The following is a 72,089-nucleotide window of genomic DNA, read 5'->3' as shown; positions in this document are numbered from 1 at the left end:
GGGAGAGCAGACATAAGAAAATGAATCCATATGGAAGAATACTGTGAACAAATTACATGCAATTCCAACATAATGGGAAATGATAAAATTTGCTTCCAAAAATTTAGCCTTCTCCAACCTTGGGTGGGCTCGAAAGTTCTGAAAGAGCTTGGTTGAAAATGTTTCATGTGTTGATTTTGGAAACATGCTGCTTAGATAAGAAAATCAGGATGAGGACAAACTGCATAGTAACAATTTTATAAAGCGTCACACACCAATTTATACTTAAGAACAATGTTCTGAAAATTGGACCAGACAATGACCCGTTCAAGGGTCCAATTTCCGGTTTGACCGGTTGGATCGGTCGGTTGGACCGTAATTTTTAAAATTATATTTTAGTCCCTAAAGGTTTGAAATTCATCAAAAACACCTTTATAATACTCCCTTAAGGTTTGAAATCTATCTAAAACACCCCTGTCGCGCGAAGATTCTGGTGAGTGGTGGCGACAGTGATGATCGACGGCCAATCGAAGCTGAAATCTTGGGGCTTTTGATGTGTAGGTGTCGGCGACTCTGATGGTGGTACTAGGGAGTTCCATCGGTGTCGGAACTCGCCGGAATCAACAAAAGAAATCCGACGTCACGTAAACTGTAGGTGGACGGCGATTGACAAAGGCTAGACGACGGCGACTGAAAATGGATGGGTTTGGTTGTGGAGATGCCGTCACGTCGAATGGGGGTATTTTCTCCGTCGAAAGATGCCGGAATCCGACGGGGTTTAACTGCGATTGGACCACGATTTGGCACTATTCCAACGGTCCAATTGCGGTCCAATCTGGTTTAAATCAAAATAACGGTTTTTTATATATACTGGACCGGATTTGCCGCCGGTTGCCGGTCGAACCGGTCCGACCGGGCGGTCCGGTCTGGTTTTCAGAACATTGCCTAAGAAGTCAAACTGTACCAAGCTTCATCCAGGAGAGCGATAGTCCCAATGGGTTTCTGCAAATAAATTCTTTAATATTTAACTCTTTGTAACGGTAGAAAGAATCAATGGCCCAACAACAATCTCTATCGGCAGCCAAAACCGAGAAAGAAACCAAGCTGAAAACAAACCCAGAAATCCAGAAACAATCAAAGTCCTCTTCATCATGCTCTCTCTCTTGGATTTTTCGAAGATCGACAAATTGGTCTTCAAATGTTTCCACCCACTCCCGGTATTAACAAAACCATCACCACCAGCGAGTCCATTTTCTTCATCTTGGACTTCTTGGGATGTGGGTTCCACCTAGATTCAGAGCTCGCCGTTCAAGAGGAACAATTATACCAGACACTAAATAAGGTAAACATAAAATAAATGTTGCAAGTCCCTTAATGCAATGCCTCCAAACCCACTACTCACCCGTAGCTTCTGCATTAAATATTGAATAGTCCAAATTAATGACATTTGAAAATGTTTTATGTTTCATTCTTAAAGGATAAATGCCAAAATCAACTCAATTAGACTTTACTAAGTAAATACATGATAGATAAGAAACTATCATTGAAATTCACTGAATACCAATCAAACCCATTTCATAGTAAATCATTCAAATAACATCAACACTAACATAAATAATAAAGTCAATTGAAAAAAAAAAAAATAATAAAATAATTTCATCCCCACAATGCAAAACTTAGCTCGTAATTTTAAATTTTTAACATGGATTTACATATCCATCCATGCCCACATGGCCAGCTGAATTTTCGGAACTTGTGGCTCATCCTCACGCCTATATGCATAAGAAACTCATTAGCTGCCTAAAATCGTAAGGGTGAGACTAAGTGCACCTAAAATTGACTCTCAAGCTCCGGTACTTTCTAATTAAGCATAGTCATGGATTTCTTCTTCATATATTTTCCATCGATAAAAAAGAAAATATTTCAAAAATTTTGATAAAGTGTGCGCTTAGAAAAATGAGTGATAAAAAACCCCAATCCATAGCGGCAATTTATCAAACACATGGTGTGCTCAGAAAACCAAACAAATAAGCAGCACCATTAATTATCAAACCTTGTTCAGTTGGCAGAGACTCGTCTTCTCTGGAATGGGTAAGCTTGAAGCTGGTGAAAAATAAAATTGAAACATATTTTGAAGCTGTCATTTTTTTCTTTTTTCTTTTTCTCTTCTGTCTGCAAACTGAGTCTTGCCTAATTCTACAGGATGTTTCCGTTTCCAATAGGTGGCTTTAATTGTCTTTTCAAATGTACAGCATTTGAGTGCCTCCAGTTTTAAGCATGAAATTATAAAGAAAAACATAAACTTGAACGCCTCCCCGAAACAAAAGGGATGGCTGGCTAGGACTGGTTCAATTGGTGTTGGGGGTCAACTACTGAGCGGAATCAACAACTTACATTGGATCTGATTCAAATGCTTCCGCCTCTGACGCTGATCCACTGGATGTTGCTGAAACTCCCTTTGCTACTTTTTTCTGGGTCGACTTAAATTGGTGAAGCTTCTGCCTTCCTCGCTTCAGCATAATAATCTTGCTTCTGCCTTCCTCTAAGCATTTGCCAGAAAGTACATTCAATATCCATTTGTTGCCACTACATTAATGAACCCAAAAAAAAAAAAAAAAACCAAAAACAAAAGAAACATAATTAAATCATAATACCAACTTTTCAACATGCAAAAAGCAATTCTTTCTTCAGCTTCCATTAAATATACATTATTTGAGATACTCAACCCACATACATGGTTTATATATAGATGAAAAATATGTAAACTAGTGGATGTTTTAATTGAACTCACCATTTAGTGACAACAACGGGATCTCGGCAGAGGAGTCTTGGTCATTGGCTTCAAGAGCCTCAACCATTTGTTCAATAGATAGATTAGCCTCAATAGCTTTACATAATTCTTCAAACTCCACATCTGTAACATCTGATTCTCCAGCTTTTCCATTAGTCTTGCCATTGCCATTGTCATGTGTTTTGTTTTCAGCTTTCTGCTTCCTTGCCATCACTTTCTCTTCATCAGCAGATGCATGATATGTACCATTTTTATCTCTACCCACATGCTTTACACCTGCGCCGCAACACAAATCTTTCAGTTTCGTCATAACATTTATTCTCTGCCCATTTACATATGGTTTTTGGTGCATCAATTTACAGAACGCAAACATCAAGATAATTCTTGCATTAGCATTGACAACTGGATTGTAATCAGACTAATGCCATATTGCATACGATCTCCCAATTGATGCATTACAAAAGATCCTGTTTTATTCAAAGATGTAGACTATAGCTAAAATCAGTAATGAGCAAATAAAGTAAGCAATTTGGTACCTAAATACGTAGGTGCATCAGCTAAAACATGAGGCAAATCAAAGTTAATGCCTTTAATGTGAGGATAATTAGAAGTGACGACATCAAGAGTAACACCAATTCCACCACCAACATCAACCAACACTTTCAACCCTTCAAATCCTTTGTAAACATCAAGAACTTTCTTCAAAATCAAGGTAGTGTGGTTGGACATAGCCTGATTAAAACACACGGTTGAACCTCTGATCCGTCCCCGGGTATTCAAATGTCGTCATCCCATATGGCCTATTGAACGGGATTCCACCTTCTAGTATAACATCATTAGAGTGATAATTGATAACCAAATAAAATCAATAACCTGCCCTGAATTTGCAACTACACATGAAATAAAAAGCCTTTCTAAATTATAATTAACCATTTGAAATTGGTCTTCGATATATAGAGGCAATAATTAATCTAATTATTTATATGCATAAATGCTAAAGAATAAAAATAAATACTTATTACCGAGGGCCCGCACGTTGTACGGGTTGCTTAAGAAAATTGTTTTAACATCATGTTTCTTTGAATAATTGGATATTTCAAACTTTCAATTGGTTGAAATCTACTATAGATGTATAGACATTACATAGATTGGAAATGATATACTAGATCTCCTAATTATGTTTGTTATTGATATGAATTCTTGCAACCTAATTCATGTCTCCTTATTTCAACCAATTTTAACTCAACCTAAGCTAGATTTCACTTGCAACACCTTAACACAATTCGACTAACACTCTACAAGCACACACAACCATTATAACACCTTAGAACAACACTTTATATCAAGCCTCAATCAACACAAACTCATTCCATTTTTAAATGCACAACACAAACTTGGAACAAAACAAAATAAACCAACCCGAAAAGTAAGATGAATGGTATCCAAGTGAGATTAACTTACAAGATAGGTGACCAATGGATCAATCAAGCCTAAAGGAACTCCACTAGCTTGAATGATCAATCCACCACCAAGTTTGGCCGAACTTGGGTAAAGGAACTCAAGAGAAAACAATTCTCCAAGGCAAAACACTATTCATGCAATATTCAATATCTAATTTCATATTATGATAAAATGGCCTTTAAATAGGCTTTACAAAACAAGGGAATTACCCTAGCAAATATTACAACAAAATATTACACAAAATATCAAGGGATAATTCCCCACCATACAATATCAAAAGTGCAAGCCATACCCATTTAATGCTATAGACAACATTTCACTAAATTAAGGATCTATGTCCCTAATCACAATTTTCTTGATTTTCCTTCAACATTTGAACCAAATAGCATCCACAACTTGGGCTTGGGCCAATGAAGCTTCTTCCCACTTGATCTCCACGACTTGGGCTACAAAAAAGGGCTTGTGCCATGTCTTGGACCCTTAACACCTCTTGGACAAGTTTATGAGCTTCCTTGAGTGCTTGGGCCGAATGTTGTCCATCTTGGGGCCCTTGAATCTTCAATGAACTCTCTTACATGCTTAAAGAACATGATGGGCTTGGATTCTCATCATCGTCCCCGAGTTGAGAAGGATTTGTCCTCAAATCCAAAAGTTCCCCATCTTCCAAGTATGGAGACAAGTCCTTAATGTTAAAAGTAGCCGAGACATTACCAAATTCAGAGGGTAAATCGACTTTATATGCATTATCCCTAACTCTTCTAAGGACTTCAAAGGGACCATCGGCTCTAGGTGCTAATTTGCTTTTCCTCTTGGAAGGAAAACTCTAATTTCTCAAATGAACCCATACAAGGTCACCTGGTTGGAAAATGGTAGGTTTTCTATGTTTGTTGGCTCTCTTCCTATAGGCCTTATTGGACCTGGCTATTTGCGCCCTAATTGATTCATGTAACTATTTCATGGACTTGGCCTTCTTCTTAGCATCAAGGTTCAATTGTATATCAAGGGGTAAGGCACTAAGCTCTATGGGAGTGATGAGATTACGGCCATAAAGAACTTCAAATAGGGAATGGTTAGTGATAGCACTAGGGGACCGATCATAGCAAATTCGGCATGGGCTAACTTGTTGTCCCAATCTATCAAACTCTTGCTCACCAAGGTCCTAAGTATGGTTCCTAGGGTTCTATTGGTGACTTCGGTTTGACCATCAGTTTAGGGTGATAGGAAGTGCTAAACAAAAGTTTGGTACCCAATCTACTCCATAAATATCTCCAAAAATGGCTAAGAAAATTGGTATCCCTATCCGACACTATAATCCTTGGCACACCATGCAACCTCACAATTTCTTTGAAGAATAATTCAGCCACATGTGATGCATCACTGGTTTTGTTACATACAATAAAATGTGCCATCTTAGAGAGTCTATCAACAACAACCATTATGGAATCTTTACCTCTTTGAGTTCTCGGCAATGCCACAATGAAGTCCATGCTCAAGTCTTCCCATGGTTGGTTAGGAATGGGCAATGGAGTGTATATCCCGGCTTGAAATGGCTTTTAGCTCTATGACAAACCCCGCATCTTGCCACTATGGATTGGACATCCCCAATCATCTTAGGCCAAAAGAAATTATCCTTAAGAATTGCCAAGGTCTTGGTAACCCCAAAATGACCCGCAAGCCCCTTCCATGCACCTCTCTCACAGGCCATTCTCTAAAACTCCCTTGAGGTACACATAACCTGTTTCCCTTGAACAAAAATCCCTCTTGAACCACATAATCTTCAAAACTACCCCTTGAACACTTAGCCATGATTTCGGCCATTTGTTCATGTCTTTGTAATGCTCCTTCATCATGCTAAACCTAAGTACTCTTGCATCCAAAATGGAAAAGATGGAGTACCTTCTTGACAATGCATCTGCCACTACATTAGTGCTCCCTTGTTTGTACTTGGACACAAATGAAAAGGATTGAAGGAATTCAACCCATTGGGCATGCCTTGAATTCAATTTATACTGCTCATTAATAAACTTGAGAGCTTGGTGATTCGAATGTGGCACAAATTGTTTAGGCGTCAAATAATGACTCCAATGATCTAAGGCTCTAATAATTGCATAGAACTCCTTATCATAAGTGTTATATCTCCTCCTAGAATCATTGAGTTTTTCACTAAAATATGCTAATGGCCTTTTATCTTGAGTAAGGACTGCCCCAATTCCAACTCTACTAGCATCACACTCCACCTCAAACACCTTAGAGAAATCGGGTAGGGCTAGGATGGGTGCTTCACAAAGCTTCATTTTAATCACCTCAAAAGCATCTTTTGCCTCCCTTGTCCACTCAAAATTCCCTTTCTTTAAACATTCGGTGATGGGTGACATAAGGGTACTAAAGTTAGGTACAAGTCTCCTATAAAATGAGGCTAAACCATGAAAACTCCTTACTTCACTAATGGTTTTAGGTTCGGGCCAACTCCTAATTGCATCTACCTTTGATTGATCAACCATGATTCCCTCTCCCGAAATTACATAGCCTAGGAAGATTACCCTCTTCATGAAAAACTCACACTTCTCCATCTTAGCATACAATTTTTGTTTTCTCAACACTTCAAACACTTGCCTAAGATGGTTTCTATATTCATCCTCACTATGACTATACACCAATATATCATCAAAATAAACAACAACAATAAATCTGCCCAAAAAAGCTTTAAGTACCTCATTCATCAATCTCATGAAGGTGCTTGGTGCATTAGAAATGCCGAAAGACATGACCATCCACTCAAAAAGTCCTCCTTTGGTCTTGAAGGTTGTCTTCCACTCATCCCCTTCTTTCATTCGGATTTTATGGTATCCACTCCGCAAATCGATCTTAGAGAAGATGCAAGAACCATGAAACTCATCAAGCATGTCATCAAGCCTAGGTATGGGGTACCTATACTTGATTGTAATGTTGTTGATGGCCCTACTATCTACACACATCCGAAAACTTCCATCCTTTTTTTACACCAATAAGGTTGGAACCAAACAAAGACTCATGTTCTCCCTCACATACCCTTGACTAATTAGCTCATCCACTTGCCTTTGCAACTCCTTGGACTCCTCCGAATTGCATCTATAGGATAGTTTGTTTGGTAAGGGTGCTCCAGGTAGCAAATCAATGTGATGTTCTATTCCCCTCAAAGATGGCAGCCCGAGTGGTAACTCATTAGGAAATACATTCTCAAACACTTGTAGTAATGGTTGGACTAGGGAATGGGGTGCACTCTTATCACTTTCTTTCCTCTCAGCAATAAGCAAAGCTAGGATGGGTTTGTGTTTGGTGATGGCCTTTTCTATTTGGTTGCCATTAAGGAATAGGTTCTTTTGTGAGGTTTTGGTTTTGGGTGGTGTAGGTGTGGGAAGTGTTTGTTGGGGTGGTAAAGGGTTTAAGGTGATGGTTTTCTTGTTGAACCTAAAGGTGTAAGTGTTCTTCCTTCCATCATGGACAACCTCCCTACCATATTACCAAGGCTTCCCTAGCAACAAATTAAAGCATCCATTGGTATTACATCACACAACACTTCATCCACATATCTCTTGCCTATGGAAAAGGGAATTACAGCTTGCTTGGTAACACTAATGGTGTTTCTATTGCTCAACCATTGTAATTTGTATGGGTGGCTACGGTTTTGGGTGGAAAGCTTCAATTTCTCAACAAAGGTGGTAAAGGCTACATTAGTACAACTTCCACTATCAACAATAACTGAACATACCTTTCCTTTGACGGTGCAATAGGTTTGGAACAAGTTTTCCCTTTGTGCTTCGGTAGAGTCAACTTGTGCATGCAAAACCCTCTTTAAAATTAATGCATCACCAACATCAACTTAATCAACAATCTCCTCACCACTCTCGGATTCTTCCTCCTCACTCTCTTCTTCTTGGATGGCTTCTTCAATCTCTTTGCACAAGACATTTTGGGACCATAGACAAAAGAATTATTCCTTTTCTTACACAGTGAATAAACAGGGGACAAGTACAAAGAATAAGACAGAAAATCAATCAAGGAATAATTCTGTCCAAAAGTGAAAACAAGTGCATGAAATGTGATTTGTGGAAAAACAATTGCCAGAAACGTTGCGAACACACATAGGCTAAACTGCTCACACTTGTGAAGGTGGTTACCTTTAGAAGTGTGTGCACAATGGTAAAAGATCAATAATAGGCAAGACACAAAATTAGGATCATAAGATGACAAAAACACTAACAGTACAGTTAATTTTTTTTAACCGAACAATTAATTAATGTATATCCCTATCGATTGTCATTTCTCTTTTATCATTTCTTTGAAATTTCTATATTAGTTTCTCTCCTCGTTGGTTTTGTCTTTTGATTTTGTTGTCGATTCGTTCAATACACTATGTATAAATTTCTATATCTATATGGTTCGATACCACAACCAACAATATATATTTCAAATATTGTTGTTTGTATATAATATAGTGTTGTTTATGGAAGTAGCTTTGATACCACGTTTGTTTGAAGAATCGGATATTTTAATTAATTTAATAAAGATTCAGTTTTTCACAATATATTTTTTTTTTTTATAAATATTACACATGTAAATATTAATTTAATAAAGATGTGATAATTTTTATAAATACTAATTCAATTAGATCAAACAATTAGGAGGGTGATTTTGGTGTCGTTTGATTGATTGTTCAACAACTAAAGCTCACCTAGTTGATACATTAAATATTTATATATAGAGAGAGGGATGTTTAAACAATCAATACATTAATTTAATAAAGAAGAAATATATACATAATGCGTGATTTTGACACCAATAAATATATATATAAGAAAAGATATTAGTGTTCCATTCCAAAATTATAAGGGTGTAAATGTTAAATTCTGAAACTTATGGGATTTTTTGTTTACTAAATCTCTGGGATGTCCATAAAAACCTATGCATAACAGTAACAAAATGTGATGCGCAGGATGAAGAGAAGGCCACATAATAAATAGTAATAAGAAAAGATAGAGATAGTCTTAGTGCAAAGAGCCTAGTTAGTAGATTCGCGTGTATGAAGCTTGAATTCCCGTATTTTATAAGCACTGTCGAATTATACGTGAATTATATGCCCCAGTCGTATAATTCGCATATAATTCAACCATATTTTTTAAAATAAAAATTCAATATTTAATGAGTCAAAACGACGTCGTTTTAGGGTAGGAGTTTGTCAAAACTCAAATGAAATTAAATCTCTTTTCTTCTTCAATTCTCCGCGTCTCTTTTTTGGGTATCCAGCAACCACTCTTCATCTCTTTTTTGGGTAACCAGTAACCACTCTTCGTCTCTTCTTCTTCAACTATTCTTCTCTTGGATCTTGATCTCTACGGATTGAGTCTCTTGATCTGTACAAATTCTCCTCCTCAAGGTACACACTTGAAACTCCATTCTTTATCTCAAACTCCATTCTTCAACTATTTTTCTCTTGGATCTTGATCTCTATGGACGGGTCTCTTGAAACATGTTTGATGAAATACGTGTGAGGGACTGGTTCGTTACTTTCTTGCTTTCTTTTTATGCAATAAATGTCCTTTATTTCCTTCTTCAAGTTGATGATTCCCCAGCAACTCTCTGATTAAGCTTGAATAGATTTCTTTATTAGTGGGTCAGTTGCATTTCCAATTTTCCACTCTAATTGCCTGATCTTCTAAGAAAGATCCACATGATTGATTACTATTTGTATTAATGATTGGACCCAATAATTCAGTTTAGCGTACAAGCCAATGTTTTGAAAACCGGACCGGACAATGACCCGTTCAAGGGTCCGATTTCCAGTTGGACCGTATTCTATAAAATTATTTTTAGTCTCTGAAGGTTTGAAATTCATCAAAAACACCCCTATAATACTCCCTTAAGGTTTGAAATCTATCTGAAACACCCCTATTACGCGAAGATTCTGGTGAGTGGTGGCAGTAGCGACGATCGACGGCCAATCGAAGCTGGAATCTTAGGGCTTTTGATGTGTAGGTGCCGACGAATCTGATGGTGGTGCTAGGGAGTTCCATCTGCGTCGGAACTCGCCGGAATCAACAAAAGAAATCCGACGTCGCGTAAACTTTACGTGTACGACGAGCGATGAAGGCTGGACGACGACCACTGAAAATGGATGGGTTTGGTCGTGGAGATGTCGTTACGTCGAATGAGGGGTGTTTTCTCTGTCAAACGATGCCGAAATCCGGCAGGATGGAGCTGCGATTGGAACGCGACTCGACAGTATTCCGATGGTCCAACCACGGCTCAATCCGGTTTAATGGTAAATACTAGTTTTTATAATATACCGAACCATATTTGCCGTCGATTGCCGGTCGAACCAGTCCGACCGAATGGTCCGATCTGGTTTTCAGAACACTGGTACAAGCATTATTAAACTATACTTAACTAAGTGTTAAACTTTGTTATGAAGGCGTGAATATATGAAATTGTTATTTTATAATTGTTTTTTTGAAAGAATAAAATGATTATGGACTTATCCTGAGGTTTCATTAAATGAAAACAACAAAAATTGCTTTTATCAAATCTAATATTTAATTATAAGATCATATAATCCTCATTCTTTGTTTGTATTAATGATTGACAAATGATAAATAAAATCATTTGTTTTGTTTGGTAAGGTAATTGGTCAACTTCTACAACATTTGTACATTACTTTAAAAACCGGATCGGAGGGCAACCCGCTCTGATGGCTGGGTCACGGTTCAACCGGTCCAACCGGTTGGACCACCGGTTGAACCAATGGTTTGACAAGTTTAAAATCTAACAAAAACACCCCTGATAAATACCATCAGACCCTATATGTTTGAAATCTAGCAAACACAACCCTGGCCAAATGCAAATCGACGATTGATTGGGAGAGTAGCGGCGACACACCAAGGAGGGTAGATCGGATGATGGGAAGGGCGAATCGGTAGCTAGCAAGTAGAGGCATCGCCAGAAAATGGCAAATCGGTGGTGGAAGTCAATGGTCGCGGTGGCTATTTTTGGTGAGATGACTGGATCTTCGTGAACGACAGCAAAGGAACCTGGGAGAAGGTAGATTGGTGGCTGAGGAAGCCTGTCGATGCCGGAGAAGGTCAATCGATGCCGGGAAATGAAAGAAAAATCACGCGACGAAGGTGGACGATGAAACATCACGCGGCGGCTGGAGATGAAGCGTGACAGTGCTGGAGAAAGCCAGAAGGTGGTTTCCGACAGTAAGGGAAGGTGGAAGGTCGTCGAAAAAGGGGAGGTCATTGCCGATTTGCATTTGGCCAGAGGGTGTGTTTGCTAGATTTGAAACCTTCAGAGACTGATACGTATTAATTAGGGGTGTGTTTGTTATATTTTAAACTTGAAACAGTTAAAAAGAGTGACCCAACCCAGAGAAGGCCTCGGGTCCCGATCCAACCGGTTGGACCGGCCGGTCCGGTCCGGTTTTTAAAATAGAGCATTTGTAATAATTAATTCCGAATCAAATGATACAATTTTTTACAAACTAAAATATTATAATTCAAAAAGACATAAACCATACACCCATAAGAAAAAATGCTATAACCAAGTGGTCCATGAAAAGTGCTAAAACCAGAATTGTTATTACCGTATTTTTTAAAACGTATTATTGACAATGTATCGTATTAAACTCGTATATACTCGTACCGTATTTTTCCGTATCTAAATTTTATGACCGAATTTTTATAAACGTATTTTTTACTATTTATCGTATCATACCTATAAAATTCCTGTACCCTTTTTTTGTCATACCGTATTTACTATAGCAAAAAGACCCATATTTGGGCAATAAATGCCAATTACAAAATAAAGTGGACCCAGAATGACTGCATGCCAGCCAATTGTTATCACCCTTCTTCTTATCCACCTGTTCATTAATCCATCCACACACATTATATTACCTGACTCTTTAGTGGGACCATACAACACAAAGACGATTCAATCCTGACCACTTCGTAATCAAATGACTCACCTTCACTCACTCAACACATCATCAATACTCCTCTCTCTTCTTATATCTCAAACTAAATATCCACCTTCATCATCTGGAACTTACCCAGCCACCCTCCCAAACAAAAAATGAAAAAATTAAAAAGAATATTACTACAAATACATCATTTCTATACAACATTATGTGGCAAGATATGAAAATGATGTACGTGTAGTATTACTCAATTAAAAAACATTACGCCTTTGCCTTTGCACGTAACCCCAGCCCCAAATCCCATCAAGGCCACATTGAACCTGGATAAACACACATACAATTTTACAACTCTTCCATTTCATCTATTACATTACACATACACAATACACATTGAGGACAGTGCTCTTCTTTCTCTCTGCCTCCAACCAACCCGCCCCAAACCCTAACTCTTATTATCAGATCGTCTTTTACCTTTACAATTTATTTTATCTCGATCCTTAATTTATCAAATCTAACCTCATCAACATCTTATTTCAATTTTGTCCCTTTGCTGAATGGGTCTACAGTTACAAGTGTGTAGAGTGTTCGACAATGGTGGGAGGCGGTAGCAGAAAAGACGAATTGTTGGTTTAAACAGTAATAATGTGTTCACGGCGCTAGGAAACTTGAAGAAGAAGAAGTCTTCCAATAAGGAGCAAGGTTCATCCAAGTGCAAAACCAAACCCGCCGAGGACAAAGAGAAGGAGAAAGGAAATTTTGATGAATTGCTTTATAGTAAATTTAATTTGTAAACTATGTGTTACCTACCTGGTCAATGAGTCCGGTATCAAACATCCATTCCCATGGGATCTGAAAAATCCTGTATCTTTTACTGCTGCTTTCTGTCAATCTTTCTGTGTTGTTTACATTTTGCTCAAGTTCCCATTATAATCATTGGCATTCTCAACACTCGGTCCAACCTCATTGGGGTCTCCGCAGTAAGGCCATCCTGTTTCAGCAACCACAATCTCAACATCCTTGAACCCCATTGCATTCAAAGCACAGTGTACAGCATCAACCTACATATATAAATTAGAAATAATTTAGTTACTTCACCAAAATTTTGCATCGTGAATAGGATAGTCATATTTGGTGGTCCCTGGTTCAACATTCACAATCCATTAGCCAACTTTTTTTTTTCCACAATATAAATATGATATGTCCGATAACAATGGACTTATCTGTGATTATTTGAATGGCCAACCTGTCAGCAACCGCAATAAGTCACATCAAATTACTTCATTCCAGTGTCCCCAATAATTTCATGAAAAAAAGGCAAGAATGAAACTCCCGTTGAAGTAAAGCAGCGTCTCTTAAAGCATCCACTTTTCGTTCTGGCCATTGTGGGAAATGCTTCAACACTACCCTTTCATCAACCGATGACAATTATAGTGACAATCCCAAAGGGTTTCTGCAAATAAATTCATGATGGTGTAAGACCCAATTTCTAACAATCAAAGACACTTAAAACAGAAACCAAACCATTATCAATAATAGCCTAAAGACCAGCATTATGATCTTGAAGATTCTCCTGGTGGTAAAGGGAAAAGACCAGCAACAAAGGGGCATTTGAAAGAAGACGAAATAATAAAGAATTACAATAAGGTTTGCTAAATAGAAAAAAAAAAAAATTGAGACCAGAATACTTAGGTTATATATCAAGCAACCATAAATTGGACCTAACCAAACTGTTTCACATATCTCCTAAGATTCGAATACAATCTGAATCACCTCTCAAGGAGACCCAAAGACCACTACTATGTCACATGGCTTCTAAGACAAAAGTAACAACCATATTCCAAAAGTTATATAACAGGTTCCTTAATCCAGCAAGCAAAGTTGTTGGTCAAGGTAAAAGTCAGAGATTCACTTATCCATAGTTAAAACTATAATTGTACAAAGGCTTAGCGGAATCAAATTGTAAAATACCAGTATTTCAAGACTTTGAAACATCTTCACAAAAAAAAAATATATATTTACTATATTTCATCATTCTCCTCTTCACTATCACTCTTAATATCCTCTACAAAAGATAATCGAGAATTTCCCCTAATCTTCCACTTTTTATGTTTTTGCAATTGCAATCCCTCCTCTATACAATATGGTAAAAACATTTATAAATAAATAAAGGGGTCACCAATCTGGAAGAACAAAAATACAAAATTTAAAAAAAAAAAAAAAAAAAAAACCAAAATTTTAACTCACTCTTCTTGTAGTTTTTAATGAAAATAATACAACCACCGACGATAGTGTACTGAATTTATGCACCGAATGACGTGACAAAATCCTAACCGTTGATTAATTTTAACTTAATATTAATCAACGGTCAAGATTTTGTCACATTATTCGGTGCACCACTTCGGTGACTGTAGCATTACTCAGTTTTTAAAGCTTCTCCTTCTCTTCCTCTTCGATTTTATTCCGAATATTGACCCTCTATTTAAACAAAATTACATTAATACCACCAAACAAATAAGCCAGTCCAATCAAAATTATAAAATTCATTACCTTCTCAACATATTCTTCTCTGGTGACTAAATCAACAGTTTCCTCCTTAAATGTTGTTTCAAGAATCTGTAATAGCGAAGTAAAATCAATAACAACAAACAAAACGATAATTGGAGAAACCCTAGAGGAATATTTTAATTGAACACGGACCTCAGAAGTACTTGACCCGAATTGAAGGAGACCGGGTTGGCCCTTGTCAGAGGCGGACTTGGTTTTAAGCTCTTGGATTTTGCGTCGCTTAGGACAATCGTACTCTCCTGCCCCGTCACATGAACTGGAAAAAGTAGGTGCCGGAGACGGATTTGGTTCTCACGCCGACTGCCTTGAAGTGGATGGTATAGGTGGAAACATTGCCGCCGACAGCGAAGTCCTTGGGCACACCACGTTCGCATTCTGTGACTGGGGCGACTGAGGTGTTTGAGCCGCCGCTTGTGTAGGGAGTGGGTCTCCGAGATCAGAAACGCAGCGTCAGAGTAGAGGATGGCTTGGAGATGTGTTAGGGGCCGGGACAGAGACAGAGGATGAGGGTGAGGGTGAGGGTGAGGTGGTTGTGGAGGTAGTGGGAAGAGGAATCTTGGAGAAGCCAAAGAGAGAGGTGGTTTGATGTTGGGTTTCTTGGAACTGGGTTGGAGAGTGTTGGGTTCAAAGGAGGGACGTTTGAGAGAGGCAGAGGAAAAATTCCCCAAGTAAATCACACTGCCCTAATTTACAATAACACTACGCTTAAATAACAAAAACAAAAATCATGCTTTAATTAGATCCAAATGAATCCAAAATCTTTGTTACAAAACGGATGAACAGCAAAATCACCTAGAAAACTAATAAAAAAATTCCAACCAAATGTTTGAAAGATCCAAAGAAAAAACAGTATAAACAATCCCAAATCAACATTTCTCAGCAAACCCAGTTGCGAAAACAATAAACACAAAAGTTGTGAAGCTGGGACGAAATTTAGTTAAAGATTAAGTGAAAAAAATGGGAGAAAATTTAGTTGCCCGGTCATCCCAAGTTTGGATTTAAGAAAATGGCCTTGAAACTGTTCATCATTTTTTTTTAATTTAGAGAAGATGACGTGGCATAGTTAGGATTAATTAAACACGTAAAATGGGTTAAAATGAAAAGATTAAAACACATGTGGGCCGAATCAGAAATAATGAAAGTTTTTAAAATTTGAAATTTCGCAAAACAAGCCTCACTAACTATTCACCTCGCTTAATCGAAATTCATCAGTTCAAAAAGCGATTTCTTGAATGAAAGGGAGACGCGATTTTTCCGATTGAACACCTGCAAATTTGTACCCTAAATCACTTTCTTGAACCCTAAACCAAATAAAGGCGTGATTTTCGGCGATATAGTCGCGATTTTTGATCGATTTGTTGAACCCTAAAATCGATTTCCTTAACCGTAAACGAAATCTGTGCCCTTTCCAGCGATACAGTCCACATTTTTGATCGAAATTGCAAACTTTGACACCAAATTCAATCCAAAACCATGAGTGACATTGACAATGAGGAGGGAAGCCCAATGCCACTTCGAATCCTAGATTCCGGTGGCGCAAGCAGTTCAATGGCGCCTCCGGTGGATCATCTGACCAGTAAAGGTGGTCCACACGCCGAGGAGACGCCGGCGGCACAAGAACAGAGGGAAGAACCAGCAAACGGGTCTAAAGACGAGGATTCAGGTGAGAATTCAGGCCAGGAGGAGGATTCCGGCGAGAATTCAGGCCAGGAGGAGTTGTCAGAGGATCCAGGCGACGAGGAGGAGGCCGGCGAAGATAGGGTACGTAGTTTGGGAATATTGCTTGTACTTTCGCTTAAGCGATCATTTGTATCGCTTAAGCGATTATTCTATTTTACTCGTGATCGCAGTCATGATCGCTTAAGCGATAAAAAGGATCGCTTAAGCGATCTGAGATCTGGGTAGATGATTCTGCCCAGACCTAAGATCGCTTAAGCGATCATGAGTGTTTACTCTTGGTCGCTTAAGCGATCTTAGGTCTGGCAGAATCACAGATATAATAAGCGATCTTTTTTATCACTTAAGAGATTCTCAGTTAACTCTTGGTCGCTTAAGCGATTTAAAATCGCCTAAGCGATCTTGCATGAGGCAGAGTAAAGATCTCTTAAGCGATCCGAGATCGCTTAAGCGACTACAGTGGTTTTGGTTTATTTTTGTTGCTGACATTTTATTTATATCGATTGTGCAGATTGCGCGGACAGTATACTGTAGAGAGTACGAGTTGGAGCCTATAAGTGAGAAGGTACCCTACTTCCCTACAAGGGTGACGGTGAGGTCGAGCTGGGAGGTTTTTGACAGAATAAGGGCCATTTTAGCTAGNCTTATTTTTCCTTTCACTTTATGTGTTAATCCGAGGCCTTGTCCTCCTTCAAAACAACTCAAAAGTTCTAATTTAGTAATTTTCCTAAAGTTCAAGATTGGTAAAGCGAAAGTTCTGCGTACTATATACCTTGTTTTTCCCATCTTTCATGAATCTATATATAAAAATAAAAACAAATTTAATATAGGCAACATAATAGATAAGGTCATTGTTAAGGCCAAAAATAATCTTGGGCTTGATTAGACCCAATAACGAAATAAACATGTTACGACCCAAGGCCTCAGCCCAATCTTGATTGGGTCTGCGCTTAAAATCACCTTGTGAACTGCTCACTTTATGAGTTAGGTTATCTTACAAGTTAAGCTGAAATGGGTTCTAGCCCATTAACTTACAACAGTCCATAAATAGGAAATCAGAATCATATTCAATTTCCTCTTCTGTTGAGATTTTGAACCTTACTCAAACTAATATACTTATTCTGATAAAGACAAGAAATTCTATCATTTTCCTGATAGTGATTATCTCCCAAAGTAGGACCTAGTGTCCTACTAAGATTCCAACCCCTTGGGTTCACTATATAAACAGAGGCATGCCCTCTCATAAAGGGGAATCTCTCATAGTCAATCTACACTACTCAAAACCATCTATTTTCTCCTAAAGTTCTTGCTCCCAAGAACCCGACGCCTTCACTGTAGTCCTTGCTCCTGACAAGACTTCTGGTAATTCTTCATCTCCTTAATTCTTATCAAATAATCTCTTTTAGCCTTGCTAACTTGAGCATCGGAGTGCCTATGGCAAACACCACCTTGATGTTTTCTGGAAGCTTCACGCTTGTCCTTTCGTGTATGCAGGTCTAGCGGATTGTCAGTGGCCTCAACCTCTTAGGATCAGACCCTATTTTCATGACGGTAGATTTTTTGCATCTATAGTTTGGTGCCCATTGTGGGGCCCTGGCAATCTTCCAAATGACCTGCCCTTTCTCTCACTCCCTTTGCTCAACCACCATGACTCAAATTAGTAGATCTCGATGCCAGAATCTTGACCCATAAGCCACACGGTGATTTGCTAAAAGTCTTACTCGGCATGGTCATGTATCTTATGGCCACCTAGAAAATCCGCAAATCACTCCACCCAAACCAAAATAAACTCCCAAACGCCTTTACATTAACCATCATCTACAATCACCATGTGGGTTTTATAATCCGGCAACCAGTCTCCTCCTCTCTCGTTTTTCTTCTCTTCAAACTCTCTTTTGTCCTTACTACTTCCCTCCACGCAACTCCCTTTGCCTTCCCGCTCTTTCCTTTTGTCCCGCTTTGCCCAGCCCTCTTCACCGAGTCGAAACAAGCAGAGAGAACACCTAAAACATGTCTGCTCCTTCACAAAAAAACCCACTCTTTGCCCAAACACTCTACTTTCAAAACATGACCACAACCATAGTCCCCAACACACAAAAGAATCATATTTTACATCCATCTTTGTCAAGCTTTAGAATCAGAATCATTGGCACTAGCATCCTCCTCATGGTTTTACTTGGCTCAAACCTGCTGACTCGCACTGACTTCTTTGGAACCATGCTTAAGCGATTCTTCGCTTTTACTCTTGGTCGCTTTCGCGATTGAGGTGATCGCTTAAGTGATCATTTCTGAAAAACTCATAGTCAGAGAAGATAGAAGCAGTTTGGTTAACTGATTCATAGAAGTTCAAACTGTGCTTGGTATTATTCTTACATTCGATCCTAATGGTTGCTGACTTAACAAAAGCCGTTGATATTGATTGGGTGATGTTTGCAAGCAACTTGGACTTCTTTAATGCTTATCCGTGGGGACGGGTATCATTTAAGTGAACCATGGAGTGAGTCCCTACAACTAAAAGACATGGCGTTAAAGCACTCCCAATGGCCCGGGAAGAATAGACCGAGCACGTACAATTTGTTTGGCTTCCCATAGGCAATGCAAGTAAATATTAATAGCTTTTTGTTATATTTTGTGTAATATATATGTTTGAATTATGATATGGACTGTTTTTTTACAATGTAAGCTTGGATGTATGAGGTCATCTCTGTCTTCGCTAAGGCAAGGGGGAGGATGAAGACTTCGGATGTGCGACAACAATTTCCTAAGATGTTGCAGTGGCAGGTCGAGAAGTGTACCCATTGGGATTACGACCAAATAGACATTGAAATAGATGCGTCTCGGGTAAGATTAAAGGATTAAGCTTTTGAATATGCAGTTGCTTTAAAATGTCACTTAAATCTGATTGATTTTGTTTCTTATTGCAGGGAGTCGTCTGTCCCTTTCTCGCCGCTACTAGGGGTTAAGCGGAAAAGCATTATGTCACATCTTTCTAACCACTGGAGGATGAAAGCGATGAAGGGATAGACCGCCTGATGCGGGACCTAGAAGGGGTCACGCATGTGAGGGCAGTTGCAGGGTCACTGCTTAAGAATGTGGTTGATGCCGAGGATAATGAAGCTCCAATCGGCCGGAGGGAGGAGGAGGAGGAGGAGGAGGAGGAGGAGAGGGAGGAAGAGGTTCGTATGCCTCAACAAACTGGTACAACAAGTTCTACTTTGTTGAGGGGTCGGGGTCTGGAGAATGAGGTGATTGACCTTATAAACAGTTTGTTTGAGAGTTTTACAACAGCCGTTTATGAGAGGTTTGATAAGATAGAAAAGCAGATAAAAAGGGTGGAGGAGAAAGTGGATAAGGTGGCAGAGAAAGTTGGTAGGGTGGAGGAGGAAGTTGGTAGAGGAAGAAGTTGGTGGAGTATTGAAGGCGGTTAAAGTGCAACCTGGGCTAAAAAGAGGGAGCCAAAAGAGCAAGTTTGTCAAATCGCCTTACGCCATAGTAACACATGGAAAGAAGAGGAAAATGAAGAAACAAATTGACGAAGAAGCAAAAATGGAGGAGGTTAAAGACGTTGCTGGAGGAAGTGGGGTGGTGATAATGGAGGAGGGTGAGGCGGGAGGCAAAAGAAGCAGTGATGTACAAATGGAGGAAGGGGGAGGAAGTGGGCAAACGAAAATAGAGTCAAAGGTCGATTTGTATAGGCCAATAAAAGAGGAAAAGAAAAAACCGTTCTATGCTTATTACAATGAATCTAGAAGTGATGCCCATGTAAAGTGTAAGACCGGGGATTATCCTTGGGAATGGTTTGAATAGATGTTGACGATGGGCAGGTGGCTTGATGACTCGATGAGTTATTTTCACTTAATTTTCCTTATTTTTGCTTATGTTTTCCATGAGCTATTGTATACTTATCATGTTGTTTTTAATTGATGCAGCACATCGATGAGGTATTGACACTGATGAGGCTACGACAGACCAGTAATGGTGATCTATTGTATCCCGATTGTATCATCACCGATGTGGCCTTTGGCCAAATGCTAGTAACGACATATCGCAGTTTAATGAAAAATGTCATTGGTAGAGGTGCAGCAAAAGGAGCCAAGCGAAAAAGATTGGGCACAGAAGACTTGGATTTCGTCCTTGATGATTTTAAGTTTGATGATAGGATCATGCAGTATATACGGGGGGAAAGGCCCAAATATGGGCACAGTTGGGCAAAGGTTAAAAAGTCTACTGCATCATCAACATCAAGGATATGCACTGGATAACAGTCGTTGCGCTTCTAGAGGAGGGTTTGCTGAAGATCCTTGACTACAACCCAATTATTTGTCCGTTGGAGATCGAGTTGGAGCTACTATCCGTGTTATTCCCGTGGCTGTTATGCGACAGCGAGATATTTGAGCACTTCAGTGATCAAGTATTGACCAGAAAGTGGCCACTCAAGCGCTTTCCCGTTTTAACAAATCAGTCAAGGTAAATTTTGTATAAAACTAACTTACATAATACAATTGTTCTATAAGTTGATTCTAATGCTAATGTCTTCTTCCTATTGTAGTGCTGATTGTAGGGCATATGCCCTGAAATTTATTCAGTTTGACATGACAAACACCTTGATGGACAACTTAAATGATGAAATAATGAGCAACTGTCGGGAGCGCTGGGCTGTTGAGTGCTTCCATGGGCATATGGATCCGTTTTGAGTGACCAGAACCCAATCAAAAGGTATGAAAGTTGGACTTTGAATTTTGTAGTTTATGTGATGTTGATGTTGATACTTGGGTTGTAGTGCTGATGCTGCAGGTGTCATGCTTATACAAAGCTTTACCGAAAGAGACGGACTCAGTGAACTTCTTAATCTTGCACTCCATAACTTATCATCTTTGGACGCAAACATTTTACACAATAAAAGATTCTGTTTCGGCTTCCCTCTATTCGTGAAAGCGAGTGAGACTCCTACTTTAAGCTTAGTTTGGTTAAATAAATTAACAGATGGTGAAAGCAACAGTTGGGTTCGTGAAGAGAGAAAATTTGGCTCCCCGGACATCCCAAGTTTCCATTTAACAAATTGGCCCTAAAAAACTTTTTGATTTTTTTCTAAATTTACAAAAGCTGACGTGGCTGCAGGTGTGCCAGATAATTTTGCAGGTTCCTGGCAAACAATGAGAGGAAACTTCTCAAAGTGGCTTGGGGTGTCACAGTAGGCTACCGGCAAGGCATCTGCAATCAAGGCTGGTGGCCAAGAGGAGGCATCTACAATCAAGGCTGCCAACAAGGCATGGTACCAAACAATGATCTCAGACAGTGATTATACATAATTCAAAAACTTCTCAAAGTGGCATGGTAACACCTTTTTCTGGCCAAATTTCAACAGTGGTGGCCGAAATCTGGCACTGTGGGTAGGTGGGGGTGTTTTTGTTAATTTTTAAACTTTTTTCTGGGGGTATTTATGAAATTAATAAACTTAAAGGGTCTAAAACAATTCAAAAATATACTAATATTTCCTAAATAATTAAACAAACAAATATTTTGGGAATAGGATTGGGAATATGGATAAGAATATTCAACCAAACGCACCCTTTATGTTTTGAAGAAAGAAGAAAAAGATATGTTCACTAAGCTTGCATGGTTATCTAGTTCTTTTCGACCCAAATCTCTAGCCTTGAATTTGAGAATGATTATTGTACAATACAAAGGAAATTAGGCATGATCGCTTAAGCGATGCTAGATATCACTTAAGCAAATCATGGCTTATGTATATAGGATCGCTTAACCGATATATAACATAGCTTAAGCGATCCTGTATTTGACAATGATTATTCTATAAAAGGAAATTCGCTTGATCGCTTAAGCGATTTAATGTCTCGCTTAACACTGAAAGATCTATTGTTATTCTATTATTTTTGTTAATTCTTGGCAAGAAAGTAATATATATAAAATATAATAATAATATAAAATTGAACTCTGTAACCATATGCTCTGCACTCTGTAGACCAAGAGAGTGCCAGCATTTTTCAAAAACTTTTTCACTATGAACAACGGCTCGCTCCTGTTATCACAATAAGGTTTTCAGCGTAACCTTCGTAAGCGACCAAGGCTAAATAGACGGGATCGCTTAAGTGATTAAGGGTAATTTACTTCAATATTTCTTTTCCAAGTTTATGGACATATGTTTAATATAGACGTAAACATTCTACACCATATATGTTTAATATAGACGTAAAAGAACTATATGTTTAATTAAAATATAATAACAGTCATGTTCCACTAAACGAATCGTACACCCTATATGTTTAATATAGACGTAAACATTCTACACCATATATGTTTGATATAGACGTATAAGAACTATATGTTTAATTAAAATATAATAACGGTCATGGTCAATTGAACGAATCGTACACACTATATGTTAAGAGTTCGAGCAAGAAAATGGCTTTAGAGTTGAGATATGGATAAAGAAGAAGACGGTGAAATTTTTAGAGTATTGATAAATATTACACTCTTTTGAGATTCTTCTCGGTCTGATTTTAAAAGAGTTATTATTTTAAGGAGTAAACGAAGTTTGAATAACTAATCAACAGATTGTTTGTGCAAATGGTTTTGCAGAGTTATAGCTCCGTATGATTCGTTCAATAAAGAATACTTTATTGCCAACAACTAACAAAAATAATAGAATAACAATAAATCTTTCAGTTTTATGTACGGTGCTGACCGACAAAGACCGAAGTGTTATTTTCACATTCTATTGAAATGAAAAAAATAATTAATAATAATAAATATTAAATAAAAAGGGACTAATAACAGTAATATAATAAGTGTAGATAATTTAATTTTATGTATGGAGTTGTAACTCTGCAAAACCATTTGCACAAACAATTTGTTGAGTAGTCATTCAAACTTCGTTTACACAGGGTCTATCGCTTAAGCGATCAAGTCCGACGCAGAATCAATCTGCCAGATGCACGACCGCTTAAGCGATTTAGGGTCTCGCTTAAGCAATTCTTTGCTTTTACAAAGTGTCGCTTAAGCGATCAAGTCCTAGGCAGAATCAATATATGTCCAGGTGCATGATCGCCTAAGCGATTCGTGATATCACTTAAGTGATTCTTCTCTTTTGCACTTGGTCGATTAAGCGATCATGTTATGGGCAGAATCAATATCTGCCCAGGTGCACAATTGCCTAAACGATCCATGATATCGCTTAAGAGATCCTTTAAGAAAAACCCTTTGTCGCTTAAGCGATATACTTAGTCGCTTAAGCGATCATGGGCAATACATACTTTTCCATCTTTTCTCTTGAATTTTGACAAACTAAAATTACCAACACATATTAATTCCATANGATTTTCGATCTAGGCATCTGCCGCAGACTAGATCGCTTAAGTGATTACCGATTGCTTAAGCGACCTAAAAGCAAAGAATCGCTTAAGCGATACAAACGAATCGCTTAAGCGACCAGAGTAAAAGCAAAGAATCGCTTAAGCGATACAGACGGATCTCTTAACCGACTGTGTAAATACAAAGGATCGCTTAAGTGATCCTATGTATTCGGATATTATTTATTGTATTTCAGAGCATCGGTTAAGCGATTAATGCTATGCTAAACATATAGGGTTTACGATTCGTTCAGTGGACTATGACCATTATTATATTTATATTAAACATATAGTTCTTTTACGTCAGTATGAAATATGTAAGGTGTAGAATGTTTACGTCTATGCTAAACATATGGGGTTTACGATTCGTTTAGTGGACTATAATCGTTATTATATTTATATTAAACATATAGTTCTTTTACGTCAGTATGAAACATATTTCATATAAGGTGTAGAATGTTTACGTCTATGCTAAACATATGGGGTTTACGATTCGTTCAGTGGACTATGACCGTTATTATATTTATATTAAACATATAGTTCTTTTACGTCAGTATGAAACATATAAGGTGTAGAATGTTTACGTCTATGCTAAACATATGGGGTTTACAATTCGTTCAGTGGACCATGACTGTTATTATATTTCAAAGGTAACCATGGAATCTTAGTGAACATATGTTCTTCTTCTTTGTTCAGAACATAAAAGGTGCGTTTGGTTGAATATTCCTATAAATATTATAAATCTTATTCCCAAAATATTTATTTGTTTAATTATTTAGGAAATATTAGTATTTTTTAAATTAATTTTAGACCCATTAAGTGAATTAATTTCATTAATACCGCCTGAAAAGGTTTAAAAATTAACAAAAACACCCCCACCCACCCAACTTCCCAGATTTCGGCTACCACGGACGGCTACAAACGATCAAAAATGGCTGGTAATTCACAGATGTGACATTTTTCGGCCAGATCCAATGTGGATCTGGCCGGAAAAGGCCACATCTGGTCGTCATCGACTTTCAAAAAAATGGCCGACATTGACAGTCAACGACTGCCAAATCTTGGGCATCATTGACTGAAAACGATGGCCATATATTGGGCCATCACAGATGGCCAGATGTGGACTTTTTTGTCCGTCGACAGCCAGATCTGGCCATGATCTAGCCTTTTCTAGCCACATCTGTAGTCGATCTTGTCGGAAAAGGCCATATCGACGCCCTATCCGCCTGATCCGATCGCTATGCATCATAACACCCTTTCCCGGTAAGATTCCGACAGTGGTGGCTGGAATCTGGCACCGTGGGTAGGTGGGGGTGTAATTGTTAAATTTCAAAAATTTTCGTTGGTCGATTAAGCGATCGTACTAAAAGGAACTTCGTTTACACATGGTCACTTAAGCGATTGTAGATATCGCTTAAGCGATTCTTTTCTTTTTCACTTGGTTGATTAAGCGATCGTGGATCACTTAAGCGATCATGTGATTGGCAGAATCAAACCTGCTCAAGTGCATTAAGCGATCTGTGATATCGCTTAAGTGATTTTTGTCTTGGTTGATTGGCAAAATCAATATCTACCCAGATGCACGATCGCTTAAGCGATCCGTGATATTGCTTAAGCGATCCTGTTTGAAAAACCCGTTGTCGCTTAAGCGATATACTTAGCCACTTAAGCAATTATAGGCAATATATACTTTTCCAGCTTTTCTCGTGAATTTTGACAAACTAAAATTACCAACACGTATTAATTCCATACTAAAATCACCAACAAATAGGCCATGTAACAAGAATACTAAATATAAAGAATGATTTATTAAAGGTAACAATAAAATTTAAAACATCAATAATTGAAAACAATAACTCATCAACGGTTGGCCTTCGCAATTCCCTTAATTTCATCCTTCTTCAAACCTAATTTTCTAGATCTGCATGTGATTACTTCTGGCAACTGCTTCTCTTGTGGCCAGGTTGCTTGCAAATTGAGCCTTTATTCATCTTCCGGGGAACCTCAGAGGCTGATGGAATACGCTTAACTCTTTTTCTCCCCTTTACTGTTCTTCTTGAATGGCGAATGGATGATAATGTCAGCCAACTCTGGCGGCACTACCCACTACTCTTCTGGAGGTACTAGATATATTGTTTCTGAATAAGCTAGCATGTAGTGATCTGCCATATAGAGAGGGGACCAAAGTTCCATGTAAATTCTTGAACTAAAATCTGACTTCCGTTGCTGTTTTAGTGCTGCTAGTGCATAAGGACAAGGTAAACGTTGAATGTCAAGCACTTTACAGCTGCAAGTTTTACTAACAAGGTTAACTAGGGCATCCGAACCATAGCCGCGCACAGTGAACTCTTGAGCATTAAGAGGATAGGCAAAAAATGCATTTGACATTTCCATATGTTCTCTCAATAATTTTTCAGTTGACGGAACAAGGGTTGTAGTAAAATTATCTGACTCCGTACGACGCTCATGGAACCACCGTGACAATGTCCTCTAGATTGCATCAAAAAGTGTAACTATTGGAAACTCTCTTTCTATTAACAACTTCGAATTTATGGACTCCGCTATATTCGTGGTCATGATTTAAGAAAATTCAACCCTTATTAGCTCATATAATATACACTCTTTCCCATTTTGCCATTACTCTTCCTTGAAAATTCCACCTTTATCCTTTAATTCTTTACAAACTCACCCCCATTTTACACTATTCTCCATGAAATTTCCTTACATTTTACTCCCCACTTTTCCTGCTAATTAGGGGTAGAAAGGTCATTTTACCCCTATGAAGAATTTTCTAGAAACCTCGAGAATTTTTCTGCCGTCTCGTCGCCGCGGCGAAGAACTTTCTGTCGCCCCGGTGAAACAGTCCAGAACCGACACCTCCAACACAGAACCAACGTCGCCGCGGCGAAGCTTCTCCCTCGCCCTGGCGAAGACTGCAACTCCAAAATCTGCCAAGTCCTGATCGATTCCATGATAAACACTCAACCAAACAACATGAACAATATACAAACTCATTTAAGGGCAATTCAGTAACCCTTTAGGCCATACCATAAACAATGGCTACGTATTTCAAGTGGGGTGTTACAGTGTAGAATGTTTACGTCTATGTTAAACATATAGAGTTTACGATCCGTTCAGTGAACCATGACTGTTATTATATTTTTATTAAAAATATAGTTCTTTTATGTCTATATTAAAAATATATGGTGTAGAATGTTTACATCTATATTAAACATTCTACACCATAAACTTGGGAGATAAATATTGAAGTAAATTACCCTTAATCACTTATGCAATCCCATCTATTTAGCCTTAGTCGCTTAAGAAGCTTACAACAATTGTGCTGAAAAACTTATTGGGATAAGAGGAGCGAGCTGTTGTTTGTTTGTTTATTTAATTATTTAGGAAATATTAGGATATTGTTTTTTAATTATTAGATCCCTCAACTTTATTAATTTCATTAAATACCCCCAAAAAAAGTTTAAAAATTAATAGAAACACCCCAACCCACCCATACTTGCCTAATTCCAATAACCACAGTCTGTGGTGGCCGGAATCTGTCAGAACGGCCTACAAACGACCTGAATTGGCTGATAATTCACCGATATGGCCTTTTCCGGCCATATCCACAGTGGATCTGGCTGGCAAAGGCTAGATATGGCCGTCACAGACCGCCAAAGAAATGGCCACCGTTGACGGTGAACGACAGCCATTTCTTGGCCATCGTTGACTGAAAACGATGGCCATATATTTGGCGGTCGCTAACGGCCATGTCTAGACTTTTGCGGTTGTCGACGACCAGATCTGGCTGTAGATCTGGCCTTTTTTGGCCAGATCCATGGTTGACGTGGCTATAAACGCCCTACCCGCAAGATCCAATTGGTCTGCGTTGTAATGCCCTATTCCCGCCAGATTCCGATTGATCTGAAATCTTTTAAGCGACCAAGTGTAAAAAGTTAGAATCGATTAAGCGATATCATAAGTACCACCGGATCTCTTAAGCGACTAAGTCTAAATACACATGATCGCTGAGAAAATTGACAACAAGAAAAAAATATATTTTTTGTTTTGCATAAACAAAGAAAGAGCAAGAAGTACCTCATGAAGTTTGAAGGGTTGAAGAGAACTAGGTAACCATGCAAGCTTAGTGAACAGATATTCTTCTTCTTTTCTCGGAACATAAAGATGTTAAGAGTTCGAGCAAGAAAATGACTTGAGAGTTGAGATATGGACGAAGAAGAAGACAATTAATTTTTCAGGGCATTTAATAAATATTATACTCTTTTGAAATTCTTCTCGGTCTAATTGTAAAAGAAAGGAGTAAACTAAGTTTAAAATTTGAATGATTGCTTGTGCAGATGGTTTTGCAGAGTTACAGCTGTCTTCCATGTATATTTTTTATTTTGCTATTTGGTACAGTCAAAAAGTGAATTAATTACACTTTTCTTTTGGTGTTAAAATTTCGATAGGTCTAATAGAATGTGAAAAGTTGGTCTTTGTTTGTTAGTGACCATACATAAAACTAATTAGGCTAAGGTTATTCTATTAATCTATTATTTTTGTTAGTTCCTTTCATTTTTCCATGATCCATTTATTTAATACTTAGGATTATTAATTATTTTTTTCATTTCAATATCCTAACCCCCAGGGCATTTTATTAAAAGGCCATATATGTTTTTCACTATGAACAACGCCTCGCTCCTGCGTTCCACTGAACGAATCGTACATATATATATTTAATATAGACGTAAAAATTCTACACCATATATGTTTGATATAGACGTACAAGAACTATATGTTTAATAAAAATATAATAACGGTCATGGTTCACTGAATGAAATCGTAAACCCTATATGTTAATAGTTCGAGCAATAAAATGGCTTCACAGTTGAGATATGGATAAAGAAGAAGACGGTGAAATTTTTAGAGCATTGATAAATATTACACTCTTTTGAGATTCTTCTCGGTCTGATTTTAAAAGAGTTATTATTTTAAGGAGTAAATGAAGTTTTAATGACTAATCATTTGATTGTTTGTGCATATATTTTTGTATAGTTACATCTTCTTATGATTCGTTCAATAAAGAATACTTTATTGCCAACAACTAACAATTTTATGTACGGAGTTGTAACTCTGCAAAACCATTTGCACAAAAAATCTATTTAATAGGCAAACGAACTTCGTTTACACAGGGTCGCTTAAGCGATCATGTGATGGGCAGAATCAATCTGCCCAGGTGCATGATTGCTTAAGCGATCCATGATATCGCTTAAGCGACTCTTCTCTTTTTCACTTGGTCGATTAAGCGATCGTAGATCGTTTAAGCGATCATGTGATGGGCAGAATCAATATCTGCCCAGGTGCATGATCGCTTAAGCGATCCGTGATATCGCTTAGGCGATTCTTCTCTTTTTCACTTGGTCGATTAAGTGATCATGTGATGGGCAGAATCAATATTTGCCCAGGTGCACGATCGTCTAAACGATCATGGGCAATACATACTTTTCCATCTTTTCTCCTGAATTTTGACAAACTAAAATTACCAAAACATTTTAATTCCATACTTTCTCCTGAATTTGACAACCTAATTCCAAACTAAAATCACCAACAAATATTTAGGCCATGTAACAAGAATACTAAATATAAAGAATGATTTATTCAAGGTAATAATAAAATTTAAAACATCAATAATTGAAAACAATAACTCATCAACGGTTGGCCTTGGCAATTCCCTGAATTTCATCCTTCTTCGAACCTAATTTTCTAGATCTACATGTGATTACTTCTGGCAACTGCTTCTCTTGTGGCCAGGTTGCTTGCGAATTGAGCACTTATTCATCTTTCGGGGAACCTCAGAGGCTGATGGAATACGCTTAGCTCTTTTTCTCCCCTTTGCTATCTTCTTGAATGGCGGATGGATGATAATGTCAGCCAACTCTGGCGGCACTACCCACTGCTCTTCTGGAGGCACTGGATATATCATTTCTGAATAAGCTAGCATGTAGTGATTTGCCATATAGAGAGGGGAGCAAAGTTCCATGTAAATTCTTGAACCAAAATCCGGCTTCCGTTGGTGTTTCAGTGCCGCTAGTGCATGAGGATAAGGTAAACGTTGAATGTCAAGCACTTTACTGCTACAAGTTTTACTAACAAGGTTAACTAGGGCATTCGGACCATAGCCACGCACAGTGAACTCTTGAGAATTAAGAGGATAGGCAAACAGTGCATTTGACAGTTTCATATGTTCTCGCAATAATTTTTCAGCTGACAGAACAAGGGTTGTGGTAAAATTATCTGACTCCATACGATGCTCATGGAACCATCGTGACAATGTCCCCTGGATTGCATCAAAAAGTACAACTATTGGAAACTATCTTTCTATTAACAACTTCGAATTTATGGACTCGGCTATGTTTGTGGTCATGACATCAACCCTTCTTCCAGGAAAGTAAGCTCTACTCCATCGCTCGAAACCAACATCATGCTCAAGATACTTAGCAACTCTATCATCCTTGATTCGGATTTGTTGGAAGTGCTCCTCGAACTCATCAACCCGATAAGCTTTTGCTGCCATGTAGTATGTCTGAAGGAGGCCAGCACACTTAAACTTTTGTTTTATGTTCTCACCAAGGTGCCTCATACAGAATCCGTGATGTGCTTGAGGGTAAATAGTGGCAATCCCCTTCTTTATGGAGTTGTGCCTATAAGATATTATACACAACTCGTCATTGTCAGGCACTATCGTATGTAATTGCTGAAAAAACCAAGTCCACGACTTGTCATTCTTAGAGTCAACCACACACCATGCAACAGGATATTTGTGATTCTCGCTGTCCTGTGCAATGGCCACCAACAATGTACCTCCATACTTTCCCGTCAAAAAGCAACCATCAACAGCCAATACCTTTCTCATGTTTACAAAACCCCTGACAGCAGAACTGCAAGCAACAAAAAAATATTTAAACATCATATTCCTGTCCCCCTTCAAAGCCATCTTGCTACCTTCGTTTGTCAACTCAAGCATATAACGGTACGCTTCTAATACTGCGTACCCGTGCTCTAGCGTGCCCTTAAGAAAATCTTGTTCATGTTGTCTCCCTTTGCAACATTTCCAGTAACTAACAACACATCCCAACTCTGTGCGCACAAGTCTCTAAATGTCTTTAGGGGATGGACCTTTCCCTTCAACGAACTGACTTTTGACAAATTGTCCAATAACATCAGCGGAGGCTTGTCGATGCTCACCTGAAATATGTCTCAAACCACATGTGTGCTCACGGGTATATGTGCTAAGAATAAATTTTTCGGACTCTGCCAACCTTCTACAATAAACCCGCTACTTGCACTTTTGGTCATGACATGCAACCGTCACAACCAATGAATTTGACTTTTTGGTGATGAACTCAAAATTACCTCTCACTGCAACAAGTTTTAGCTTCCTCACCACTTCCTCTTTGTTGTCAAATAAATACCCTATGCGCAACTCCGATCCATCCGTAAAAACATGAGCTGATTCACTACTACTTGTAATTGCCCCTTCTGAACCTGCATAAATGACCATAGTGTTCTCTTCCTCACAAACTACACCTTCTGCATAATTTTTATTTAAAGGAATCTCTACATCTACGGGAACATGTACGGGGTCCTCCTCCTCAACATTTTCATTTTGCCGCCCATGACCAACCTCTTCTACAGTGTCCTCCTCACCACCCAATTCACTAACAAATCAATGCCCTCGTAGTTCAAATTAAAACCAGTCAAATCTCCGCCAACTTCCTTGTTATCCCCTTCCTTTGAACCAACTTCCAACAGTTTTCCTACAAAAGAAACCCTTAAAATCAGCCTCAAACCATTATCGGCCACATCAATCATATATAACTTCAAACTTTCATCCTACTTTAATATAGCAGGAGGTACCTTATAATGTTCAGGAACTCTGCTTAAAACATACTTCACAACTATATCACTACGTGAGCAACTCAAATCACCTCTTCTAATTATTTCATTAATCAACTCATCAAAACTAACCTCTGTGCTCACAGCAATTGGTATAACTTCTTTGCTCTTCCCAATCCACTTCCACCTACTTTCTTCCTCCACCCACTCACCAAAATATTCAACACCCAAAACAACTTGTCCCATGTCTAATAATAGCCAACTACCTATAATGCAAGAAAAAAAATATTCTTAACTGATGGACTAAGGGTTGAAATATTTTAAAAAGCATCTGCACAGTTGCTTGACAGATTTGGTGTATCGCTTAAGCGATCTGGTATATCATTTACTGGATCGCTTAAGCGATATAATGGATCGCTTAAGCGCTCCAGTGTAAATAAGCATGATTGCTTAAGCGATATTTGGTGTGCTGTCGTAGGCAACCAAGATTAAAACCTAAAAACACATGCAGTAGTGTGAGTAAGGATCGTTCCCACGGAAAGTGTTTAGCTAAGTTTTATGTTACGTGAACAAGGCTGAGGGGGAGGGGGGGTGTTTGAGTAAAACGAAAACACTTTCAGGAAAAACAGTTCAAGTTAAAATATCGAAATCAATCAAAATAACGAAACTCGATCTAAGTCAACATCCACCATCGGAATCTTACAACTGATCATTGATGCAAATATAAATCAATTCATATCTTGAATATTCACCGTTGGAACTATTTTCCTATCTCTCCTTAGTTGCAATTAATTAGGAAACAAGCAATCTAATTAATCTTACTACTAAACAACCCTAGACAAGCGCTAAAGATTTAATCTAGTGGCAGCCTTAAGTTCTAGAGAGATCGATGAAGCTGAACAACACAAACACAAGCGGTTGTATTTAATTCAGTCGAGTGTTCTTCCTAAGATTTAACAATTCCTGACGCAGCAAATTCTTAACTCTTAGTTGCTCAAAAATTAGAGGGATCAAACAATTACGGATTTGATATCTAATTTAGCGATAGATTACAACAAATAATAAACTAGTAGGCCTCCTAGTAATTAAATGAGATAATCATGAAAATAAGCATAGAAGAACATCCAATACTCAAAGCATATATCGAACACTAAAAACATATTAGATCTCACAGTTTTATTGATTCCGAGGCCTCCGTTTCCTTCGACCAAGTTATGAAAATTAGCCGCTCATGGCCATCACGAAAATTCAAAGGAAAAGTTGAAGAAGAGGGAAAAGAGAGGCGAGTGTGATACTGGTCTAATCTCTCTCCCCCCTTAACAAATATCCAATTCAAGTATTTGAATTCTACTATATCTCCTAAAAAATATTCTAATATCTAAAATAACATTTATCCTAAGCTGATTCTGATTAATTGAAAATAAAATAAAGTCCTAAAATAAAATAGGAAAGTGGTGTGTCCAGCTGTAACTTGCTTGCAATAGGTCTTCAAATCTTCCAATAATAAACTGCCTATTTGAATTGCATGACAAGGCAGAATGTTCCAGAACATCAGCAGTGCAGGTGCGTCAATTTCAAGCCCGATTAAAACCTTGATGCAGCGAGTATCTCTCCAAACTCAAAACATGAAAGTTATAGATATATTTCTTATGGTTCCACAGAATTTTGAATCATCTCAATTGGATCTCAAATGAGAGAGTTATTCCTAGATTACGAAGCAATGTTGAAACTGTCTGAATTCACCTAACTAGTTTCGTTTTGCATTTAACGCCTCCCTTTGCTTCCTAAATCAAAATAAAATAATAATGAGTACATTTAGGAAACAAATAAGTATAAAAGACTAGACATTAAGGGGGGTAAATATGATATTTTGCATTCTCATCAATATTATGCCATTTACTGATCGCTAAAGCGATCTGCTGCTATATACCCGACTTTTAGCAAATCGCTTAAGCGATCTATCTGCTACAATACCAGACGTACCAGATCGCTTAAGTGATACACAAGATCGCTTAAGCGATCCATCATATCCAGAACACGTTTTCAGTCATCTCCACCTACAATCAGTGCTACCACCCCCAGCTACCCGCAATGCAAGAAAATTTTCAATAAATTCCACTCCTTTCAACTTCCATTACATCAAACACAACCCAATAACCTAAACAACTAAATCAAAATCATAACCCAAACCCAATCCATCATTAAATCTTTGTGAATCGAAAGGGGAGATATACATACCTGGACGAAATTTCAGCAACAGCAGGAGGAGGAGGAGGATATGTGTTCGAGAAGATGTTAATGGTGGAGGAATGCGTTAATGTGGCAGAAGGAAGAAGAAGAAGGTGTTTGGGTTTGTTTGCAAGATTTTCGACTCTTTGGAGACTTATTATAATTTTTAAAAGATTACACAATTATTCATTAATCCTAATTAACCCCCTAATCATTTTTAATTAAGCTTAATAAAAAACAAGGCCATTTAGTTAAAATTTATAAACTTTATAGCCTTTTAATTAAATTTTAAGTTAAAATGGTCTTTTAATAAAATACCCCTTCTTTTTTAGGACAACCTCGTATTAATATCTTTACCTGGTTCTTCAGGATTAGTCAAATTTATTAAATAATTCAGATTCTATTAACAAATAGAGGAGATAATATATATAAATTAATTTTATAAATATATATAGTTTCCTCCTCATTCACAGCTTGATTATTCATTTTATTTTAATCTAGTCAATAAAGTTAAGTCAAGCCTACTAATTTCCATCTGTTGGTGGAAAAGGACATAAATGGGTGAGTCAAATCTGCGGAAAATTAAACCTTAGGAATGAGAACACGTGTAACAGACACTGACTTGAGTGGACATCAAATGCCAGAAAAATACAGAATTGGGAAAACTACAGCCATCGCCGCGGCGAAGGTTTTATCTTCGCTGTGGCAAGGATTTACATTAGGTCTAGCCGCCACAGACTTCGCCGCGGTGAAGGTTTTATCTTCGCCGCGGCGAGACTTCACAGAGGCACTTCGCCGCAGCGAGACCTGGAAATCCCCAATTCGTACAGTTCACGTTTTTTGCAGTTTTTGTGTATAAATACGAATCCAAATCAAATCAAACGCACATACGTTCAACCAGGATATTAACCAACCAATATAACATTCATCAACACATTATTAAACCAGTTTATCATTTGAATCATTCATTCAACAGTGGATTTACAGATTTTTCAGATTTAACAAAATCTGGGTTTTCATGGCAGATTCATCAAGGCAGCATGTTATCAACAAACACATGTAATCAACCATTCAATAACTGTAAATCTAGTACCCTAGGCTCTGATACCACTGTTAGAAAACGACCCGGTTGCGCAGCGGAAAACAAAAATATAAAACCATGGATCGTTCCTTAGAACCCAAAAATCAGGGCATAGAAAATTACAGTTTATATTTTATAAGAATCTACAGAAAAATAAATCCAAAGGTTTAGATTCATACCCACGTTTGGAGGCTCTACCAATGTTGTCTCTGAACATGTTTGCTACCGATCCAAGTATAGGATCGAACCAAGAAGTCCACACGAAGACAACCACCAAGAACCAAGGAGGGATTTGCTAGATCCTCCTTGGCCTTAAGAAATCAAGAAGAAAAGGAGTATTTGATTTTTCAATCAAAAGGGTGAAAGTGGCGTGGGAGTGAGTGTATGGGGTGTTGTGTTTTTCTTTTTGTTTTTCAAAAAGGCAAAAATTGAATTAATTAATAAAACACACAAACACTATTCTTTTTATAGGCAAACCAAGTTGCCCTATTCCCACATGGAATGGGCTTGGGCTCCAACCCAAACACCCCATGTTGCCAAACACTCCCAATTTGATATTTTAATTTAATTCATCATTATCTTAATTAAAATCAATTAATATTTAATTAACATTTAACAATAATGATGATTTAATTAAATATGTGCGAACACACATTTAACCGTAATTTCACTTATTTAATTTTTTAACAAATTAAATAATAGGCTACGACCTCAGCAAATTTAATTGCACTGTGAAATTACCAAAATACCCTTTTGCCTAAAAAGACGAAAACGCCCTTCTTTCTTCTTGGCTCTTAAATTATCTTCTATGTGTGTGACCCATAGGCTCCTCATCATACCGGTAGTGTATAGTATCGCGATTAACACCAATTAATCGTCTCACTAATACACAGACCAAGATTGGCCCCTAGCAAGGCATCATGGCCACCCGATAGATTCGGATTCAGCAAAGTAGCTACCTGTCAACGATATGGTTACCGTACAATTCGATCCTTTCATCATACGTTATCTCGACGAGACGAAGGCATAGAAATAGTGTCAACCTTCGGTTACTCTCGATATTATATATTCAGTTTCTGGACCAATGACCCGTATTATAATCTGGATAGAGCAACAACTCAATCCCACTGTGGCCACAGTTTTAGTGTCATTGCCATATACTGAATTGCGCCGTGAGATAACTTCTCCCGTACCCGGGAGTGATGAATCCTTTGTCAATCCACCATAGTCTTGATACACTCCTTGATATAGCCAATCACCACCGTACTGACAGCTCTGAATAGAACTGCGTTAGGCTAGTGTCAAACTGTACCAATCGGTGCACAAGGCGCTCCGGTGATCTCAAGTCTAAGGATCACATGCACCACCATTCGTTAGAGGATTTGTTCCATAGACACTGGGGTTACCATCCATATGGAATCCTCTGGTGGGTCAGTCCAGTGAACTTGCTGCGGTATATCCGCCTACAACAAGCACCCATGTGTTGCACCAGGTTGTCACCAAACAACCTTGACAAGTGAGATCAGTCACTGCCTTTCGACAGGGTCGTTCAACACTATGATAGCCTTACCGTATTATCTGTGCCCTTACTTCAGAATAATACTGGGGCTACGGACGTTTCTAGAATGGCCACCACATGTGCTCATAGGGTTCTCACTATCAAGATTTGAAACACTTGATACCCTCGTCACGGTTCTACCATTCTAAGGACATATATCAATACATATTGCAATAATAATGATTTACGCGATATAGAATAAAATGCCTTTTATTATTGATTAATGAACATTACTACAAAGAGTCAATTCTACAATAATTGATTAGCTCTAGGGCACCTACTCTAACAGAGAGAAGACCAAAATGGACAGAAGCTAGTAGTGATCGTATTTTTGAAGATGATGAGAGTGATGCAGAGGAGGAACTCTCAGTTAAAGGCACCAGACCTTTAGCTGAGGTTTATGAGAGATGCAACATGGCTTCACTTGAACCAACAAGCTACTTTGAAGCAGCAAAATCAGAGGCTTGGAGAGCTGCCATGAAGGAGGAGCTGGCAATGATTGAGAAGAACCAAACCTGGAAACTGGTAGATAGACCTAAGAACATAAAAGTAAAATAAGTTAAATGGATTTTCAAGAGGAAACTCAATCCATATGGCTCAATCCTTAAGCACAAAGCTAGGTTGGTTGTCAAAGGTTTTGTTCAGCAATATGGAATTGACTTCTTGGACACCTTTGCACCAGTTGCTAGGCATGATACAATTGGATTATTACTTGCAATGGCAGCACAGTTTGGATGGAAAATATTTCAGTTGGACATTAAATCAGCCTTCCTCAATGGATGGCTAAATCAAGAAATACAGCCGAAAGCATACAAGATCATAGGAATAGAAGACAAATTCTATCTCCTAAAGAAAGCCTTGTATGGCCCGAAACAAGCACCAAGGGCTTGGTACAGCAAGATCAATGATCACTTATTGAGCTTGGATTTTATGAGAAGTCCAAATGAACATACATTGTATGTTAGAGAGGTTGATGAAGATGTGATAATTATCTCTTTGTATGTTGATGATCTTCTTGTGATAGGGAGTAAACCAACTCAGTTGGAGGAGTTCAAGAAATCCATGCTTGATGAGTTTGAGATGATAGATTTAGGGGAAATGTCTTACTTTCTTGGGATGCAAGTTTATCAAAGTTCAAGTGGAATTTTTGTCAACCAAGAGAAGTATGCAAGTGAAGTTTTAAGGAAATTCAATATGAAGAATTGCAAATCAATGAACATTCCATTGGTTCCTAATCAAAAGTTGTCAAAAGATGATGATAAAGAAAATGTTGATGAAGGGCAGTATAGGAGTTTGATTGGTTGTTTGTTGTACTTAACAACAACCAGACCTAATATAATGTTTGCTACAAGCTTACTGTCTAGGTTTATGAATCAGCCCAAGGAAACACACTTCAAAGCTGCAAAAAGAGTGTTAAGATATATAAAAGGTACCACTAACTTTGGAGTATGGTTTAGGAGGTCAGAAAACTTTGAATTGGTGGGATTTTCTGATAGTGATTGGGGTGGTTCTATGGAGGACATGAAGAGCACTTTAGGGTATGCCTTCTTCCTGAATTGTGGTGCAATTTGCTAGCTCTCAAAAAAGCAAGAAATCGTGGCTCAATCCACAGCAGAAGCAGAATACATTTTGGCTGCTGCTGCTTTGAATCAAGCTATTTGGCTAGGAAAAATTTTGGAAGATTTGAAGTTGAAGCAAAGAAATCCTACTGCAATTATGTGTGACAATCAATCGGTTGTGGCTATAGCTAAAAATCCAGTTCATCATGGAAGAACTAAACACATAAAGATCAAGTTCCATGCGGTTAGAGAAGCTGACCAAGAAGGGGAAGTAAAGCTGGTTCATTGTAGAGGTAAGGATCAAGTGGTTGATATCATGACTAACGGTTTGTCCAAAACCAAGTTTGAAGACTTTAGGCTCAGACTTGGTGTTTCTAGCAAAAATATCATGGAGGAGTGTTAAAACAGTGATATTTTGCTGGAAATTTAACTGAAAATTCAGTTGATTTTTGAAAATCTTTTGTCACCAAAAGAGCTCTCTGTCTGCCTAGTTGTTTGTCGTGAATGGAGTTGCTGAAGTTGTTAGTTTTTGATGATATGTATAGGTGCTCAGCTGTGATTAAGGTGTATTTGTTATAAACCTTGTTTTTAAATTTCAAACCTGTAAATGTACTGTTTAGTTGGTGTAGTAGTGAGCAAATTGTTGCATAAAATTGAAATGCTAATTGCAATGAAGTAGAACTTTTCCCTCAACTCATATTTGTGTCCTCTTTCCTTAGTATTCACCAGCACTAGACACCTACACAACCCATCCTATGCTACAAAACTCTCCCACCCTTCCACAAACTTCCTCTCATTCCATGACTACTCACTCTAAAAATAACATTTTCAAACCCAAACGTCTCTATCATGCAACTACAAACCATCCTCTTCTTGCCTCTGTTGAACCCACCTGTGTTACCCAGACCATTAAATTTGTTGAATGGCGTCACGCCATGTCCGATGAGCTTACGACACTTCTTTGCAATGGAACATGGGAACTTGTCCCTCCTTCTCCTTCTCAAAATATAGTTGGCTGCAAATGGGTTTTTCGGATTAAACGACACCCCAATGATCAATCTCAAAGTACGAAACCCGTCTCATTGCCAAGAGGTATCACCAACATCCTAGTATTGATTTTCATGAAACTTTTAGTCCGATTGTTGAATCAACGACCATTAGGCTAATACTATCTCTCGCCTTGTCCAATGATTAGCCTTTACGTCAATTGGATGTCAACAATGCCTTTCTTCATGGAACAGTGTCTAAAGAAGTCTTTATGCAGCAACCGTTAGACTTTATTGATCAAAACAATCTGCACTTTGTTTGCCAATTATGGAAGGCCATTTACGGTCTTAAATAGGCTCCAAGGGCATGGAATAATGAGCTCAAAGGTTTTTTAATCTCCTATGGTTTTGTTAATTCACACAGTGACACTTCGCTTTTCATCTATCATCATAGTGGTATTACTCTCTATTTTTTTGTTTATGTAGATGATTTGATTGTCACCGGCAATGACAACACGACTCTCACATGTTTTTTGCAAGCATTTGCATCTTGCTTTTCTATCAAGGACCTTGGTGATCTTCACTATTTTCTTGGTATTGAAGTTCTACCAACCAAGTCTGGGCATCTCTTAAGCCATCACAAATATATAAGAGACTTATTGGAATGGACAAAAATGTCTAGAGCAAAAGAATGCAGTACGCCTATGTCTTCCACTCAGTCTCTTCAGCTGCATGTCGGTTCTTTATCCACCGATGCAACCTAGTTTTGTCAAGTTCTTGGTGCCCTTCAATATTTGTTATTTGTCCCTCACTCGGCCTGACATATCTTACGCAGTCAACAAACTGGCACAATTCATACACTCTCCAACTGAGACTCACTGGTCAGCAGCCAAACGAATTTTATGCTACTTAAAAGCTACCATACATCATGGTCTGTTTCTTAAATGTCTTCAAAAGCTTTGTGTAACGGCTTTTACAGACACTGATTGGGCGGCCAATCGTGATGATCGCACATCCACTTCTGCATACATTGTCTATCTCGGTGGTAACAATGTCTTGATGTTCCAAGAAAGAAAAAAATTGTTGCCCGTTCGTCAACGAAAGCCGAATATTGAGCTCTTGCATCCTATGCTGCTGAGGTGTTTTGGCTTAAAAATTTACTTACTGAGTTACATAGTGATTGCCTATCAACTTTGCCGAATTTTTTTTTTTTTTTGATAACATTGGTGCAACCTATCACTCCATCAATCCTGTCTTTCACTCAAGAATGAAGCACATCTCTATCGACTACCATTTTGTTCGTGACCAAGTGGCTCAAAGGTCTTTCATAGTGTCTCACATCTCATCCAAAGACCAACTTGTTGATGCCTTGACTAAGCCCCTACTGTCTATCACATTTCACAAATTACGCTCCAACATCAGTGTCTTCAATGGGAGCACCGTCTTGCGAGGGCCTGTTAGAGAATCTTCATCAGATGGCGTCATCTCTTTCTCCCCAGACTCAAGTGGCTAAGCTACAGTAGTTTCAACAAACTCTGATTCTGCTTTATCTCCACAAATCTCCTCTAATTAGTTTAACATTCAAAAGTTTATTTTATCTCTTCCTTGTATTTAGGCATCTCTGTTTAGTAAAAGAGTACAGCTTTCATGTATATATTGACCAAGCTTGTAAATCAAATATACAATCAATATTTTATACTCTCTCCTTGTTAGTCCTAAAATAAGATGCTACCATTCAAGGTAAACCGCACTGACAATCACATATCCAGTTCTGATTTCTCATATTACCTTACACTCCACAGTGGCCCAAAATTTTTAGTACAAGGACCATCTAGCTACTCAAAGTTGTCCCATATATCCCCCCAACAAAACACACTAAACAGTCCAAGCTATGCTATTAAACACATAAGTTCAAAAGAACTAAGAAAGAAGATCACAAGTTACATAAATCATTTGTTATTCATGACTTGAATTTCTATCAAGCACATAAATGGCTTCTATCTTCGACAAAGATACTAAAATCTTTAACGAAGCTACGTGCCTTGGACGTTGTAGCTTCCACTCTCTTAGTCCAACCAACACATAATTAAATCTCACACGCCAATTTTTTTCTTGATATGATGATATAATTGTTTATGCTTTCGTTCAATTTCTTATATGCGTTGACTATGTGTACACCATTTCTTGCGTTTTCAAGAAAATTATTATCTTATTGAAGCATTTGTTGTACCCTCGCTGTTACCAAGCAAGGGACACTGAGACATAACCAAATTAACTTGAACCAAAACAAAAGCACAAAACAATGATGGGAGACTCAACACTGAAGCCGCTTTTTGTCCCTCATGGAACCAATTTATTTCTCTTTTTTTCAATTTTTTACTGTTCTCTTGGTGAGCCTTCAATATCTGCTGCTTCAAATCATGCTCATCAATTGCTTTTCTCTTTCGGTGGTAAAAATATGCTGAAATGTAGACCAATTTCTTTTTCTCATTATAACCTAACACTGTTGGATACGAGAAAGCTGGAACCTGCTTTCACTACAAAAACCACTTATTTTACGCCTCTTGATTTCTCTCTTTTCCGGCCTGAAAGTTGCAGTGGTGCTGCTACTACTGTCCATTTTCTCACTTGCCGATTTGGTGCATTTGCAATCCAGAACACTTATTGGAGTTCCTGTGCTCGACATTGTATCCATCACTGACTCGTGCGCCTCCATCGCCACCATCTCTTGCATTGTATCAAAACATTGTAACAGGTTCTCCTAAAACAAAAGCACCACACAAGTCAAGTTAAAAGTAAACAAAATGGGGAACAATGTGGAATAAAACTATTCAGTATTCATTAAACTTCCTACTTACTTTATTTATATATTCACAAGATGAAATTGAAGTCTTGAAAGAAGGGAACTGCAAAGGGAATAGCTCATGAGAAGACACAAGAAGTGCTGATGCTGCAATTACAGATGGCTTGAACTCTAGCAACTTGATTTCTAAAACAAAAACAAAATATGTTAATATGGGTTTGCGCTAATTTCCACAGAAACATAATTAAAAAAGAATACTAATGAGTTTAGGCTAATTAATTACCATTATGAGCATCAAAGATGATATCTGTGGCTCGATCTCTTAGAGCTTGTGTCAAAGGAGGATCTTTGAGTTTGAATAAAGAAATGAAGTAGCACAGAAATGAGAAAGGTGTTATTGATCTCATTCTCCAATTTAAAGCATCAAGAATAAGAAGCTCCATCCTCTGAATCGTTTGTGCATCAAATATGAATCCTTCTTCTCTCTGTTTCAATTTTCTAAACAATTTGCCTGAGCGGCTCTTGCACTGCAATATTTTGAATTAACATATCGAAATTAACTAAAAAGTGAAAACTTTACCTGGATTTTAGAGGGTGAGAAGTGGGTATTTTTCATCTTTGCTGCTAGAGAAATGCAAGAGGTTACAAGAATCCTTAAAACCCACGGCTGTCCTTGCTGCAAGATCAAGATTAACTAAAACTTTCACTGAAAGTGTTAACATTTTCACAACAATTTGTTCACAGATTAATGAAGCATTATTTACAAAGAAAAACATATTTTGTTTTGGTTTTGTACGAAAGTTGCAGCAATAAAACAGAACATAACAAAAAAAAAAAAAAAAACAAGCGCCATATTCAATAAAAATATGTATATATTAGAAAAAAAAGACCACCAAAAGCATTGTTTTATAGCTCTTTTTACCGGAATTTCTTGCCGGGAGATGAACCGGTCCAAATAAGTGACGGCAAGGTAGGGAATGGATGGCTCAAAGTTGCCGGAAAATTGTGCCTGCCCAACCAAAACAAGTTACAAAAGGTAACAAGAAAAAAAAAATGAAAAAGAGAGAGAGATCTCCAAAGTTAAAAAGCTAGCTATACAAGTTATGGCTCAACTTTTACCAGCAAAATGAGAGACACAGCTTCGTGACGAAAGGAGGGATAAAAATCAGTAAATTTCAAGCATTGTATGAACTTTTGTGAGGGCATGTGATCAGACTCAGAGGCAAAGAGATGGGGAATTTTATCAGATTGTTGTTCTTCCAAGCTTGTGAATGGGTTCTCAAGATCAAACTCCATCTCTAAAATTTCTTAATATTGTTTTAAATGATATAGAATATGTGTGAAGTCTGTGTTTTGTAGCAGAGAATGGTCAAGAAAGAGAGAAGGCAAAACAAAAGCAATAAAGTGAGAGAGAGAAAAGTTTGCAAGAGAGTGAGTAATAATTATGGAAAAGAGAAGCTCTGTAGTCTTCAACCTCTCTTCTCAGTAGAGGCAGAGCTGCTCCATTAGTTATAACTTATATGTATGTTGGTCCCTGCCCCCCTATCTCATAACTTATTCTTGGAAAATGAACACAATAAATTTAAGAATGTTTCATTGTTTAATCTAAACAAAATATTTTTATTTCCAAAAACTATATGGAGAAAATTCATAAACTTTTGCGGAGCCTCAGAGAAACATACTATTCCTGCATGAAGTAAAACTTTTTTGTTTTGTTTTGTTTATAGGAAATATAATTCTAACAGTGATTAATTAATTAAGTTATTAAAAATACTTTGAAAGATTCTTTTTATTTTTTTCCTTTTTCTTTTTTTACTTTTGCTTTCTTACTGTTTACTAGATCAGTTATTTTATTTACAAATTAGGCAGTTGACAAGTTCCTCAGTCAGCTTTATCAAAACTATATCACATGTATCTCCATGCTCTTCTGTCCTTAGCATTTGGGTCACCATCCTAATATCATCAGTCAAGTTCAAAAACGGAGATTCTGGTGAAATTAAGTCAAATCTTCAAAGAGCATTTGTTAAAACCAGTCTTATAAATTTAAAACTAATCTCTCGAACCAATATTACTAGGCTGAAATTGAATTATAAGATGCATACAAATACAATACAAGATATAAAATAAAAGTGAGGCATTTGTCAGGAGGCCTGTCTCTTTCTGACCAAAATTAAAACTTGTGGCATTTCTACATTACTAATACATCTCTCTCAAATGCCCACTTCAATCTTCATTGTTGTTTTGCGGGTATTTTCCCGCTTTCAGCTCAACGTGAGACATATGATTATGTAAATTTAAGAAAATAATAATCAGATTTAATCTCTACAATGTTCAATTAATAAACATCCAATTATTTTAAGTGTGACATGAACCAAATTGTTGCAGAATGAAACTGAAGGTGGTCTGCAGCTAGGGAATATGGCAGAGAATTATACACATAATATACGATCGTTACTTACATTTAGAGAAATATCAAAAAAAAAAAAAAAAAAAAAAAATTAATAAACTGTGTTTGCATTCGTATATTGTTGCTTATTAGCTGGCAACAACAGCTTTTGTGACAAACGTTTCTTTTCTCATTATCTTTTCTTGACTTCGATGAATCCGGTTATTTCCAACGTATTTAATAAAAAATAATGCCCCATTAATTAAAAAAATTCAGGAAAATAGCTCGTTAATTATTGTTAAATCAATCTTATCTTATGGGTAATTTTAAAAAAAATGGTATTAATTATTGAACAAAAATACTTTAAAAAACTATCTTTTTATTTCTTAATTATTTACATGATTCATTGTCATAATTAACATTCAACGTAAACCAAACTAGGAAATCTAATCACCAGATTTAGACAATCAAACTTTAATCAGTAAATAATTAAAAAGGTAATTCCGGGTTTGGGCATTGATTGCCTAACGTTGGGGAATGGGGACAGCTGTTAGGCCACGTGTCAGACTGGACTACAACCAGTCCCATCATATTGGAGATAATAAACCCATCAAATGGCCCCCATCCATACAAGTACCCGTACATGTACCTCACGTGTTTGTGATAAATGCCACTCGATCTATATCCTAACAATTTTCTCACATTTTTGTATTTAAATTTAAAATATATTTGCCATTGCTATACCTCACATATAAATGTGGAAGTATATTTAAGTATTATTATTATTATTTTAAGCTACTTTGCCGCGAGGACTCAAAATGTTTAACTCGTTGATTTAATGTCTCGGTAAAATTTATTGATTTGATTTTTCATTTTTAAATTTTGAATTTGTAGCTGTCTTCTGTGACAGCGATAATATATGTATGATTATTAGCATGTTATGAACTTGACAAATGCAGAAACGGAGAGTCATAACCCCACCACTTTAAGAGGCATCAAATTCCTGGAAATTTCCTAAAACAAAAGATAAAATATGACTATAGTTTATGCTTTCATAATCAACTCTTTTTAATTCATCAATAAACGTGCATTTATAGATTCTTTTTTTAGTGTGTGATTCATAAATTTTGGGCAAATAAAAATTACAGTTTTACTTTTTTTATAATTTCGCTGATGAGTTTAATTTCTAAAAGTCCCCCAACATTTGTTTCGGTTTTGAAACTAGAGTCCCTATCAAACTTGCAATTTTTTGGAACTGAGAAATAATAACTTTTAATAATGTGGGTGTTTTTGAGGGGACTCAAACCCAAACTTTATGGGAACAAACCACAAGTTTGATCATCCAATTAAACCGTCATGGATAAAATAATATGATTATAAATTTGAAAATTTTAAATTCTAACAACGTAAAATATCTAAATTTACTTGATATATCATTTACATTTTTTCATCAATCATGAATTCATATAAAATTAATGCTTAACCTCAATGATTTCAAATTCCTATGTATAGTATTTAATATATATATTGAAAGTTTAATTTATAAGCAGTGTAATATTTATCTGTCTTCCATAAATAGAGGTCATTTTGGCTCACTATTATTATCATATCATATTCCATTATACTATCCTAAAAACTAAAAAATACATTTATTTCAATATTTACAAAATTTGATTATATTTTATTTAACTTTTAAAATATTAATAATTACTTTCCTTATAAAGATAACCCAAATTTATTTTTTTCAAAATACTACTTTAAAAAGCATTAGAGTAGTAAATCAAATGAGCCAAACATGTNCGGTAAAATTTATTGATTTGATTTTTCATTTTTAAATTTTGAATTTGTGGCTGTCTTCTGTGACAGCGATAATATATGTATGATTATTAGCATGTTATGAACTTGACAAATGCAGAAACGGAGAGTCATAACCCCACCACTTTAAGAGGCATCAAATTCCTGGAAATTTCCTAAAACAAAAGATAAAATATAATTATAGTTTATGCTTTCATAATCAACTCTTTTTAATTCATCAATAAACGTGCATTTATAGATTCTTTTTTTAGTGTGTGATTCATAAATTTTGGGCAAATAAAAATTACAGTTTTACTTTTTTTATAATTTCGCTGATGAGTTTAATTTCTAAAAATCCCCCAACATTTGCTTCGGTTTTGAAACTAGAGTCCCTATCAAACTTGCAATTTTTTGGAACTGAGAAATAATAACTTTTAATAATGTGGGTGTTTTTGAGGGGACTCAAACCCAAACTTTATGGGAACAAACCACAAGTTTGATCATCCAATTAAACCGTCATGGATAAAATAATATGATTATAAATTTGAAAATTTTAAATTCTAACAACGTAAAATATCTAAATTTACTTGATATATCATTTACATTTTTTCATCAATCATGAATTCATATAAAATTAATGCTTAACCTCAATGATTTCAAATTCCTATGTATAGTATTTAATATATATATTGAAAGTTTAATTTATAAGCAGTGTAATATTTATCTGTCTTCCATAAATAGAGGTCATTTTGGCTCACTATTATTATCATATCATATTCCATTATACTATCCTAAAAACTAAAAAATACATTTATTTCAATATTTACAAAATTTGATTATATTTTATTTAACTTTTAAAATATTAATAATTACTTTCCTTATAAAGATAACCCAAATTTATTTTTTTCAAAATACTACTTTAAAAAGCATTAGAGTAGTAAATCAAATGAGCCAAACATGTCATACTACTTTCTCTGGGATATTTATCATTTTGACTGAAAACTGATACATCCTGACGATGATCTATGGAAGTTGCAGGTGGTTGGTGTATGAGATATGATCATATGAGGCCCCATCACCCCTGATAAGGCATTTCCCGCCTTGTAAAATCTGCATTCATTTTTTCTGTTCAGCTTTCCAGACCCTATTCAATGTAAAGGAGAGAATTGAGAAATGTGATTTGTTTCCGTATTTGTAACTTTCGAGGGACTAACAGAACTGCCTCAATGCGTTTCTGATAGTGGTAATCTTGAACTCATTTAGAATTAGGTGAAAGGATATTTTATAACACTTTGTATGCCAAATAAATTAGAGTATATTATATGTCAAACATACAGAGTTATTATATCGGTTTGTAGATGATAATTTATATAATTAATTTGTACTGTATATGTAACATTTATCTTAATCATAACTAAGATAAAAAAAACTAGAGATATCTAATTTAATTAATTATTATTGACATAAATCTAATAACATATAAAATCTTAAAATACTCTTACATTGCAATATTTGTAGTTTATAACTAATTATCCAATATTTAAATGGGTATGCAGCAGTATAATCAATTAATCATTCAACGACCTTCGGGAATAAAGACGAGATTTATTAATTTTGCATAATCTCGACAAAACACGAAAATTTTCAAACAAAACAAAATTAACTTTTGGGGAGGTCCCTTCTTTTGACAAAGCTCAACCATTAATTACTCAGTCTATATTATAAGACATCAATTCACCAATGTGTACAGAGAATTGAAAGAAAAAAAATCATGTATGAATCTATCTGTACGTTATTTTATCATTATTGTAATCATTCATGCAAATCCAATAGTATTATTGAATATGAAATGATAACAGGACTCAGCAGGAGACCCACATAATATTGAAAATGAACCCGTGAAGTCCATGTGGGACCTAATTTAAGACCCGCCTGGAAACTTCCGGGAGCAGGATTAATAAAGCATTCTTTAATTGCTAATTAATATATTTATCTCCTTTAATCAAAAGACTTGCAAATGTGGACAGAAGAAAAAATGGTATCAATTCCTTTGAGAGGAATTTATGCACGTGAAGCATAAGCATGCCACAGCTAGCTGTAAGTGGATAAATTGGCACAGTAAGGTATTATCATTTTGGTCATCTCCATGATTGTAGCCGCGGATAATCATGCATGATTTATGGCACCCTCAAACTACTAGGTAATGTTAAGGGATTTATTTAATTTTGTTTGTTAAAATAAGAACTATTTAAAATAAAAATACTCGTAAATTCTATGTTTTTTTTTTTTTTTTAATAATACTTTACCAAAGATTTTCCTAATTTTAACTGCATTCCCACTTATTAACTCATTAAACCCCTATCTTGAATTTGTTTTTAATCACTATATATCTTAGAAAATTACGAAAGAGGGCTAAAGAACATCAAGAATTAACCTAAGAAGATTGAGATCTGGTGTATAATATTTCACTTTGATTTTCACTTAGTAATAGAGAACAAATTGTTATAATAATCCACGTCATTAGCTAAACCACAATCAATGTAAACATTATGCAATTGGGTGTTAAAACAATAAAGGTAATTTTTTTTTTTTTTCTGATATTTCCTTTCCTATTAGATTAGGTGCAGTCATCTTCCATTTTACATATTATGGTTGAGTTTATGTTGATCGAAGGATGCTGTGTGCATACTGTTGAGAGAGAAGAAAAATATCAAAGTTCCTTTTTTTTTTTTTTTTTTTTTTTTGGAGGGGGCGGGGGAGGAATAACACTACTCTAAGGGTGCATTTGATTCTAAAAATGTTGTATATTATTGGGAATATTATATTAGTGGAAAGATAGATTACCTTAAGGGGGCGTTTTGTTGGAGGTAATAGAAGATTACTGGGGTTATATCATCTTATATTACTTGATTACCATGTTTAATTGTCAATTAATATAAGATTCCAGTAATTCTTACATTACCAATAATTGTTACGGTCGGTAATATTGAAGGTAATCTGATTACCTCAATTTTCTTAGGTATTGTAAGATTTCCTTGGTAATCTTATTTTTGTTACAATTCTATCCCTTATTCATAAGTTTTTTTGACAATACTACCCTTATTGTAAAATAAATTTACATTAATATACCATTTCAATTTTACCCTTGTTTAATTAAGTTTTTGGACAATAATGCCCTTATATTTAAAACAAATTACATACCACTGTCGCCACTCAGCCACCATCGGCGACAGTAGGCCAACCACCACCAAAAAATCGCCGGAGTCCCTAAAAATGACCGAGATTCACTGGGAGGCTTTGGGAGGCTTCGATATGACTGTTTTCTACCATATTGATGGCCGAAAATGACCATATCAGGCTAGATCTGACCATTTTCGGCAGATCCCTAGCCATTAGTGGCCAGATCTAGGTGAGATTTGGCCATTAACAGCCAGATCTAGTCTACCCAAAATAGATCTGGCCGTTAACAGCCATGTCCATGGCCGTTATCTAGCCGATAATGGCTAGATCTTGCCTAGATCTAGCCGATAATGGCCAAGGATCTAGCTGTTAACGACCAGATCTGGCTATTTTCGGCCATCAATATAGCCAGAAACGGCCATATCGGAGCCTCGTGGTCACGCTGAGCTACTCACTACGACTTTTGAAGACTTCCCGCGGTGGTTTGCGGTGGCGGTAGGCGACGATAGGGGTGGGGGTGATTTTGTCATAAATTATAGTTTTATATAAGCAGAGATGTTTTAGCTAAATTTGAAATATTGGGGGTTAAAAGAATTATTCAAAAATTTATAATAAAAATAATATTATATTAATATTTAAAAAGAGGGCAATTTAGTAATTTAAATAACATACCCGCCAATTTATTCCCCCTAACCAAACATATTAATATAACATACACACCAACTAACCAAACCCATTTTCCTAAAGATTCCTAGTAATCTTCAAGGTAATATAAGATTCCAGTAATCCAACATTCCTAGTAATCCAACATTCCCTGAACCAAACGCACCCTAAAGATTACTGGTAATGTTTAGGGAAATATGTTTGAGTATGTTAGAATAAATTGGTGGATATTATATTGATATGTTTGGTTGGGAAGAACGAATTGCTGGGTATGTTATGTAGATTACTAAATTGCCCTCCTTTTTTAAATATTAATATAATATTATTTTTTAAATAATTATTTTAACCCCCTACATTTGAGATTTTGCTAAAACACCCCAACCACATAAAATTTTAATTTCTAACAAAATCACCCCCATCCACCCCAAGACATTGCCAGCCGCGGCGGCAACAGCTGGAGCGGTGCACGATTGGTTGGATCTGATCATCCATGCGTCGATTTGGCCGAAAATAGCCAGATCTACAGCCAGATTCTAACAGTTGTTAATGGCCAAAAATCTAGCCATCATTAATGACTAGAGCTCCAGTTGTTGTTAAACAGCCATAATTTGGTCGTTGTTCATTAACGATGGCCAAAGACCAGGCTGTTGTTAACGACCAGAATCAACGCATCTAGCCATTTCCGACCAGATCGATGCATGACCTGCTGGATCCGATCGATCGTGTGCTGATGGTGGTGGTCGGCCATCACCTATCGGCAATAGTGGCCAAATCCATATTTCACTACTGCATTCCATATTGACCACATTTCACTACTACATTCCATATTAACCATTTAAGGGATAGAAGAACGAAAAAACAACCTCTCCATTCTATAGATCTCACCTCATTCTCACCATGCTAAATAATGAACCAAGTCATTAAATTACCATTTTGATGTGTGAAAATTCTCATTTTGTAGCTCATGATAAACTCCATAACACAAAATCCTAGAAGCCCAGTTCGGAAATTGTCTAAAAATTTAGAGTCAGAGTCTCTCAAAGATTGTAATCCAAGTTCTCTTGTTTTATAGATAAATTTAAAGAGTTGATCAAGAATTTTCAAATTCTAGAGCTTACCAATTTTTGTGTTAGGGAGGTTATCATGAGCTACAAAATTAGATGTTTCACATAACAAGGGTGTTGCGATTTGGGACTAATCTAAACGCTAATCAACCAATTAATCACAAAAAGAAATCAAGAACAAGCAAACACACCAAGAGTTTACCGTGGTTCACTTGCTCAAGATTTGAGCAAGCTACATCCACGTTGAGCTCCGGAACACCTAGGCTCGCTGCACTAAGAAGATCAATATCGTTTACAGAGTACAATTTCAGATTCTCAAGCACTAACCAACTCACTTTGCTAATCTATCACTCAACTCTTTTACCGTAACCTTTAAACCCAAGAGAAAGACTCTCTAAGCTTCTCTACCCGTGAAGGAAACACCTCTTTCACTAATCAATCCAATTGATTGCACAAAGAGTAGAAGAATTGAAGTAAACTGAAAAAACCCAACAAAGCAAAAAGTTACAGAGTCAAAGAAGAAGAGAGAATTTTTTTTTTTTTTAACTGTAGCTTTAATAAAAATCAAGCCTTTTTTATACTGTTGACTCTTCAATGAAATAACAGCCCTTAGATGTACCTCTAATTAGAAGTCAAGATTGCAAGATGATTTAATCAAAATTGTAGCATTTGACTTACTCTTAGACGGCTATATTTTTTGCTTCACATTTAATCATTCTCCACCTTGAAGCTAACAAACTCTTCCAGGTTATCCACCCATTAGTGCAGCAAGCATCTTAGTGTTTCTTCTCAGCTCTAATGTGTTACCTAATATGCAATAAGTCCAAGCAGTGCTTGAAATTTGATGCAATCACCACCTTGGTCCCTATATTTGCTAGATTTTCCTCAGTTGGTATCTTCTCCAAGTGCAATTGTCCTCTTGAAATGGGATCTCTCACAAAGTGAAAACCTCACATCTACGAGCTTGGTTTTCTCATGATACATAGGGTTTTTGCTCAAGTGGATGGCACTTTGACTATCCAAATAAATAGTCACAAGTCCATCTAACAGGTTGGCTTCTTGTAGGATTCCTTGCAGCCATGATACAAAGTGAAAACCTCACATCTACGAGCTTGGTTTTCTCATGATACACAGGGTTTTTGCTCAAGTGGATGGAACTTTGACTGTCCGAATAAACAATCATAAGTCCATCCAACAGGTTGGCTTCTTGTAGGATTTGTTGCAGCCATATGGCCTCCTTGAAAGCATCCGTGACTACCACATATTCAGATTCAATTGTGGATAGTGCAACCAAACATTGCAGTTAGAATTTCCAACTCACGCAATTTCCTCCAAGTGTAAAACAATAAGCAGTAGTGGACTTTCTACTGTCTCTATCACCTGCAAAATCAGAATCTACATACCCCACAAGATCAAGTGTATCATATCTTTTACAATAATCTAAACCAACATGCACAATGCTATTTATGTACCTTATCAACCATTTTAATTCAACACAATGTTCAATACCAGGATTTGACATGTATCTACTAAGTAAAGAGATTGCAAAAGACAAATCAGGTTTGGTACTGATCATAGCATACATTATGGAGCCTATTGCACTAGAGTAGGGTATCATTTCCATTTTGATCAGTTCACTCTCTGTTTTAGGGCACTACATTTTGCTAAGTACAAAATGACTCGCTAATGATATAGAGACTACCTTAAAGTCAGACATTCCAAACTTGGATGTGAGATTGTGCAAATATGACATTTGGTGAATTTTTAGTCTATTAGACTTCCTATTTGTCTCTATCATAATTCTTAAGATTCTTTTTGCACACCTTAAATCCTTCATATCAAATCCAGCACTCAATTGTGCCTTTAAGTCATTTATTTTGGACTTAGATTCACTGATCAACAAAATTTCATCATCTATAAAAGCAAATATATAGGCATGTCATTTGTAAGTGCAAAGTAAAAGCAATTGTCATATTTGCTCCTATTAAAGCCAATCCCAACAATAAAAGAGTCAAATCTTTTATACCATTGCCTAGGGGACTGTTTGAGTCTATAAAGTGATTTATGCAGTAAACACACATGCTTAGGCAAGTTTTAACAATTAAACCAATAAGCTGATTCATGAAAATAGTTTCTTTCAGTTCACCATGTAAGAATGCAGTCTTAACATCTAATTGCTCTAATTCTAGGTCATAGTGAGAAACAATAGACAACATCAATCTAATTGTTTTAAATTTAACTACTAGAGAAAAAATTTCATTAAAATCAATACCTTCTCTTTGTATGTAGCCTTTTGCGACTAACCTAGCTTTGTATCTTGTAGGCTCTGAAGGGTTTATGCCTTTTTTTTATCTTGAACAACCATCTACACTCTACACACTTCTAATCCTTAGGCTTATGAACTAATGACCAGGTTTTGTTCACCTTTAAAGAGTGCATTTCTTCACTTATAGTAGCCAGCCATTGCTTTTTGTCCTTAGAACTTTCAACTTCTTCATAAGTGATAGGTTTAGCCCTTTGAATTTCACCACCAGCAATCAGAGCCACATAGATCAGGTTTGCATAACTATATCTGGCAAGAGGCCATATATCCCTCCTGATTCTATCCCTAGCAAGCTAATAATGTGCAAGATCCTCTTACTGAGACCTTTCACCATCTTCTATTGCCTTTTTAGGATCTTGCACAACATCAGCATCTTGTTGCATTTCTATAGGTGTAGTCTCTTCATCAAAATTGGGCAACTCCGTGTGATGAATTGTTGGCTCCACCTCAATTTGGGTGGTACCAATTTGGTTCAAATTTGCTGTCTCAATATTTGAGGTACCTGCAATGGGGCTAGTAGATTTACAAGGAAAAATTGATTCATTAAAGATCATGTCCTTGCTAATTATAACTTTGACCCCCTGTGCCTCTCATTCCCAAAGTTTGTACCCTTTTGTCCCCTCTTGGTATCCTAGAAATACACACCTAAGTGACCTTGGCTCTAACTTCCCATCATTTGTGTGTGTATAGGCAGCACACCCAAAAACTCTTAAGTGATTTAGGCTAGGCTTCTTACCAGTCCATTTCTTTTTAGGAAACTTGAACTCTATAGCACTAGAGGGAGACCTATTAATAAGGTAGGTAACAGTGGTTAAGGCTTAGGGTTTAGGGTTTAGGTAGCTCTTGTTAGAGTAGATGCCCTAGAGCCAATCAATTATTGCAAAATTGACTCTTTGTAATAATGTTCATTAAGCAATAAAAGGCATTTTATTTTATATCGTGTAAATCATTATTATTGCAATATGTATTGATATATATCCTTAGAATGGTAGAACCGTGACGAGGGTATCAAGTGTTTCAAATCTTGATAGTGAGAACCCTATGAGCACATATGGTGGCCATTCTAGAAACGTCTGTAGCCCCAGTATTATTCTAAAGTAAAGGTACATATAATACGGTAAGGCTATCATAGTGTTGAACAACCCTGTCGAAAGGCAGTGACTAATCTCACTTGTCATGGTTGTTTGGTGACAACCTGGTGCAACACATGGGTGCTTGCTGTAGGCGGATATACTGCAGCAAGTTCACTAGACTGACCCACTAGAAGATTCCATATGGATGGTAACCCCAGTGTCTATGGAATAAATCCTCTAACGAATGGTGGTGCATGTGATCCTTAGACTTGAGATCACTAGAGTGCCTTGTGCACCGATTGGTGCAGTTTGACACTAGCCTAACGCAGTTCTATTCAAAGCTGTCAATATGGTGGTGATTGGCTGCATCAAGGAGTGTATCAAGTCTATGGTGGATAGACAGAGGATTCATCACTCCCGGGTACAGGAGAAGTTATCTCACGGCGCAATTCAGTATATGGCAATGACACTAAAATTGTGGCCACGGTGGGATTGAGTTGTTGCTTTATCCGGATTATAATATAGGTCATTGGTCCAGAAACTGAATACGTAATATCGAGAGTAACCGAAGGTTGACACTATTTCTATGCCTTCGTCTCGTCGAGATAACGGATTATGAAAGGATCGAATTATATGGTAACCATATCGTTGACAGATAGGTACTTTGCTGAATCCGAATCTATCGGGTGGCCATGATGCCTTGCTAGGGGCCAATCGTGGTCTGTGTATTAGTGAGACGATTAATTGGTGTTAATCGCGATACTATACACTGTCGGTATGATGAGGAGCCTATGGGTCACACACATAGAAGATAATTTAAGACTCAAGAACAAAGAAGGGCGTTTCTATCTTTTTAGGCGAAATGGTACTTTGGTATTTTCACAGTGCAATTAAATTTGCTAAGGTTGTAGCCTTTATTTAATTTACTAGAAAAAATTAAATAAGTGAAATTNAATACTATAATGGTGATTACCCAAGAAGCCTAACATGAATTATTTCTCAATCTCATCATGTTCATCACATACAGCATTCAATTTCAGAGTAACACACAACCAAAGCTTATTCACATGGAAATAACACAATCAAACACTTAACCCATTTAAAATCCAAACTACAATCAAAACCCTAACCCAAAATAGGTTAGTTCATAGCTAAATTAATACTACAAAAACGAAAAACAGAAATAAACAAGTTAAGCATAATAAAACTGAGATGAAAGATAAGAAGTCTCCCCAAAAGATGAATCTTCTAGTCAAAATCCGAATCTTCTTCCTTAAACAATCCGAAAAACTCCAAGTTTTACTCTAAGAAAAGTGTAAGTCTAAACCTAAAAAGCTCAAAACTCCTTGGCAATTAAGTTTTTCTTTTATACTTAGTCCAAAAACCCAGCCAAAACACGCACAACACGAAACTATGCGTTTAACAAAACTGAATAAATTGACTGTCGCCGCGGCGAAGAATGAAGAAATCCCAATCGTATCTGGCTTACTTCGCCGCGGCGAAGACAATTCTTTCGCCGGGGCGAAGCTCCTTGAAAAGTTCTGAAATTACAGAACTGCCACTTTGCTTGCTTCTTCGTTCTATTCTCGGCTCTCTTCCTAGGGAACAAGCTTCATTGTGCTTTGTCCTGCTCCGGAACTCTCCTATCTTCTGAGATCCGCTAATTTCTGAGTCAAAACTATTCAATTTTGTCTTTATTTGCTCAAAAAGTCCATTTTAACCTGAAACACGAAAAGTAAAGAATTAAGCAACCATTCTGGTCAAAATGCACTAGAAAGTACCTGAAATCCGACAAAAATATCTAATAAAAACTGTATAATTTACGGATTATCAACTACCCCCAAACTAAAGAGATGCTCGTCCCCGAGCATACAGTACAAAACTAACGAAAACATAGACAACAAACAAAAACAAAAACATGAAAACACACACAACAAAACTNAAATATATATAATTGATTTTAATTGAGATAATGATGAAATAAATATAAAATATCTAATTGGGAGTGTTTGGTAACATGGGGTGTTTGGGTTAGAGCCCAAGCCTATTCCATATGGGAATAGGGCATTAAAGTAACACTATAAAAGAAAAAGGTAATTGTAAAAGTGTGTGATTTTTCATTATTCACTTTGTCCTTTGTAAAAAAGAAACACAGCAGCCCCATATTCCCTCCCCCACGGCAGACTTGGTTTTTGCTTGAAATCAATTCTTGTTTTTCTTCTTTAATCTTAAAGCTAAGGAGGATCTAGCAAATCCCTCTTTAGTTCTTTGTGATTGTCTTCGTGTGGACTACGTGGGTTTGATCCGACACTTGGATCGGTAGCAAAAACATTCATTGACAAATTTGGAGGAGCCTCCAAACGTGCGTATGTATTTCTGAACTCATGATTAATTTCTGCAAATTTCTATTTTATGATAAAACTGTAAAATTATACCCTTGATCTTGGCTCTTTGGGAACGATCCTTGTTATTATGTTTTTGTTTTTTGTTTTCTGCTGCGTATATGGACAGTTTCCTAATAGTGGTATCAGAGCCTAGGGTACCAAATTTTACAATTTTTATGTGGATGGGTGATAACATGTATTTGATGATATTATGTTGCCTTATAAAATCTAACTTAAAATCATGTTTTAAGAAATTTATTAATCAATTAATTTAATTTGTTGATGATCTGCAAGTTTGGTATATTGGTGATGGATTTTTTGGTTGAAATCAGTGTGTATGACTAATTGAAAATATGTTGTGAGTGTATATGATTACTGTATGAACAGATCCAGAGCTATAGATCTGTGTACGCTCACCGCGGTGATATAACCCATCACCGCAGCGAGTGTTGTTCACGCTGGCGCTGGTGACGAAACCAACGCTCGCCATGGCGATCGTCCTCTAGAGAGCGCTGTACGAAAACAGTGCTCTCTACGGCTGTACGAAATCACCGCGGTGAACATACGTTGAGTGTGAATGTTAAGTAATCAACGCACGCTACAGCGATCTAACTCATTGCCGCAGCGAGCGCACTTCCGAGTGTGAAGGGGGCTAAAATGTAAAGTTTTAAAACTTTTGGACCAAATACAGATCTACAAATTGTCAGGGGGTAAATGAAATTAACCCATAAATTTCAAAAATTGATTGTTTTTGAAATTTATGCTTTGTACTTGTTTGTATATTACATGGTGCCCGGTACATGAACCTTAGACCTAAGGGTGAATGTTTTAAATTATTTTTGGGTATGTATGGTTGTAAATTTATTAAATAGGGCCTGCGTGTCCTGCCTTTCTCCTTTTCTCAATGTACATTCTCTTCTCATCTCATTCCCCTCGAATGTAAATCGAGGTTTCTAAATTTATTGATGTAAAGAATTTGTATAATTATTTCTATTGTAAATTTAGAATGATGTTTTTGTAATGTACTTGGAGACGGAACAAATGACGAGGTAACCATACTTGAAGACTCAAGATATTTATTACAGCACCCTTAGGTGACCCACCGATTCCTCTAGCCTCGAGGAAATCGGTTTTAGTTGGGCCATGTACCAGCACGTTTTATATTATATTTAGAATGCATGCTAAGGTTGAATGTTGAATAACATGCCAAATAATGTCATTCTAACAAAGATAATAATCTGATGAGACATTAAATAAGAAACCCTCAATTGAAGTATATTAAGTCATGAAAGCCTTCCATCACCATGGTTTTAATCAAACCATTGTTCGTCGAAACCTTGTTTGCCAAAGGGAAGGGTACACTTCTACCAGTGAGAGGTTAAAATACATTGGAGTTTTCCTTAATGATGATGGGTCGACTTAAAATGACAGTTTTGCTTGTTCGCCAAAGCAAAGCTTGATAAATGCGTCATAGGCATAGTAGAGCAGTATACATATTGTGTGTACATGGTGACATGTAGTGTCCACTCTACTGATACTGAGAATCACACTTGAGGACAATGGTTGGAGCCATTGGATTATGTGATTGGCTTGTTGACTTTTTCACATTTGAGGTCGATAGTGGGAGCTATCGACTGGTGTGGATTAAGTTTGTTGGCCTACCTAATCAGCTCATTTTGGGTTGTTCGCCAAAGCGAAGGTTTGAAATAGGCAAGATGGGATCTCGGTCCACTAGGAAAGTCAACGGGCTTTCTCGAGTTAATAGTGATGGCTATTAACTTGAGTAAAAAAAAGACCATATTAAATAATAATGAACTTTATAATAACTTTATCTTTTCTGCAATTGTAGATTCACCAAAATGAGCATTATGAACCTGCGACCATTAATCGAGAAAGAAAACAGGTTGGATGGATCCAATTTCTCAGACTGGTATCGTAATCTTCGGATTATACTCAAGTCAGAAAAAAAATTGTATATCCTTGAAAATCTATACATGGCTAAGCCTGATCCTGATGCCACTCAGGAAGTAAAGGATACTTATCAAAAGTTCCCTGATGATGCTGATAGCGTACAATGCTTGATCTTACCATCGATGACACCTACGCTGTAAAAGCAGCATGAGAATATGGATGTTTCTTCCATTATTCTACACCTCAAGAAGCTTTACGAAACAAATGCTCGACATGAGAGGTACAAGGTGTCGAAAGCACTGTTTGGGAGTCGTCTGACTGAGGGAGCCCAAGTTGGTCCTCATGTGCTCAAGATGATCGAGCACATAGAGAGGCTTGAGACTTTGGGATGTGGCTTGGATGTAGAATTACAAATGGATTTAATTCTGCAATCCTTGCTTGACTCTTATGCTCCGTTCACAATGAATTTCAATATAAACACGAAGCAGAAAACCCGTCAAAACTTATGAACATGCTGAGGACTACAAAGCGGGACTTGAAAAAGTCCAAGCCTGTTTTACCAGGTTGCTGCCAGTAGAGCAAAGGGTAATGGCAAGGGTAAGGCCAAGGCCAAACCCAAGCCCAAGCGCAAGCCCAAAAGACAGGTAGCTCTTGGGCTTGAGAGCGGCATAGGGAAGGGCAAGGTAGTCTGCTTCTTTTGTGGCAAGCCTGGCCACTGGAGGAAACACAGCAAGGCTTTCCTCGCAAGCAAGAAGAAGTCAGATGCTACGACTTCAGGTATTTTTATGATTGAGATTAACTTCTCTCTCTCAACATCTTGGGTCATTGACACAGGATGTGGTACTCACATTTATACTAATGTGTAGGGACTAAGGCAGAGTAGAGTGCTTGCCAAGGGAGAGGTGGACCTACGAGTTGGAAATGGAGCATATGTGGCTGCAATTGGTTGTAGGGACTTATTGTTTATCTTTGCCTATGGCTTGTTATTGGAACTACATAACTGTTATCACGTACCTTCTATTTCTAGAAAATATTATTTCAGTATCCGCTTTGGATAATATGAGGTATCATTTTGAGATATCTAATAGATCGTTGTCCTTTAGTTTAAATGATATCTATTTGGAATTGCAAGGTTATAAATGGATTATATGTCTGATTTAAACAATAAAGATTTTCAACATTGAAACCAAGAAAGCTAAACATAGCGATCAAAACCAGACATATCTCTGGCACGTAGATTGTGCATGTTAATAAGACTTGCATTGCAAAACTTCAAAGGGATGGAGTTTGGGACCCTTTTGACTTTCAGTCATTTAAGGTATGCGAGTCATGCCTGTTAGGCAAGATACCAAGTCTCCTTTCACAAGATAAGGTGAAAGGGCTACTAAACGGTAGGCACCATCCATATGATGTATGTGTCCACTAACAGTTGAGGCCAGAGGTGGATATCATACTTCGTCACATTTACTGATGATTTCAGTAGATATGGTTATGTCTATCTTTAACATAAATCGAGCCTTTGATAAATTCAAGGAATTCAGGAATGAAGTACAGAATATGTTGGGCAAAAGTATTAAAGCTCTTTGGTCGGATCGAGGAGGTGAATACTAAGCTTAAGGTTTTCAGAGTACCTGAAGGAATGTGGGATAGTATCACAACTCACCCCTCCTTATACACCCCAACACAATGGAGTGTTAGAAAGGAGGAATATGACCTTAATTGACATGGTTAGGTCCATGATGATTCTAGTGATTTACCTCATCGTTCTGGGGTTATGCCCGAGACTGCGACTCGTTTTGAACCGTGTGCCGTCAAAGTCTGTAGATAAGACTCTGTATGAGCTATGGAGTGGGCGAAAGCCCAACTGTCTTATCTAAGGATTTGGGGTTGTGAAGCTTATGTTAAGAAATTGACTTCGAACAAGCTGGGCCCAAAATCCTGTAAATGTATATTTTTGGGGTATCTAAAGGAGACCTAAAGATAATATTTCTACCACCCAAAAAGCGCAAAGTTTTTGTTGCTCGATCTGGTGTCTTCTTAGAAAAGGAATTTTTTCTAAGAATACTAGTAGGAGAAAAGTAGAACTCGATGAAGTTCTAGAACCACAAAGATAACTAGACGACGGGATGATGTGCCATAAGAAGTGGTTGAACATCATGAGGAGGTTACTCCACAACTTGTGGATCAAAGTTGAACCACCTCAGGTAGCACAAGAGCTACGTAGATTTGGGAGAGTACGCCATGAGCCCGAGAGATATGGTTATCTTGTGACTCAACATGGTGACGTACCAGTCTACCAAGACGATGAACCCAGAACCTACGAAGACCCTATATCAGATCCAGATTCTGTTTAATGGCTTGAAGCCATGAAATCTGAGATGGCTTCATGTACCAGAACCAAGTGTGGTATCTGGTGGAACCACCTGAAGGGGTAAAACCTATGGTATAAATGGGTCTTCAAAAAGAAGACTGACATGGATGGTAACGTGCAAACTTATAAAGCACGACTAGTTGCCAAAGGTTTCAAACAAATTCATGGCATTGACTATGAAGAAACCTTTTCGCCGGTTGCCATGATTAAAACCATCCGGATTATGCTTGCGATTGCAACATATCATGACTATGAGATTTGGCAAATGGATGTCAAACTGCTTTCCTGACATAAACCTTGAGGAGGATGTGTATATGACACAACCTGATGGTTTCGTCCTTGATAGTCAAGCTAATAGGTATGCAAGTTGTAGAGATCCATTTATGGACTCAAGCAAGCTTCAAGGAGCTGGAATATCGTTTTGATGAAGCCGTAAAAGAATTCGGTTTTATCAAGAACGAAGATGACCCTGTGTTTACAGAAAGTGAGTGAAGCGTAGTAGCATCCTAGTGTTGTATGTCGATGACATACTTCTAATCAGGAATGGTATACCGAACTTGTAGTCAGTAAGACTTGGTTATCCAAGTGCTTCTCCATGAAGGACTTAGGGAAAACGACCTACATACTTGGAATAAAGATCTATCGTGATAGATCACGTAGGTTGCTTGGCCTAAGCCAGAGTGCATATATTGACAAGGTACTGAAAAGATTCAGTATGGAAGAATCCAAGAAGGGATTTCTTCCGATGTCACATGGTGTTTATCTCTCTAAGGAATGTGTCCCAAAACACAAGATAGGGAGATAGGATGAAGAGGATCCCATATGCATCAGCAATGGTCCATCATGTATGCCATGCTCTATGTACTCGGATTGATGTCTCATGTGCTTTGAACACTTGTAGTAATATCAATTGGATCCAGGCGAGCATGATGCGTGTTTTCTACAACATGCAATATGTAGCAAGTGCACTAGTCGCATAAAGTAATAAAGTGATGGGTAGGATATCGTTCCCACGAGGATTGTTAGCAAAGCACTAAGTTTCCTAACGTTATCAAGTTGAAGCAATCGAATTCTTTGATTGGCGGGAGCAAATTTTAATTAAAACAACAATGAAATTAACCAAAAATTAAATCTTATTAAGAAAGCAAGATGAAACACGGAATATCAATCAAGAAAAACGGGTAGGGTTTTGACTTCGTTTGGATTTTTATGGGTTAACCTAATAATTACACTATATTCACATTCATGCGCAATGGTTGTAAATCGAATTCACTAATATGTTAACATACCCTCGCGGCTATGTTTTCCTATTCATCCTTATTAACAATCCGCACCAACAAATTGAAGGTTAATAATTCTAAATTCATTAAGCACAAGATCCTAAATTGATTTCACTAATTCTTGAATCTATCTCTAGCATCCAATACTATAATGGTGATTACCCAAGAAGCCTAACATGAATTATTTCTCAATCTCATCATTTCATCACATACAGCATTCAATTTCAGAGTAACACACAACCAAGCTTATTCACATGGAAATAACACAATCAAACACTTAACCCTTTAAATCCGAACTACAATCAAAACCCTAACCCAAAATAGGTTAGTTCATAGCTAAATTAATACTAAAAAACGAAAAACGAAATAAACAAGTTAAGCATAATAAAACTGAGATGAAAGATAAGAAGTCCCCAAAAGATGAATCTTCTAGTCAAAATCCGAATCTTCTTCCTTAAACAATCCGAAAAACTCCAAGTTTTACTCTAAGAAAAGTGTAAGTCTAAACCTAAAAAGCTCAAAACTCCTTGGCAATTAAGTTTTTCTTTTATACTTAGTCCAAAAACCCAGCCAAAACACGCACAACACGAAACTATGCGTTTAACAAAACTGAATAAATTGACTGTCGCCGCGGCGAAGAATGAGAAATCCCATCGTATCTGGCTTACTTCGCCGCGGCGAAGACAATTCTTTCGCCGGGCGAAGCTCCTTGAAAAGTTCTGAAATTACAGAACTGCCTTTGCTTGCTTCTTCGTTCTATTCTCGGCTCTCTCCTAGGGAACAAGCTCATTGTGCTTTGTCCTGCTCCGGAACTCTCCTATCTTCTGAGATCCGCTAATTTCGGAGTCAAAACTATTCAATTTTGTCTTATTTGCTCAAAAAGTCCATTTAACCTGAAACACGAAAAGTAAAGAATTAAGCAACCATTCTGGTCAAAATGCACTAGAAAGTACCTGAAATCCGACAAAAATATCTAATAAAACTGTATAATTTACGGATTATCAACTACCCCCAAACTAAAGAGATGCTCGTCCCGAGCATACAGTACAAAACTAACGAAACATAGACAACAACAAAAACAAAAACATGAAAACACACACACAAAACTCAAATTCCACAGTGAATTGCCTAGAAATTGCACATGCCTCAAAAATTGTTGAAAAATTATTATCAGGAAATGTTCGACACTCTAAGAAGTTATAAGCTACATCGACTGTCTTCCTCAATCGGTCCACCAAGTAGGTGATCCCTACTTCAATCAACATTCCAACTTCCCGGATTATTTATGCAAAAACTGTAAAGTTTTCAAATGGTGGTAGACTCCATAAGCCTAATACTCGAACTACTCTCCACTAATGAGACTAAACACAAATGAGAATCAAAAGGTCTTTAAAAGCTGTAACGTTGGGCTCAGGTCATGGGCTCCAATAAAAGATAGGAAACAAAGTAAGAGAACTCGGTTGTCCTAAAGCAAAACTAAAATCACATCGAAACCCATACTTCTCAACACCAATCGACATGTCCACTAGTTCACAGCCTTCAAACGCGTATCTTTAAAACTTTGGATACCATAAATGCAGGGGAGACTCGTTTAAGGTGTACGTGGCGTTTTAAACCCGAGGTCGCCAAATATTGCTAGGCAGTTTTTAAGGCAGGTTCTGGTTTCCAGTCGGTATACCCTTAAACTAGGCAGCATTGTGTTTTTTTTTTTTTTTTTTTTTTTGCACATCAATAGAATTGAATTGAGGTGACTACCTCCTTTGTTTTATCTTTTCTCTCAACCCCCACATCATTCTTTTGGTCTCTTCTTCTTTTTTCTTCTCTTAACCCCCAAACTATTCTTTTGCTCATTTGTACACTCATTTCGTTCTTGTTTTGCACTAGGACCGAATCTCCTAAGGGTACGATAAAGTGTTTAGGGTAAAAGGATTTGAAAATTCTGTTGTTTTCCAAGAAAAATAAAGCAAAGTTCATATGGCTCAATGGGTGAAGGATAATTTCATTCATGGGTTGGCTAGAAAGGCTCAAACGTTCCGAAAAAATGCCTAAATCATCCTCAACCATGTCTAATCTAGAATTTCGCCTCAAGCATTTCTCAACTAGGTTCTAGAGTCCACCAACATTATCAAGACTTACCTAATCGCATAAAATGAATCTAAGCATGCTGAAAAAAAATGAAAATGGTTGTTGAACCACTCAACAAACCTCAATCAGAATCCAGTCAATAAACATAAACTTGAAGCAATGCTAACATTCTCAACAATAAAATTCAACAATCCTATTCTATCATTGATTTATACAACTCATCATCGGCAAAACAAAACCACCAAAGAAAAAAATAAAACAAAACTAAAATTATATATTATTTTTTTTTTTGTTAAGGTGTACACGGCGTTGTTAAACCGCGAGGTCGCCAAGTACTGCTAGGCAGTTTTTAAGGTAGTTATTGGTTTCCAGCCAAATACCCTAATACACAAAAATTTTACAGTTTAAGGTGTACCGCGGCGTTGTTAAACCGAGGTCCCAAGTACTGCTAGGCAGTTTTTAAGGCAGTTACTGGTTTCCAGCCAATATACCCTTAAACTCAAAATCTATTCCCTACCTCAAACTAAATATGACATTGTCCCCAATGTTCCATTGCACAAATCAGGAATAGAGAATAATAACACAAAAAAAAAAATCATCAAGGTACGAGAATGCTCCCTGGTTAATTCATGAATCGTCGCTCCACAATGATCACCCGTTTTTGACTTTCATCATCCAAAATCTATCAAACAATAAAACGTGGTGTCCCTCATGTTAGAACGAATTCACAACTAAATGAAAATATACAACCTAATCTCGTCCTTTCAATAACTACAAATAAAAAAAAAAAAAAAAAACAACTAAACAACACCATGAAAACAAAATCCAAAACCAAATAAACTGAGTTTAAAGTTTCAAATGGACATAAAATTAAATGAAAACAGTTAAATAACATAAAACATAAACAGGTGCTCCGGTTCAGTCTGTTCTTCCCATATCTTCCTCGTCATCTTTCTCGTCTTCCTTTTCTTCCTCTGAGCCCATCCACTCATCCGAGTCCCAGTCAACCCATTGGTATGCTGAAGTGTCAACCTTAAGCTCTTGGAAGCTATTTGTCAACAGCTCATGCATCCTTTCAGTCCGCTCCATCATCCAATCCTAACATCTCTTCATATATTTCATCAGGCCCATCATTTCTTGCATCATCTGTTTTTGTGAAACTTTTGAGCTGGATGATGTGGCAAGGCTTGTTCTTTGCCTTTTCGCCCCTGCTCTTGGTTGTGCAGCTTCCGTTCAGTCAAGGTGTTTTTTGAAATAGTCTGAATCCAGAATTGGAGCAACATGAATACGCTGCTCATCATCTTGAACCTTGACCCTAGCGTTTAGGCACATAGCTGTGATGAGATGCTGGAAACAGTAACTCACTCGCCCCTTTTTGGATGCTAGCTTGACACTATTATAGATGATGTCTCCCACATCCATACTCTTTCCTGTGGCAATAGAGTAGAGCAATATCGCCTTCTCATAAGTCACTGTGCTGTAGTGCGACTCCGGCATTAATTTAGCACAGACAAAGTACTGCCATAGCCGAGCCATTGGTGTCAACTGCATTCCTTTGAGTGTCTTCTTTTGTTTCTTGGACACTTCCCACGCTGCCCCAGGTTTCGCAATGACCGGCAGGATAATATCATCATCAAATTGTGATCTCTTGAACTACACATATTGATCATTGAAAATTTCAGGCAAGTTATAGAAGTTGTTGATATCCCTTGCCGTAAATTGCACATCCTCCCCTCGTACAAACACAGTATCGTCATGACATTCCGGGAGGTTGGCATAGAACTCTCTCACCAATGGTTCTACAGCCAGAACTTCAGGAGCACGCATAAACATGTCCCAACGTCTCCCTCTACTCCAGTCCACAGATTTTTGTGTGGTCAATCCATGCTCAGGGATGAAACCCTTATCCTTTCGTTTGATTACCTCCTCATATCGTTTACGGGCTGCCTCGTTCACAAACCGGTTGTCAACATTCTTCCCCTTGCTCTTATGCTTAATTTTCGGAGCCATTGATCCAACTGAAATTCAATCCAAAATATTAACCCCAAGAANCATAAGAAGTGGTTGAACATCATGAGGAGGTTACTCCACAACTTGTGGATCAAAGTGAACCACCTCAGGTAGCACAAGAGCTACGTAGATTTGGGAGAGTACGCCATGAGCCCGAGAGATATGGTTATCTTGTGACTCAACATGGTGACGTACCAGTCTACCAAGACGATGAACCCAGAACCTACGAAGACCCTATATCAGATCCAGATTCTGTTAAATGGCTTGAAGCCATGAAATCTGAGATGGCTTCATGTACCAGAACCAAGTGTGGTATCTGGTGGAACCACCTGAAGGGGTAAAACCCATATGGTATAAATGGGTCTTCAAAAAGAAGACTGACATGGATGGTAACGTGCAAACTTATAAAGCACGACTAGTTGCCAAAGGTTTCAAACAAATTCATGGCATTGACTATGAAGAAACCTTTTCGCCGGTTGCCATGATTAAAACCATCCGGATTATGCTTGCGATTGCAACATATCATGACTATGAGATTTGGCAAATGGATGTCAAAACTGCTTTCCTGAACATAAACCTTGAGGAGGATGTGTATATGACACAACCTGATGGTTTCGTCCTTGATAGTCAAGCTAATAAGGTATGCAAGTTGTAGAGATCCATTTATGGACTCAAGCAAGCTTCAAGGAGCTGGAATATTCGTTTTGATGAAGCCGTAAAAGAATTCGGTTTTATCAAGAACGAAGATGAGCCCTGTGTTTACAAGAAAGTGAGTGGAAGCGTAGTAGCATTCCTAGTGTTGTATGTCGATGACATACTTCTAATCAGGAATGGTATACCGAACTTGTAGTCAGTAAAGACTTGGTTATCCAAGTGCTTCTCCATGAAGGACTTAGGGAAAACGACCTACATACTTGGAATAAAGATCTATCGTGATAGATCACGTAGGTTGCTTGGCCTAAGCCAGAGTGCATATATTGACAAGGTACTGAAAAGATTCAGTATGGAAGAATCCAAGAAGGGATTTCTTCCGATGTCACATGGTGTTTATCTCTCTAAGGGACTCCACTGGGTCCCAAAACACAAGATAAGGGAGATAGGATGAAGAGGATCCCTATGCATCAGCAATTGGATCCATCATGTATGCCCTGCTCTATGTACTGGATGATGTCTCAGTGCTTTGAACACTTGTAGTAAATATCAATTGGATCCAGGCGGCATGATGCGTGTTTTCTACAACATGCAATATGTAGCAAGTGCACTAGTCGCATAAAGTAATAAAGTGATGGGTAGGATATAGTTCCCACGAGGATTGTTAGCAAAGCACTAAGTTTCCAACGTTATCAAGTTGAAGCAATCGAATTCTTTGGATGGCGGGAGCAAATTTTAATTAAAAACAACATGAAATTAAACCAAAAATTAAATCTTAATTAAGAAAGCAAGATGAAACACGGAATATCAATTCAAGAAACGGGGAGGTTTTGACTTCGTTTGGATTTTTATGGGTTAAACCTAATAATTACCTATATTCACATCAGCGCAATGGTTGAAATCGAATTCACTAATATGTTAAACATACCCTCTCGGGCTATGTTTTCCATTCATCCTTTTAACAATCCGCACCCAACAAATTGAAGGTTAATTCTAAATTCATTAAGCACAAGAATCCTAAATTGATTTCACTAATTCTTGAATCTATCTCTAGCATCCAATACTATAAGGTGATTACCCAAGAAGCCAACATGAATTATTTCTCAATCTCATCATGTTCATCACATACAGCATTCAATTTCAGAGTAACACAAAACCAACGTATTCACATGGAAATAACACAATCAAACACTTAACCATTTAAAATCCGAACTACAATCAAAACCCTAACCCAAAATAGGTTAGTTCATAGCTAAATAATACTACAAAAACGAAAAACAGAAATAAACAAGTTAAGCATAATAAAACTGGATGAAAGATAAGAAGTCTCCCCAAAAGATGAATCTTCTAGTCAAAATCCGAATCTTCTTCCTTAAACAATCCGAAAAACTCCAAGTTTTACTTAAGAAAAGTGTAAGTCTAAACCTAAAAAGCTCAAAACTCCTGGCAATTAAGTTTTTCTTTTATACTTAGTCCAAAAACCCAGCCAAAACACGCACAACACGAAACTATGCGTTTAACAAAACTGAATAAATTGACTGTCGCCGCGGCGAAGAATGAGAAATCCCAATCGTATGGCTTACTTCGCCGCGGCGAAGACAATTCTTTCGCGGGGCGAAGCTCCTTGAAAAGTTCTGAAATTACAGAACTGCCACTTTGCTTGCTTCTTCGTTCTATTCTCGGCTCTCTTTAGGGAACAAGCTTCATTGTGCTTTGTCCTGCTCGGAACTCTCCTATCTCTGAGATCCGTAATTTCGGAGTCAAAACTATTCAATTTTGTCTTATTGCTCAAAAAGTCCATTTTAACCTGAAACACGAAAAGTAAAGAATTAAGCAACCATTCTGGTCAAAATGCACTAGAAAGTACCTGAAATCGACAAAAATATCTATAAAAACTGTATAATTTACGGATTATCAACTACCCCCAAACTAAAGAGAGCTCGTCCCGAGCATCAGTACAAAACTAACGAAAACATAGACAACAAAAAAAACCAAAACATGAAAACACACACAACAAAACTCAAATTCCACAGTGAATTGCCTAGAAATTGCACATGCCTCAAAAATGTTGAAAAATTATTATCAGGAAATGTTCGACACTCTAAGAAGTTATAAGCTACATCGATGTCTTCCTCAATCGGTCCACCAAGTAGGTGATCCCTACTTCAATCAACATTCCAACTTCCCGGATTATTTTATGCAAAAACTGTTAAGTTTATCAAATGGTGGTAGACTCCATAAGCCTAAAATCGAACTACTCTCCACTAATGAGGAATAACACAGATGAGAATCAAAGGTCTTTAAAAGCTTGTAACGTTGGGCTCAGGTCATGGGCTCCAATAAAAGGATAGGAAACAAAGTAAGAGAACTCGGTTGTCCTAAAGCAAAACTAAAATCACATCGAAACCCATACTTTCTCAACACCAATCGACATGTCCAATAGTTCACAGCCTTCAAACGCGTATCTTTAAAAACTTTTGGATACCTAAATGCAGGGGAGACTCGTTTAAGGTGTACGTGGCGTTGTTAAACCCGAGGTCGCCAAATATTGCTAGGCAGTTTTTAAGGCAGGTTCTGGTTTCCAGTCGGTATACCCTTAAACAGGCAGCATTGTGTTTTTTTTTTTTTTTTTTTTTTTTGCACAATCAATAGAATTGAATGAGGGTGACACCTCCTTTGTTTTATTCTTTTCTCTCAAACCCACATCATTCTTTTTGGTCTCTTCTTCATTTTCTTCCTAACCCCCAAACTATTCTTTTGCTCATTTGTACACTCATTTCGTTCTTTGTTTTGCACTAGGACCGAATTCTCCTAAGGGTACGATAAAGTGTTTAGGTAAAAGGATTTGAAAATTCTGGTGTTTTCCAAGAAAAATAAAGCAAAGTTCATATGGCTCAAATGGGTGACTAGGGATAATTTCATTCATGGGTTGGCTTAGAAAGGCTCAAACGTTCCGAAAAATGCCTAAATCATCTCCTCAACCATGTCAATCCTAGAATTTCGCCTCAAGCATTTCTCAACTAGGTTCTAGAGTCCACCAACATTATCAAGACTTTACCTAATCGCATAAAATGAATCTAAGCATGCTGAAAAAAAATGAAAAGTGTGTTGAACACTCAACAAACCTCAATCAGAATCCCGTCATAAAAATAAACTTGAAGCAATGCTTAACATTTCTCACAATAAAAATTCAACAATCTATTCTCATCATGATTATACACTCCTCATCGGCAAAACAAAACCACCAAAAGAAAAAAATAAAAACAAAACTAAAAATATTATTATTATTTTTTTTTTTGTTAAGGTGTACACGGCGTTGTTTAAACCGAGGTCGCCAAGTACTGCTAGGCAGTTTTTAAGGTAGTTATTGGTTTCCAGCCAATATACCCTAATACACAAAAATTTTACAGTTAAGGTGTACGCGGCGGTGTTAAACCCGAGGGCGCCAAGTACTGCTAGGCAGTTTTTAAGGCAGTTACTGGTTCCAGCCAATATACCCTTAAACTCAAAATCTATTCCCTACCCTCAAACTAAATATGACATTGTCCCCAATGTTCCATTATGCACAAATCAGGAATAGAGAATAATAACACAAAAAAAAAAATCAATCAAGGTACGAGAATGCCCTGGTTAATTCATGAATGTCGCTCCACATGATCACCCGTTTTTGGACTTTCATCATCCAAAATCTATCAAAACAATAAAACTGTGGTGTCCCTCATGTTAGAACGAATTCACAACTAAATTGAAATATTACAACCTAATCTCGTCCTTTCAATAACTAAATTAAAAAAAAAAAAAAAAACAACTAAACAACTAACATGAAAACAAAATCCAAAACCAAAATAAACTGAGTTTAAAGTTTCAAATGGACATAAAATTAAATGAAAACAGTTAAATAACAAAACATAAAAGGTGCTCGGTTCAGTCTTGTTCTCCTCATCTTCCTCTTCATCTTTCTCGTCTTCCTTTTCTTCCTCTGAGCCCATCCACTCATCGAGTCCCAGTAACCCATTGGTATGCTGAAGTGGGATCTTGGAAGCTATTTGTCAACAGCTCATGCATCCTTTCAGTCCGCTCCATCATCCAATCCTAACATCTTCATATATTCATCAGGCCCATCATTTCTTGCATCATTGTTTTGTGAAATTTTGAGCTGGATGATGTGGCAAGGCTGTTCTTTGCCTTTTCGCCCCTGCTCTTGGTTGTGCAGCTTCCGTTCAGTCAAGGTGTTTTTTGAAATAGTCGAATCCAGAATTGGAGCAACATGAATACGCTGCTCATCTCTCTGAACCTTGACCTAGCGTTTAGGCACATAGCTGTGATGAGATGCTGGAAACAGTAACTCACTCGCCCTTTTTGGATGCTAGCTTGACACTATAGATGATGTCTCCACATCCATACTCTTTCCTGTGGCAATAGAGTAGAGCAATACGCCTTCTATAGTCACTGTGCGTAGTGCGACTCCGGCATTAATTTAGCACAGACAAAGTACTGCCATAGCCGAGCCATTGGTGTCAACTGCATTCCTTTGAGTGTCTTCTTTTGTTTCTTGGACACTTCCCACGCTGCCCCAGGGTTGCAATGACCGGCAGGATAATACATCATCAAATTGTGATCTCTTGAACTACATATTGATCATTGAAAATTTCAGGCAAGTTATAGAAGTTGTTGATATCCCTTGCCGTAAATTGCACATCTCCCCTCGTACAAACAGTATGTATGACATTCCGGAGGTTGGCATAGAACTCTCTCACCAATGGTTCTACAGCCAGAACTTCAGGAGCACGCATAAACATGTCCCAACGTCTCCCTCTACTCCAGTCCACAGATTTTAGTGCGGTCAATCCACGCTCAGGGATGAAACCATCCTATTTCGTTGGATTACTCCTCATATCGTTTACGGGCTGCCTCGTTCACAAACCGGTTGTCAACATTCTTCCCCTTGCTCTTATGCTTAATTTTCGGAGCCATTGTTCCAACTGAAATCAATCCAAAATTAACC

At 37.3% G+C, this 72,089-nt stretch overlaps 2 protein-coding genes across 2 annotated transcripts; both read right to left on the bottom strand.

Moving 5' to 3' along the window:
• Positions 1-13,087: 13,087 nt before the first annotated feature.
• Positions 13,088-15,124, bottom strand: LOC116134779 (glucan endo-1,3-beta-glucosidase 14-like). Its single transcript, XM_031420424.1, has 3 exons — positions 14,894-15,124; positions 14,733-14,798; positions 13,088-13,243 (listed from the first exon to the last, which is right to left on the bottom strand). The coding sequence occupies exons 1-3, from the start codon at positions 15,122-15,124 to the stop codon at positions 13,088-13,090; spliced, it is 453 nt and encodes a 150-aa protein (XP_031276284.1).
• Positions 15,125-41,298: 26,174 nt separating this feature from the next.
• Positions 41,299-43,405, bottom strand: LOC116134803 (putative cyclin-D6-1). Its single transcript, XM_031420449.1, has 6 exons — positions 43,029-43,405; positions 42,832-42,918; positions 42,490-42,585; positions 42,193-42,394; positions 41,965-42,095; positions 41,299-41,867 (listed from the first exon to the last, which is right to left on the bottom strand). The coding sequence occupies exons 1-6, from the start codon at positions 43,203-43,205 to the stop codon at positions 41,604-41,606; spliced, it is 957 nt and encodes a 318-aa protein (XP_031276309.1). The 5' UTR covers positions 43,206-43,405; the 3' UTR covers positions 41,299-41,603.
• Between the last annotated feature and the right edge of the window lie 28,684 nt (positions 43,406-72,089).

This window comes from Pistacia vera, unplaced genomic scaffold, assembly GCF_008641045.1.
Source record: "Pistacia vera cultivar Batoury unplaced genomic scaffold, PisVer_v2 Contig291, whole genome shotgun sequence".
NCBI lineage: Eukaryota > Viridiplantae > Streptophyta > Magnoliopsida > Sapindales > Anacardiaceae > Pistacia > Pistacia vera.
The sequence above is the reverse complement of the archived record's forward strand: the minus strand, read 5'-3'. Positions and strand labels throughout refer to the sequence as shown.

Bases quoted from the DNA above. Each gene is read 5' to 3' on its own strand.
- LOC116134779 (XM_031420424.1), bottom strand. From the start codon at position 15,124: ATGCGAACGTGGTGTGCCCAAGGACTTCGCTGTCGGCGGCAATGTTTC. The intron at 14,799-14,893 runs GTACTTCTGAGG...TCGCTATTACAG, and splicing joins TCTCCTTCAATTCGGGTCAA to ATTCTTGAAACAACATTTAA. The intron at 13,244-14,732 runs GTAATGAATTTT...TTATATATGTAG, and splicing joins GAGAAGAATATGTTGAGAAG to GTTGATGCTGTACACTGTGC.
- LOC116134803 (XM_031420449.1), bottom strand. From the start codon at position 43,205: ATGGAGTTTGATCTTGAGAACCCATTCACAAGCTTGGAAGAACAACAA. The intron at 42,586-42,831 runs GTAAAAAGAGCT...TTGATCTTGCAG, and splicing joins TCTCCCGGCAAGAAATTCCG to CAAGGACAGCCGTGGGTTTT. The intron at 42,395-42,489 runs GTAAAGTTTTCA...AAATTGAAACAG, and splicing joins TCTCACCCTCTAAAATCCAG to AGAGAAGAAGGATTCATATT.